Below are 72,089 nucleotides of genomic sequence, written 5' to 3' on the forward strand. Positions count from 1 at the left end.
GAGCCCGTGTGCCACAACTACTGAAGCCCGCGTGCCTAGAGCCCGTGATCTGCAACAAGAGAAGTCACCGCAATGAGAAGCCTGCGTACCACAACGAAGAGTAGCCCCTGCTCCCTGCAACTAGAGAAAGCCTGTGAGCAGCAACGAAGACCCAATGCAGCCAAAAACAAATAAATAAAATAATTAAACATGAATACAATAAGCCTCAAAAGTCTTTATTTTATAAGGACCTTTCTATCATTATAATAAGCAAATAGTCTCCTAGCAAAAAATGACTAAAAAACTCATAATTAAAGAACACAAATCTAATTTCCAAACTTCTAAATTAGCATTAAAATATTTCTTCTTCTTTTCTCCTTCATTCCCTGCTGCAAGGAGTTATTTAAAGCTAAACACAAAATATCCACTCCCACAGCTCACATAACTTGCTGTAAATAGGGAATGTATGTCAACTTTTGACTTATAGATTCACCAAGTAAATGATGAACTTTTAATGATTTCAACACTAACGAGGAAATGTCTTCACCACCATGAATTGGTGTCATTGGAAAAACAATCTATTTTACATCTGAATATTAGTAATATTACCTGCACTAATGTTATACTTTTTCATAAACTGAAGAAAGTGGCTTGTCTTAAGCTTATTATCGGACACAAGTAAATTTTGTTTTAACACAGAATATTGCTTACTATGTAATGTACATCCAGCATGAAGCCTAGAAAAGAAAATCACTCATTAAAAGTGTCACTTGTTATGGCAGCAATAATCAATAGAGCATTAAATGTTACATTTTATCGCAATGAATGGGGAATAAACATGAAGAGCACACTGCACGCTTGTAAATGGTATGACTTGTAAATGTCAGCAAGAACTTATTTAACAGTAAAAGGCTATAAGAATTTGAAAAGGGAGTTTTAAAATTCTTCCAAGATGGATGAAGTTTACATGAGGAAAGGGCAGCAGCTATATATAGCATGCACACACACAGGTAATGTAAAACATGAATGGATAAAAAAGAACCAAACGCAGTTCTAATTGGAGTGTTCATTATATTTGGTATTCTAGAAAGTGCATGTACCGAAGGCTGCAAGTTTGGCATTATGAATATTTTATTGCATACCTTGTTTTATAGTCACAGAAAGCAGACTTTCTTTTCTCAACATAAGCAATATATATGTATAGGTACAGAGCAGAGAGCAGCTGATAGGTAAATGCAGCTGGGGATACATCATTCAGAAGGACTGCAATCTCTTTCTGGGAAATTGTCTAAAAATTTATCATATGCAACATTCAGCGGCACAGAGTTTTCATCTCTCTACCCAACTGAGTTAAACTTGGCTTGAATATTCTGGGTGTTGTTCTGTAAACTTGATAATCGATGGAGAAGGTTCTTAGGAGTTTTCCAAACCCCACGCATTTGTATTTGCAGAGTTTCATGTAGGACCGTCAGGACATTTTGACATGGGAGGAGAAACAGTATTATATGATAATAGGAGCCCCCATAGCTTAAATCAATGGGGAAATGAGCAGCATGGGTTTCAAAAAAAATCTGAGAGATGACCAGGCCATTTGCAAAGCAAAATTCTCTTTTAAGGGACTAGTTTCAGTTTCTCTCCAAGGATTTACCTCAAATTGAAAACATTAGAGAAACTCCATAGAAAATATAAGTATTGTGTTCTGAATAAGCTATAGCAGTTAAACATGCAATATTATAACTTTTACAATACAAGTTTTAGTTAGCATTCTTCAGAAGAAAAATATTGAAATAAAGCCTGGGATAGCTTCTATTTCAAACAAAAAATTTTATTATAGTATCCAGGTCTTTTTTAGAGGTCAAAAGGAAAGGAAGGAAAAAGTCATAAGCATGACATCTGCTCAGCTTCTAAGTGCAATACTCCATAAACTTCCAAATACATCACCAAATTAGCAGCCCAACTTTCTATATGAATGGATACAATAATTTAGTTTTTTTAAAATCGTTAGTGAAGACTATCACTTCCAACATAAAGACAGTATAGTTGCTTTCTGTTTCTAGTAATTTCCAAAACAGGCTAGAGTTTTCTGTTTTCCCCCCCCCCACATTCCATAACTAAAAATGATAACAATAAAATAAAAAGTTTGTTTTCACACAATGCCTAAAATTCAACAATGGCAAGTTAAGAAAATACATAAAGTGAAGACAAGGTAGAAATAAGAAAATGTTAGATGATAATAATAATGAAAATAATGCTATATGGTAGGCATTGTGTTACAATTTTTATACATGTTTTATTAGTTTCCCCTTGCTGCTGTAACACATTGCCACAGATAAGTGGCTTAAGCAACACCAACTTATTACCTTACAGTTCTGGAGGTCAGAAGTCTAAAATGGGTCAAAGGGCCGTGAACCTGCTGGAGGCTCTAGGGGGAAGTTCCCTTGCCTTTTCCAGCTCCTAGAAGTTGCCCACATTTCTTGGCTCATGGCCCAGCATATGATTCTGACTTCTGCTTTTGCAATCACATCTTCTTTGAATTTTCCCCTCCTGCCTCACGCTTATAAGGAAGGACCCTTGTGATTACATTGGGCTCACCAAGATAATCCAGGATACTTCACCCATCTTAAGATCCTTAACTTAATCACATCTGCAAAGTCCCTTTTTCTACATAAAGTAACATATTCATAGGTCTTCACATTATGACATGGACATCTTTGGGGACAATTATTTTTCCTACCACACATGGAGATTATAGAAATGTTATATCATTTCTGGCCCTAGTGTATATCTACTAGTTGGCCTCTACCGTCTATTGTTTTGAAACTCCTTTTTCAACACTAGGGGAGAGGGGGTAGGCCAATTCAATTACTGGAACAGGAATGACATCATTTTACTAAGCTCTTCAAACCCCATCCGTGCAAACCTTTCCTCAACAAATCTAACATACAGCAATGTTGATTCCAAATAAAAAAGGATTTGACTGTAATTCCCTTGTTTCTTGAAAAGGTGCAAATGAACTGTGAAATGGTGGGATTGTTAGGCAACATTTCTGAGAGCAAAAGAAGTTGGAGAATTGATCCACGTGCAAGAAAGTAAAACTATGATTACTCAGGAAGAATGTACTCCAATTTAAGGAACAATGGGATTATAATTATTGTATTATCTCCAAGAAGAAAGACCATCCAGTGGAGTTACAGGGGAATCAGAGGTAGATGGTGTCTTTTGCCATCCTGCTGACCATCTTACATTGGTGGGACTGTGCTTTCATTTAATTTTGAGAGAGTCATGGTGTTATGGTGTTTACTCCTCTTTTGGGGGGAAGAAACAAAGTAGAAAATTACTTAGGGGGAGCCTTTTTTTGGGGTCTCATTTTCTCTTACCCTGTGTATATTGATATTTCACAGCAATGAAATTCTAAATACTCATGTATTAGAAGTATTATATACTTCATCTCCTTCTGGACTGACCCACTGTGGTTCCTACTTCCACCAGATGATCCAGCCTCGTGTTATCAAACGCAGGTCTGGTTGCTCACTGCTCAAAAATCAATATCTGAGAGAGAGAGAGGTGAAGGTTGATAGAAAGGAAAGTTGCTTTTAAACAGGTGTTGGCAATCTGAAGAGATGGTGGACTCAGTGTCCGCAAAAAACCAAGTCCAAAGGTTCTGCTCGGCCATAAAAATATTTAAAGGGAAAAGGAGAAGTAATCTCAGGTAATCACTGAGATAGGGCATCAGACTGTTTGCCATCTCCCACCATGTGCAGGCTTGTCCACTTCTTGTGATCTTTCTTTAGGTGCTACCTTGTTCACGCAGTTTATTCACAGAGTTTGTTCATGCAGTTTTTTCATGAGATTATGGAAGGGGAAGCTAGGGAAGAGATCTGGTCATCTGTTAATTACTTATTCTTCTTTTCTACTTCTTTGATCTATGGAAGGAGGCGACAGGTTAGGCAAGGTATTGCGTGATCAAAAGATTTGAAAGGTGTGCTAAGGCCAGAGATGAGTAGAGCATGGGGACGCCTGATTTAAACGTTAGTTACAATGTAGCTTTGCTAAATTGACCAAAAAAAGGGGTTTCCTGCTGAGGGCAGTTTCTTGCCATAAGCCGCTTATACTAGGATTCTGCTAACATCATGGGGTCCTGCTGCCTTCTGTTACCGAATGCAAGTTTGTGTGCCCATTACAGGGTGAGGCCAAGCAAACCAAAACATTGGAGTTTGGAGCAGAGAAAGGTTTATTGCAGGGCCAAGCAAGGAGAATGGGTGGCTTGTGCTCAAAAAATCCCCAAACTCTCTGATGGTTTTTGGGAAAAGTTTTTATAGGCAAAATTTTGGGTGAGGGCTGTAGGGTGTGTGACTTTCTTCCGATTGGCTGGTGGTGGGGTAACAGGGAAATGCTCCAGGAATCTCATGCTCAGCCTGAAGTTGCCACCATCCTGGGTAGTGGTGTTAGTTCTGCAAAAGAACTCAAAAATATTGTTATGTATATTCCTTGAGGTGGAACCAGGACCCTGACCCATAGCTGTGCTATTGTTTCTTGACTGCTTCTCCTTTGTTTCTGCATTCCTTCCCTTCCCTGATTAGCAATGGTTTGAATCTGCCCTTTGGAACTCAGGGAAGGTCAAGAAGGCTGTAATGAAGCGTATTTCCTATAAACAAGAAATGGGGGACACAGAAAAGATTTGCACCCAGGAGAGCCCAACAAGGTCCTGCTCCATTTCACCTCCAACCTTGGGGTGGTAGATGCTTCTTGATGTTGTTAATCCATGGAGTGTCTCACCACCAACTTCTATTTAGCTTTTCATCAATTCCATTATAAGGATAACCAATTCCTTGCTTTAAATTTCCTCATTTTATAATATCGATACTTTGCGTGGATTCTGCTTTTCTGGTTAGTATATTTTCTCTGTGAACTATTGCCATGGAGCCTTCCAACTTGTATTTTTTTCTTAACTCCCCAATCCATTCTTTTTACTGTAAGTTCAGTCATGTCACTGGCCTCTGTAAACCCTATATTAGCTTTTCACTGCCTTTGGAATGCAAGATGAACTGCTTAGCAAGTGTTGCAGGCCTGACCTACAACTTTTCAATCTCACCTTGTACCACTCCCCTCCCACCCCTCCCTCAAATATTCCATAGCCCTGCTGGTTCTTTTTCTTTTACTAGAAATGACAAGACCTTTTTAACTTCAGAGCCTTGGTACATGCTGTTTCATCTGCTTGAAGTATTGTTCCTTGCCTTAGTCCTGGCTGAGGGGGTTTCAGCCTTTGGTTTATTTAAGAGTAAAGTTTAGACATCTTAGTCCAGAGACATTTCTTAGTCCTAATGGATAAAAATAAATTGCAAGAAGATCCTATCATCCTTTAACCCAGTCCCTTATTGTTAGGACATCTGGGTTAGTTTTAATGATTAAAGAACAAAGGTGCAATGATCAAGCTTCAGCCTAAATCCCTTGCTCACAAATCTTCTCTGATCACCAAGGCACATCTTCTAGTTACTGGCTTTTAGTGAAGCTGTTTTTTTTTTTTTTCTTCTTCCTTGGATGTTATCACAATTTGTATTTATTTAGTCACTTATGAGTTCATTGGTTCAGTATCTTTCTCCACTTTCTTCCACAGGCTGGAAGCCCCATGAACTTGGACACGTGCTGGCTCTGCCCATTGTTTCCTCAGTACCCAAATGGTATCTGACACAGACAAAATATTCCATAGGTATTTTTTGCGAAACAAAATTCATATTTTATGGCAAGACAAGAAAAATTTAAACACACAAAAAATTTTTCTACCCTTTGGTCTCCTCTCTCCCCCACTGTGCATTGTGCATCCACCAAACTGAAACAAAAGGGAAGGGGGCAGGGTACAACATGTAAAAGAATGACATAGCCATAGGACATGACAAAAACTGGTTAGAACCAAGTAGGTCCAAGATGGCAGACAAGTTGACTTCCAGTAGACCTTGAGCCTCATTATATGCTCATTGTAATACATTAGCATCTAAATGACACACCCACCAGCACCATGACAGTTCTGAGTCCAATCATAATAGGTCAAAAAGTGGGTGGTGGTCCAATTCCTGGAAATTCCTGTCCCTTCCTTAAAATAATTGGAATAATCCTCCCACTCATTAGCCTATGAAATTTTCCAGCCCATAAAAACTAACCATGCATATTTCCAGGCCTCTCACCTTCTGAGATGGCCCACACTCTGTCTGTGGGAGTGTGCTTCTCTTTAAATAAATCCAATTCCTAACTATCACTCTGTCTCTCACTGAATTCTTTCCGCCATGAGACATCAAGAACCTGAGCTTCATTAAGTCCTGAGACTAGGTGTGTGATCTCAATTAAAAGACGGTGGGTTCAAGTCTCAATCTGAGGTCCACAGTTTCAAAACCTCCCCATCGGCAGAAATACCTACTCAACCACACAGAGCAACACTCTCCCAGCACCAACAAGACAATTCCTTAAAGATAACATTCCTTCTTGATCTCGTAAGGAGCCACTATAACCCATGACCTACTACTTGCTAGACTGTATAAACTGTCAATAATATGTCATTTAATGTACAGTCCTCTGTCTCAAAAACTTATATAAATATGTCTTGACTTCTAACAGGTGGAACAGTTCTAGGAGCTTTCTGAGAGGCTGTTCCCGGGTTATAATCCTCAACTTGGCTCAAATAACATTCTCTATTACTTTGTTAGATTGACTGATTACTTTTTCCTCAACATGTGAGCATGTGTTAAAGTTTATTTTTCAACTAAATTAATAATTAGTTTGGATTTGAAGTTGAACACGCTCAAGAATAGCTCATGATTTAGCCCATATTGGCTGGCATTTTTCTCACAGACCTGAGACAGGGTTTGATTTGTCTTCGGATTGCCTAAGCTGTGTGCTCTGCTTTTGCCTTGGTGCTTCTCTGAACGGTTGCATTTGCTACCTGTAGAAAGCAAAACAAAACCAGACAAAAGCTGGAACTAACTCTCTTTGAATAGAAAAATATTTTCTGGATTGAAAAAAAGGCTCTTTTCAATAATCACCAGGAAAGCATATTTTCATTACCCATTTCTGAAACCGAGCAGGACCCTGTGGGGCTCCTGGGCATGAAAGCCTTTCTGTGTCCCCTGTTTCTTACTTTTAGGGAATAAGCTTCAGCCTCCATGACCTTCCTTGAGTTCCAAAGGGCAGGTTCAAACAGTTGCTAATCAGAGAAGGGAGAGGATGTGGATACAAGGGAGGAGTAGTCAAGGAACAGTAGTGCAGCCTTGGGACAGGATCCTGGTTCCACCTCAAGGGATATACATAACAAGATCTTTGAGCTCTTCTGCGGAACTAAAATCCCCAACAAATGAAGATATTAACTACTTGATGAAGCATTCTTCACTCCAGAGAGAAGGTCTCAGTTTGATAACCTCAAGAACCACAGAAGCTCATCAGGAGACCACCTGAGGCCAGATTAAATGAATGCAGGCCCTGCACACACACTGCTCCTTATCAGCAACCTCACCCTTGAACCATTGCTATAAAACTCCTCACCAAATCCCCCCTGGGTTGGGACACACAGTTTTGAGGGCATGGGCCAACTGTGTCCCTCTTTGCCAGGCAAAGCACTAAAGCTATTCTTTTCTACTTCACCCAAAACTCTGTCTCCGAGATTCGATCTGGCACCAGTGCACAGAGCTGAGTTTTCGGCATCATTTCCATGATTCTTCCTCTTCTCAATAGTCTCTCTTAAAAATAGTTGACAATTGTGGCTGAAAGCGAGCACAGCAGACCAGATGCTACTGATGCAGAGCAAAGGGGGGTGTGGATGTGCAAGGGGGAGGTTTGTGTGCAGCTATGGCTCGGATGAAGAAACCATCACTAGACTCTACATCAAAGGAAAGGTGCTATGATTCAGTCAAGAAATTCCATTTCAAATTAGATACATGAAATGACACCTTTAGGATTCATGTATGGTTTTATTTCTTGAAGATTTCCTTCCTTAAGCAGGAAGGACCAAATATACCATCATCTATAATTATCTACCTTTCTTTCTGTTTGAACAGTGCCTGGTTGCCTAGGAACTGGGTGACAGGTATGCCATAAATACATCTTCAAATCATCTTTTTTTTTTTCTGGATCAATTTTTTTTCCCACGTTGCTTCTATTGTTATGAAGGTTCATTAAAATACATGCCCTATTGTGCATTTGTTTGCTTGGAATATGTAGAAGCTGTGTATGACCAATTAAGTATGAAAAAAATATTCTAGTTTTCCATTTGTTTTTCAGTTTATTATTTGACATAAGTTGGCTTCTGTGGAAAGCAGCTATTTATATATCAAGAAAAAATACCCAGTTAAAAGGTGATTTATCTTGCGTACTATCAGCCAGAGCTTTTCTAACTGATAATTTCTCCCACACACAGTGCAATGAAAACTAATGTTTATTAATAATTATATTGAACAAATAATAACCCTGAAACATCACAAAATTAACCAATTAATCCAATCCCCTAATTTAATGTACCAGGGAATGGAGCCTCCAAGAAATTATCTGCCCCCAACCCATGGTAAGTAAGGGGGCTGGGACCAGAGTTTGACTGTTCTGATACCCTTGCAAGGTAGTCAGTATCTCATTCTTTGCCTTGAATTTTCTTCCCTCCACAAATGTTGTCTCTTCTCAATTATTCTCAACTGTCAGTCCCTCAATTAGAACTAAAAGTTACCTCTATGATTTTTGAATGTCAAAAGCATTTTCATATCTACATCTTTTAATAGTCACAGAGATTGCTCATTTAATAAACTCTGATGACTAATCCTTTTCATCTATATTGAATATTACTTTTCTTTTATTAAACCTTTTATTATTTTATACCTGCCTGCAAACACAATATATAGAAGCATATGTGTCAGGTAGGGAATAATCATGTAAACATTCATGCATTCACCATATAATGTAAGAACTAGTATCTACGCCCTTTCATTGAAGCTACCTGTGCGTTCCTTTGTGTACCTCTTCCTTCTTAGTGTTAAGCACCTTTGTCATTCTTGAGTCTTCAAAAATTCCTAATCTGTATAGAGTATTTAATAACTCTGTCCAGTGCAATTAAACAGGAAAAATTTCCTTTATTATCCTGTATTCATGGATTAATTTATTCATTGGAACTACCATTCATTCAGCCTTTAATGAATACTGATGGTCCTGTACCAGGGGATAAGAAGTGATATTATACTACATTAAGTAATGTGATTTTATGCATTCTAGAATAGATGATATATATAATCAATTTCTTTATTTTTCTCAAGACATTTTAACTACTAACAAGGCCATAATGTGCAATAGGACATTATATATTTCTTTTGCCTTTAAATAGTAATAATATCCATCAGTGACTGAACATTTACTACATGCTAGACATTCCATGATTGCCATGCCTTTTAGTTCTTATGTCAAACTTATAAGGTTGTGTATTATTTGGGATATATGAGTTGCTGTACCAAGCACCCCCAAATCTCAGTGCTTATTTCCTTATCTTCAAGCAGTGATTCTGGAACCTAGTGATTCCAGGCTTCTTCAAGCTAGTATCTCTACCATTTCTACCTTAAGCCTCCACTTCCTCTACTGGGTTATTTGCATGTAGCTGACTAACCAATGAAGAAAAAATGTGAACAGGCTCCTGGGATATTTCAGGAGCCAAAACTTGGAATTGGCATACACCTTTTCTGCTCACATACCATTGGCCAGAATTAGGAATAGCATCAGTTTGATTCAAGGGGAGCTGGGAAGTAGAGTCTACTTGTATGACCACAAGAAATGAAAGTGTTTGGAAAACTCATGATATTCTCTCTGCCACAGTTAGGCACTATTATTATTCCCAGTGTACAGTTGAGAAAGGCAAGAATTAGAAAGATAAAAAGACTTGCTCATCGTAGGAAAATTGTTGAGCTGAGTGTCTAACTCAGAGGCCACTCCCTTACTCACAATGTAATACTGCCTCCTAGCTAGACCTTGGACAAATCCACGTTCATTACACCAGCACCCTTCACTGTTGTAACACAGTCCAATCAATAGGGAAAACACGAATGGATTTCTTTAAGAAATTCAATGATTGCTTGCATATTGTTCTAAAAATAAAGCAGCACACCTACCTCTTGCCTTTTTTATATTCTGTGTAATTGACTTCCAAGCAAATGATTTGAGTGTTCATAAATCAGATGGAAACTAATTATTTGTTTTAACTACATGAGTTAAATTAATTATTATTAAATTATTAAGTTAAAATAATTATAACTAATTATTGGGCAATTTGAGCTTTTCCTGATTTTACTTTGTGGAATTTAGAGTCAGAGGTAAATATAACCTCCCTTAGTGATGACTAAATTAAAAGAAATTACGGCTGTCTCATTTTCATGGATAATTAGACCATCTATATGAGGTGCTTCCAACTTTGAATTAATTAATTTAATGCTTTCTTTGTAAACTCTGTTAATGTTTTGCAGTGATTTAGGACTAAATAAAATGATTGAGCAAAAAAATCTAATTTGTCATTTTCATGATATTGCCAGATACTTCATTTCAATTTTGGTGCAAAGCTGATTTCTTACACTTAGTTGAATATATTTCAAAAGTAATCCCTCGGAGACCTTCAAGATGGCAGAGGAGTAAGACGTGGAGATCACCTTCCTCCCCACGAATACATCAGAAATACATCTACATGTGGAACAACTCCTACAGAACACCTACTGAACGCTGGCAGAAGACCTCAGACTTCCCAAAAGGCAAGAAACTCCCCACGTACCTGGGTAGGGCAAAAGAAAAAAGAAAAAACAGAGACAAAAGAATAGGGAACGGACCTGCACCTTGGGGAGGGAGCTGTGCAGGAGGAAAAGTTTCCAAACACTAGGAAGGCCCTTCACTGGCGGAGACAGGGGATGGGTAGGGGGGAAGCTTTGGAGCCATGGAGAAGAGAGCAACAATAGGGGTGCAGAGGGTAAAGCAGAGAGATTCCCAAAGAGGGGATTGTTGCCGACCAGCAATCACCAGCCCAAGAGGCTTGCTGCTCCTGCGTCGGGGCGGGTGGGGGCTGGGAGATGAAGCTTGGGCTTCGGAGGTCAGATCCCAGGGAGAGGATTGGGGTTGGCTGTGTGAACACAGCCTGAAGTGGGCTAGTGCACCACAGCTAGCCAGGAGGGAGTCCGGGAAAATGTCTGTACCTGTCTAAGAGACAAGAGACCATTGTTTTGGGGTGCACGAGGAGAGGGGATTCAGAGCACCGCCTAAAGGAGCTCCAGAGATGAGCACGAGCTGCAGCTATCAACGCAGACCCCAGAGATGGGCATGAGACGCTAAGGCTGCTGCTGCTGCCACCAAGAAGCCTGTGTGCGAGCACAGGTCACTCTCCACACCTCCCCTCCCAGGAGCCTGTGCAGCCCGCCACTGCCAGGGTCCCGTGATCCAGGGACAACTTCCCCAGGAGAACACAGGGTGCGCCTCAGGCTGGTGCAACGACACGTTGGCCGCTGCTGCCGCAGGCTCGCCCTGCATCCATACCCCACCCTCCCCCCGGCCTGAGTGAGCCAGAGCCCCCGAATCAGCTGCTCCTTTAACCCCGTCCTGTCTGAGCGAAGAATGGATGCCCTCAGGCGACCTACATGCAGAGGCGGGGTCAAATCCAAAGCTGAACCCCAGGAGCTAAGTGAACAAAGAGGCAAAGGGAAATCTCTCCCAGCAGGCTCAGGAGCAGTGGATTAAATCTCCACAATCATCTTGATGTACCCTGCATCTCTGGAATACCTGAATAGAAAATGAATCATCCCAAAATTGAGGTGGTGGACTTTGGGAGCAACTGTAGACTTGAGGTTTGCTTTCTGCATCTAATTTGTTTCTGGTTTTATGTTTATCTTAGTTTAATATTTAGAGTTTATTATGAGTTTAGTAGATTTATTTATTCATTTGGTTGTTCTCTTCCTTTTTTAAATATATAGATGGATAGATATAGTTTTTCTTTTTTTCTTTTTGTGAGTGTGTATGTGTATGCTTCTTTGTGTGATTTTGTCTGTATAGCTTTGCATTTACAATTTGTCCTAGGGTTCTATCTGTCCGATTTTTTTTGTGTAGTTTTTAGCATGTGTTATCATTGGTGGATTTGTTTTTTGGTATGGTTGCTCTCTTCTTTCTTTCTTTCTTTTTATTACTTTTTAATTTTTAATATTTTTTAATTTTTAATTTTAATAAATTTATATAATTTTATTTTTCTTTCTTTCCTTCTTTTTTCCTCACTTTTCTTCTGAGCTGTGTGGCTGAAAGGGTCTTGGTGCTCTGGCTGGGTGTCAGGCCTTGGCCTCTGAGGTGGGAGAGCTGAGTTCAGGACATTGGTCCACCAGAGACCTCCTGGCTCCATGTAATATCAAACAGTAAAAGCTCTCCCAGAGATCTCCATCTAAATGCTAAGACCCAGCTCCACTCAACGACCAGCAAGCTACAGAGCTGGACATCCTATGCCAAACAACTACCAAGACAGGAACACAACCCCACCCATTAGCAGAGAGGCTGCCTGAAATCATAATAAGGTCACAGACACCCCAAAACACACCACAGGAAGCAGTCCTGCTCACCAGAAAGACAAGATCCAGCCTTATCCACCAGAACACAGGCACCAGTCCCCTCCACCAGGAAGCCTACACAACCCACTGAACCAAACTTAGCCACTGGGGGCAGACATCAAAAAACAATGGGAACTACGAACATGCAGCCTGTGAAAAGGAGACCCCCAAACACAGTAAGTTAAGCAACATGAGAAGACAGAGAAACACACAGCAGATGAAGGAGCAAGGTAAAAACCCACCAGACCAAACAAATGAAGAGGAAGTAGGCAGTCTACCTGAAAAAGAATTCAGAGTAATGATAGTAAAGATGATCCAAAATCGTGGAAATAGATTGGAGAAAATACAAGAAACGTTTAACAAGGACCTAGAAGAACTAAAGAACAAATGAACAGTGATGAACAACACAATAACTGAAATTAAAAATTCTCTAGAAGAAATAAGTAGAGTAACTGAGGAGGAAGAATGGATAAGTGATCTGGAAGATGAAATAGTGGAAATAACTACTGGAGAGCAAAATAAAGAAAAAAGAATGAAAAGAACGGAGGACAGTCTCAGAGACTTCTGGGACAACATTAAACCCACCAACATTCGAATTATAGGGGTCCCAAAGAGGAATAGAAAAAAAAAGGGACTGAGAAAATATTTGAAGAGATTATAGTTGAAAACTTCCCTAATATGGGTAAGGAAATAGTCAATCAAGTCCAGGAAGGGCAGAGAGTCCCATACAGGATAAATCCAAGGAGAAACACCCCAAGACACCTATTAATCAAACTATCAAAAATTAAATACAAAGAAAAATATTAAAAGCAGCAAGGGAAAAGCAACAAATAACACATAAGGGAATCCCAATGAGGTTAACAACTGATCTTTCAGCACACAATCTGCAGGCCAGAAGGGAAGGGCAGGGCATATTTAAAGTGATGAAAGGGAAAAACCTACAACCAAGATTACTCTACCTAGCAAGCATCTCATTTGGATTCGACAGAAAGATTAAAACCTTTACAGACAAGCAAAAGCTAAGGGAATTCAGCACCACAAAACCAGCTTTACAACAAAGGCTAAAGGAACTTCTCTAGGCAGGAAACACAAGAGAACTAAAAGACCTACAATAACAAGCCCAAAACAATTAAGAAAATGGTAATAGGAACATACATATCGATAATTACCTTAAATGTAAATGGATTAAATGCTCCAACCAAAAGACATGGACTGGCTGAATGGATACAAAAACAAGACCCATATATATGCTGTCTACAAGAGACCCACTTCAGACCTAGGGACACATACAGGCTGAAAGTGAGGGGATGGAAAAAGATATTCCATGCAAATGGAAATCAAAAGAAAGCTGGAGTAGCAATTCTCATATCAGACAAAATAGACTGTAAAATAAAGACTATTAGAAGAGACAAAGAAGGACACTACATAATGATCAAGGGATTAATCCAAGAAGAAGATATAACAATTGTAAATATTTATTCACCCAACATAGGAACATCTAAATACATAAGGCAAATGCTAACAGCCATAAAAGTGGAAATCGACAGTAACACAAACATACTAGGGGATTTAACACTCCACTTTCACCAATGGATGGATGCAAAATGAAAATAAATAAGGAAACACAAGCTTTAAATGATACATTAAACAGATGGACATAATTGATATTTATCGGACATTGCATTCCAAAACAACAGAATACACTTTCTTCTCAAGTGTTCATGGAACATTCTCCAGGATAGATCATATCTTGGGTCACAAATCAAGCCTTGTTAAATCTAAGAAAATTGAAATCATATCAAGTATCCTTTCCGACCACAACACTATGAGACTAGATATCAACTACAGGAAAAAATTTGTAAAAAATACAGACACATGGAGGCTAAACAATACATTACTAAGTAACCAAGAGGTAACTGAAAAAATCAAAGATGAAATCAAAAATACCTAGAAACAAATGACAATGAAAACACTATGACCCAAAACCTATGGGATGCAGCAAAAGCAGTTCGAAGAAGGAAGTTTATAGCAATAAAATCCTACTGCAAGAAAGAAGAAACATCTCAAACAACCTAACCTTACACCTAAAGCAATAAGAGAAGGAAGATAAAAAAAAAAACCCAAAGGTAGCGGAAGAAAAGAAACCATAAAGATCAGATCAGAAATAAATGAAAAAGAAATGAAGGAAATGACAGCAAAGATCAAGAAAACTAAAAGCTGGTTCTTTGAGAAGATAAACAAAATTGATAAGCCATTAGCCAGACTCATCAAGAAAAAAAGGGAGAAGACTCAGATCAATAGAATTAGAAATTAAAAAGGAAGTAACAACTGACACTGCAGAAATACAAAGGTTCTTGAGAGATTACTACAAGCAACTATATGCCAATAAAATGGACAACCTGGAAGAAACGGACAAATTCCTAGAAAAGTACAACCTTCCAAGACTGAACGAGGAAAAATAGAAAATATAAACAGACCAATCACAAGCATTGAAATTCAGACTGTGATTAAAAATCTTCCAACAAACAGAAGACCAGGACGGGATGGCTTAACAGGAGAATTCTATCAAACATTTAGAGAAGAGCTAACACCTACCCTTCTCAAACTCTTCCAAAATATAGCAGAGGGAGGAACAGTCCCAAACTCATTCTATGAGGCCACCATCACCCTGATAACAAAACCAGACAAAGATGTCACAAAGAAAGAAAACTACAGGCCAATATCACTGATGAACATAGATGCAAAAATCCTCAACAAAATACTAGCAAACAGAATCCAACAGCACATTAAAAGGATCATACACCATGATTAAGTGGAGTTTATCCCAGGAATGCAAGGATTCTTCAATATACGCAAATCAATCAATGTGATAAACCATATTAATAAACTGAAGGAGAAAAACCATATGATCATCTCAATAGATGCAGAAAAAGCTTTCTACAAAATTCAACACCCATTTATGATAAAAACCCTCCAGAAAGTAGGCATAGAGGGAAGTTACCTCAGCATAACAAAGGCCATATATGACAAACCCACAGCCAACATTGTTCTCAATGGTGAAAAACTGAAAGCATTTCCTCTAAGATCAGGAACAAGACAAGGATGTCCACTCTCACCACTATTATTCAACATAATTTTGGAAGTTTTAGCCACAGCAATCAGAGAAGAAAAAGAAATAAAAGGAATCCAAATCAGAAAAGAAGAAGTAAAGCTGTCACTGTTTGCAGATGACATGATACTATACATAGAGAATCCTAAAGATGCTACCGGAAAACTGCTAGAGCTAATCAATGAATTTGTTAAAGTAGCAGGATACAAAATTAATGCAGGGAAATCTCTTGCATTCCTATACACTACTGATGAAAAATCTGAAAGAGAATTTAAAGAAACACTCCCATTTACCACTGCAACAAAAAGAATAAAATACCGAGGAATAAGGCTACCTAAGGAGACAAAAGACCTATATGCAGAAAACTATAAGACACTGATGAAAGAAATTAAAGATGATACAAACAGATGGAGAGATATACCTTGTTCTTGGATTGGAAGAATCAACATTGTGAAAATAACTCTACTACCCAAAGCAATCTACAGATTCAATGCAATCCCTATCAAACTACCACTGGCATTTTTCACAGAGCTAGAACAAAAAATTTCACAATTTGTATGGAAACACAAAAGACCCTAAATAGCCAAAGCAATCTTGAGAAAGAAAAACGGAGCTGGAGGAATCAGGCTCCCTGACTTCAGACTATACTACAAAGCTACAGTAATCAAGACAGTATGGTACTGGCAGAAAAACAGAAATATAGATCAATGGAACAGGATAGAAAGCCCAGAGACAAACCTATGCACATATGGTCACCTTAGTTTTGATAAAGGATGCAAGAATGGAGAAAAGACAGCCTCTTCAATAAGTGGTGCTGGGAAAACTGGACAGCTACATGTAAAGGAATGAAATTAGAACACTCCCTAAAACCATACACAAAAATAAACTCAGAATGGATTAAAGACCTAAATGTAAGGACAGACACTGTAAAACTCTTAGAGGAAAACTTAAGAGAACATTCTATGACATAAATCACAGCAAGATCCTTTTTGACCCACCTCCTAGAGAAATGGAAATAAAAACAAAAATAAACAAATGGGACCTAATGAAACTTAAAAGCTTTTGCACAGCAAAGGAAACCATAAACAAGAAGAATAGACAACTCTCAGAATGGGATAAAATAATTGCAAACGAAGCAACTGACAAAGGATTAAGCTCCAAAATATACAAGCAGCTCATGTGGCTCAATATCAAAAAAACCAACAACCCAATCCAAAAATGGGCAGAAGACCTAAATAGACATTTCTCCAAAGAAGATATACAGATTGCCAACAAACACATGAAAGGATGCTCAACATCACTAATCATTAGAGAAATGCAAATCAGAAACTTCAGTGAGGTACTACCTCACACGAGTCAGAATGGCCATCATCAAATAATCTAGAAACAATAAATGCTGGAGAGGGTGTGGAGAAAAGGGAACCCTATTGCACTGTTGGTGGAATGTAAATTGATACAGCCATTATGGAGAACAGTATGGAGGTTCCTTAAGAAAACTAAAAATAGAACTACCATACGACCCAGCAATCCCACTACTGGGCATATACCCTGAGAAAACCATAGTTCAAAAAGAGTCATGTTCCACAATGTTCACTGCAGTTCTATTTACAATAGCCAGGACACGGAAGCAACCTAAGTGTCCATCGATAAATGAATGGGTAAAGAAGATGTGGCACATATATACAATGGAATATTACTCAGCCATAAAAAGAAATGAAATGTTATTTGTAGTGAGGTGGATGGACCTAGAGACTGTCATACAGAGTGAAGTAAGTTAGAAAGAGAAAAACAAATACCATATGCTAACACATATATATGGAATCTACAAAAAAAAAATATGGTTCTGAAGAACCTAGGGCCAGGACAGGTATAAAGACGCAGATGTAGAGAATGGACTTGAGGACACGGGGAGGGGGAATGGTAAGCTGGGATGAAGTAAGAGAGTGGCATGGACTTATATATACTACCAAATGTAAACTGATAGCTAGTGGGAAGCAGCTGCATAGCACAGGGAGATCAGCTCGGTGCTTTGTGACCACCTAGATGGGTGGGATAGGGAGGGTGGGAGGAAGGCTCAAGAGGGAAGAGATATGGGGACATATGTATATGTATAGCTGATTCACATTGTTATAAAGCAGAAACTAACACACCATTGTAAAGCAATTATACTCCAATAAAGTTGATAAAAAAAAATAATCCTTCATCTATTAGTGTTATTTGGGACTTTACTCCTTCACCTAGGAACCGTATAAAATACCCTAGGTCCGTAGTATTTCCAGAATTTTAGCAACAATAAAGGATAGTCTGAAACTGAAGTCAAATGTTAAGGTAGAATTCAAGTGAGCACTACATACCTGTTCTTGCTTTTTACCAAAATTACTTATCACTTTGATAAGCTCAAATTCATCATGTGACTTTTGTTTATTTATATTATTTATTTTTGGCTGCATTGGGTCTTCATTGCTGGGCGTGGGCTTTCTCTAGTTGTGGTGAGCAGGGGCTACTCTTCGTCGTGGTTCACGGGCTTCTCATTGCGGTGGCTTCTCTTGTTGCGGAGCATGGGCTCTAGGCACGCGGGCTTCAGTAGTTGTGGCTCGCGGGCTCTAGAGCGCAGGCTCAGTAGTTGTGGCACGCAGGTCAGTTGCTCAGCGGCATGTGGGATCCTCCCGGACCAGGGATCAAACCCGTGTCCCCTGCACTGGCAGGCAGACTCCCAACCATTGCGCCACCAGGGAAGTCCCTAATGACGTGACTTTTGAAATGTCTGGCAGCATTATTCACTGTTATTTGATTCACAGAGCTGTTGTAAAGTTTTCTTTGTTTTTTGTTTTAGCACTGGAGAGGAGTATGATAAAGAGAGCAAATTTATTCCTAACTTGATATAGAGTCTTTGAAAAATTGCTAAATGTCTCAGAGGCTCCTCTGTTGGCAAGTGTGGGAAAACTATATTGACTTATGTGTTGCAGAGAACTCTACAGAACACAAGATTAGTTAACTGGAGTGAAAATGCTTTAGAAAATAATATAAATGCTACAAACACTGTTTAAAAAATATATATATACACACATATACATATATATACATATATATATATGTACATATATATATGATTTTGCACCAGGCACCCCTCAGCCAAAATGCTAGGATGGTCTAATGGGTTGAATTGTGACTCCTATAAAGATTTATTGAAGTTCTAGCCCTGTACTTGTGAATATGACTTTATTTGGAAATATGGTCTTTGCAGATGTAAACAAATTAACACAGGGTGGGCCCTAACCCAGTATGACTAGTGACTGCTAAGAAGAGGGAAGATTGATGCAAAGACAGACACAGAGGGAGAGAGAGAATGCCATATGATGACAGAGGCAGAGATTGGAGCGATGAAGCTGCAAGCCAGGACAGCCCACACCAGAAGCCAGGAAGAGGCAGGAAAGGATTCTACCCATGATTCCCATGGAGCTAATAACTCGAGGTCCAGCCAATGTGGGTTTTAGGCTCTTGCAGTGGTTCACCACGTAACTCTGAGGAAGCGGTGCAATCAACATCTGATTTAAAAGCAAAAAAAAAAAAAAAAAAAAACAGTGAATTAAAGACCTAAGTATCCTCCCCCACCCTTTTTATTATGATAATGGGCAGGGTGCTGGAATTATTATTAAAATTGGTTGTTTTACAAAGTCTTACTGAGGGATTAAAAGTTTAAGAAACTAAGCAATGCATCTGCTCCCTTCCCCCCACAAACCTCCTCTTACTTTCCTGTTAGGTACCTATGGTCTTCTTGACTTCCCAGGAAGCTGGGTCACTCTCCTGTCTCAGATTCAAGGTTTGGGGGAGATGAGAGAGGTTGGAAGCCCTGGGACCAGCAACCATGCGGTCACCATCAGAACCAGTACCATCAAGAGGTTGCAGTAACGCTTGCCAGCACTAGATGGCGCCATGGCAGAGGCTGCAGATGTCCCAGTCTCCACTGAGCACCATCCATCCCTGTATTGAGGAGTTCCATCAGCTCTCCATCATCTGGGTGCACCTCTTGCTCTCAGTAGTCTGCACCTTGCCTACAAAGCAGAACTGATGTCTGTTTGGGGTCTGGGGCAGTCAGTGTTCAGCCCTAGACAGAGCTCATATTTCCAAAAGAGTTCATGATCCTGCAGAAGCAGAAGGTTTAGGCAAAAATACCTGGATGGTATGTTGATGCTGTAGAAAATAAAGTCCAAACAGCTGTTCTTAGAGTCACTTCATGATGTCCCCCACCCCCCGCCTTCCCAGCTAAGACAGCGATGTTACTCCTTCTACCCACTCCCCCACCCCCTATGTCCAAGAAAGCCTTCTCCCAAAAGTCCCTTTAGGGTACCTGAGCCTTTTCTGAGAATGCTTTTGATATCCTATTTGGTTAGATTTCACCAGGAGGCACCCAGTGTGATTTGCTCCAGCTCACAAAATGTGGCTTCTGCAACCCCCATGCTGCCCTGTGTTGCTGGGAACATGCAGACTGTACGTTGGAACTGACATGACCCTTCTTGTGACTTAGTGCTGGCCACTTTATCAAAGCCTAGTGCTAGGTTTCAAAAAAGAAGCCAACATTTCTTACTTAAATTGATCATTTCCTTTAAAAAGGCAAGAGAATAGGTTGGCTACTACCTGTGCTTTAAGCACATTCAAGATACATTATTATTTGTTTTCATAGAATCAACATCAACTCAGCTGAAATTAGTCCTTTTAAAAGACGTTTGGTTTGGAAGAGGTTTTCTCATTTGTGTTAAACATAACATCTTGACTTTAAAATGCAGTCTTCCAAACAACTAGAATAATGAAAATCGGTTTGGATTAATATAACCGTGAACATTTAGGCTTAAGGAGGCACATGAATTAGGTTCCTTATGAGTCAAGTTGAGTGCCACAGAAAATCCAGGCTTGTTATTTTGTTTACAATTCCTTCGTTCTACAAATCTATCCATTTCAAGACGTAGGTTTAATAAATCTATCACTTGGTTCATTAAGTTGTCTAGGATTACTTGCAGCGTGGCCATTAAGACTTTTTAAAAATTCAGCTCATGTTTTAGGGAATTATACGCTAGTATAGCTCACAGAACTTTGTTTAAAATTCATATTTTTAAGACATGATATTCTCTTTTATTTCAGCTTTAGAGTCCTTCCCAAAACAGTAAAAAAAAAAAGCCTGAATAAAAATAAAATATTATTGATGTAGTAGTAGCTGATTCTGGGTTAAATGCGCCACCTCGTGGTTATATTAGGAAGTTTATTTTTAACTCGTAATTTAACGATAACACAACATTTGCCTTCTCCTTTTGTCCTTCTATATTACCGCTGCTGGCGGTGAGATTATCCATATTGCATATATAGATCCAAGATGATTGCGTGATATGGTGATTGCAGAAGCCGTACTTTGGTGTATACGGGAGGCTCAGCCAATGACACTGGGTGCCACCTGGTAAAATATGACCAAATTGAACACAAGGTTAGTAGCCTGAAATCCTTACCTCTGTTCCTTTCCTAAGTCACTCTACACAGTAAATTCTCTGTGGTTATTCTACATACCATACAACTAAGCAGTGCATACAGTCCAGAAATAAAACCGACAGGTGTGTGCGTGCGCACGTGCGCACCAATGTGGGGCAGGAAGGACAAGGAATTACGGCCCTGAAGGTAAAACTAATTTAGTTAAAAAGTAATAAATAGTCCATGGCCTCTACTCTCAGAAAGCACCCCTAGCTGAGAATGCGGGAAGGAGGTGGGTCCTATCAATACCGAAAAACGCTCGCTAGCCCTTGCCCTGGGGGGCGGGGAGGTGAAAAAGCGCCGCTTCTTCAGGTTGCTGCCGTACTGGGAGGTGTCAGCCTGCCAGAGTTATTCCAGCACAGCCCTCTCTACGGTTGCTTTCTTCTTCCTCGCTTTTTTTGAGGAAAAGACCTTCCCCCCGGCCCCTCCTCATTCAACTTCCAGCAGCTTATTTCTCTTTTTGCCAGAAGCACTTCAGAGGTACATTTGGGGAAGGGGGGGCACATTAAATTTTAGCTAATAGTTATTGCGTTCAAGATTATGTTTCTGCTGCCTATTTTGTTGTTTTCTACCTTTAGTAAAATAGCTCCTGACAACAAGTTGAGTCATAATAGGCTCCCTTAGTTTAAAGAGAAGGGGGTGCGGTTTGTTCGTATTTATGGATCTCAGTGTCTTTTCCTTTGTAACGTAAGACTTGGAAGGAAGACCCAACCCTCCGAGCCTCTCGCCTGCTTTCTTTGCTGGGAGCACTTGGGCTGCTGACACCCAGTTCCCTGTATGGGGAAAGTCATTCCTACAGTCCGTTTAACACCTTCAGCACAGGGAGAGGAGGAAATATTTTTGCTAAATTATTTACCTGTGATATTTTAAAACTGGTGTGTAACATAATGTCATGTTTGTAGAACATCAGACTGAGAAAATTATGACAGTCGGCAGTCTGGTTGAGACACTGCAGATGAAATGTGATGAGGATAAAAATATAGCATTTTTGGAGCTTTACCCCTGTGCCCACTGATTTGTTAAGAGCTTTCCAAGTATAAGCTTTTCTAGATGCACAGACATAGAAAACAAACTTATGGTTACCAAAGGGGAAACGGGGGGGAGGGATAAATTAGGAGGTTGGGATTAACATCCACACACTACTATATATAAAATAGGTAACCAACAAGGACCTACTGTATAGCACAGGGAACTATACTGAATATTTTATAATCACCTATAAAGGAAAAGAATCAGAAAAAGAATATATATATATATATATATATATATATAGATAGATAGATAGATATATAGATATATAGATATATAAAACTAACTGTGCTATACACCTGAAACTAACACAACATTGTAAATCAACTATAATTCAATTTTTTAAAAAAATGTACAAGCTCTTCTAATAATCACGATCCTATTAGGCGGGATGACTGTTGTCCCCATTTAACAAGTCAGGAAACTGAGGCACAGGGTGGGTGTAAAACTTGCCTAGTGTCATCCGGCTGGAAAGTGGTGGAGTCAGGATCTGAACCCAATGTCCTTCTGCCTTCAGCGTCCACGCCCTTCATCGCAAGCCTATCCTAGATTCTGTGGTAACGGCAGAAAATCAATTTGCCTCCAAACTGCTATTAATTCAACAAACATTTCTGAGTGCTGACTAAGTGTCCCGGTCCCACGATGAGCACTGAGGGTGCAGAGATGTATGACCCAATCCCAGCTGTCAAACTTCTGATGAGTAACTTTTGGACACAGCTGTGAGAACCTTCCAGCACCAGAGCTTTCCGCTCACCAAGCAGTTCCAACAAATGGTGTCTAGACACCGCATACCATCGGACCGCAGCCTCCCCAGCAATGAGGTCACACACCGCAGCCACTCACCGGCACGGAGGGTGTGTTGGCGGCGTCTCAGGCCTGCTAATTGGGACAGGTGCAGAGGGCGATGACAGCAGGCCACCCATGGAGCTCTGGCACGGAGAGGGAAGGCATGAGGAACAGGAGGAAGAAATAAGATGAAGCCTGAACCGCAGCGCAGGCGGTGATGGTTCGCGAACAAGAACACGTAGACGAAGGACCGTCCTGGGATGTACCAAGAAGAAAAAGTTGGTCATTTTTAGAATGGGAATTCCCTGATCTCTAAAGCAAACAGTAGAGTCACAGGAAATACATTCATATATACAGGCACAAATTTGCCAAGACAAGATAATTTACGCACATACGTGCGCGCGCGCACCCCCCCCCCCCCCAAAAAAAATCATGGTAGAAGCTCTGGCTCTTTCTAAGGAGTAGAGGGAGATGCTATTTCGGGGAAGGCTGTTTTGATAGTGGCATTTCAAATGGATAGACAAGGATTAGGGATAAAAATATATAAAATAACATCTCAATTGCCAATTAAGAGCTGGTTAGAAGAGATCCAGGAAAATGTTAAAGGGAAAGTAGGAGATTTAGGCTTTTCACTGAGAAGCAAATAAAGAAATAAATTTGACCCTCCTGGATTCTGAACGTATAAACTTCTTCTGCAGAATTTATCTAACATTGTAAACATTAGCAGGAAAGTTGTAGAATACCAAGAGGAATGAGAGAAAGTCACTTGATTCTGGGAATTTACAGTATATTGAAACAGGGCAAATGGTTGAGAAGTTGAGAAATGGACAAAGTTTTAGGGGAGAGAAGTCTATTTTTATGTGAACTAGTGGATGTTAATTTGCTTTGACGTGTAATAACTGATACTGAGTTTAAATCCTATAATTGCATGTAACATGAATTTCTGGTGTGATCTGTTATGATTTGATTGGGACTTTAAAAATAATAGACAGAGAAACATGGGTCTTAATGAGATGCTAAATATGAAAATAGTGTATATGTTTTATATTCTGCAACTTTTTTAAAAGTTAGGAACCAATAACAATTGCTTACCTAATCTAGGTATTTGCAATTAAACCATGAGTTGAACATCAGACACCTATTCATTTCCTTCTGCATTAAAAGTTATCAGTAAATCGGGGACACTTAGAAGGTTTTAATAGGTCATCTTCCTTTATTTCAAAAGCTTGGACTTTGTAATGTATTTGTTATCATAAAATACCTGACAACTGCTCTGTCTCATTTGGATGTTGCAAGAATAAAATTAAGATAATATTCATGAAGTCTTTTGAGACTCTTGTTACAGAGATTTTAGATGAATGTTTCATTGTAATTAGAAGCTAAAGCAATCTGCTAAAGCCCCACAAAATTTATTTTTTATGGTAGAAATTTGAAAGCTATTTGGTTTCTGTTATAATTGTAATACTTAGATTAAACACACAAAAGTCAGACAAATTAAAATTAAACTTATTTGCTAGTTTTTGTACTCGTTTGCGTGTGTGTGTGTGTGTGTGTGTGTGTGTGTGTTTGTGTGTGTATTAGGATGAATAATGCCCCAGAGAGATATCCAGGTCCTAATCTCTGCAAATGTTACTTTATATGGCAAAAGGGATTTTGCAGATGTGATTAAGTTAAAGATTTTGAGATGAGAAAATTCGGGTGGATTATCTTGGCAGGACCAGTGTAATCATAACAGGACTTGTATTCAAGGATATATATACAAGAATTGGCTTATGTGATTATAGAGGCTGAGAAGTACAGACCTGAGAGAGTAGTTCTAGGAATAATCCAAAAACCTGAGAACCTGGAAAGCTGGTGGTATAAGTTCCCTTCCAAGTCTAAGTCCAAAGTTGGAGGAAGATGTTCAGGCTTGAAAAGAGACGGAGAGAGAAAATTCTTCCTAACTTAGACTTTTATTCTATCCAGGCCTTCAACTGATTGGATGAGGCCCACCCATTTGGGGGAGGGCAACCTGCTTTATTCAGTTGACTGATTCAAATGTTAATCTCACCCAGAAACACCCTGTAGACATACCCAGAAATCACGTTTAACCAAATATCTGGGCTGGGCACTCTGTGGCCCAGTCAATGTGACACATAAAATTAACCATCCCAGTCCTTGTAAAAGGGACGCAGGAGGATCAGAGCCAGTAGCAGATGTGAGGATGGAAGCAAGAGATTGAGTGATGTGAGGAAGGACAAAGAGCCAAGGAAGGCAGGCTGTGACTAGACTCTGAAAAAGCCTGGGCAATGGGTTCTCCCCTAGAGCCTGCTGGAGGAACCAGCCTTTCGGGTACTTTGTGAGACTGATTTTGGACTTCTGACCTCCAGAAGTGTAAGATATTAAATTTGTATGTTTTTAAGGCAGTAAACACTGGAAATTTTTTACAGCAGCCACTAAAAACGAAAATTGTGTGTGTGTATAATATATATGATATATATGTTTTTAATATTTATATTATATTAATATTTATTATATATAATTATATGTATAATTCCTGTTTTTAAGACACTGAGGTACCATGGTGTGGTTTCTATAAAAACAAAGGTCAGCTGTCCTCCTCAAGGGCATTATCATTTGTGGAAACTTCCATTATTAATATTCTCTAGAACCCATCTGGAAATGCTCTTCATTGAGAAAAAAAGGCTTACTTATTTGGGGTAATATTGGCGTAAAAAACCCAGACACAAGTGTTTACTGAAACCACAACTGCGAAGAAGGTTGTAACTATTGACCATAAAGTGACCTCGGGCCTGGGTTCTCTAGACCCGTGCAGAAAGCAAGGACAGGCAGCTCTCAAGACAAATTTCTGGTTGAAAGAGTTCAACCTTAGGGTCTCCCCAGATGTTTTTCTTCCGTACACGTTCAGAAAACAACACTAGGAAGTGTCTGGGTTCTAATATCCAACGTCTATTAAAAAGAAAAGAATATGATGTTAGAGTTACTTCTTGACTAACCGATAATAACGAAAGAATAGGTTAGGGTTTAATTTGAATTTTTAGGTCTCCCTAATTTTGGAGTAATTTTTAGGCTATTGTTAGCAATAGGTAGAAGAAGGCTGGAGGCTTTCATATGACCGAGCGTAAGACTGGTCCTGAAGTCTGCTTACGTCATTTCATTGGTGGGTTTCCTCAGAAAAAGTAGAATGTTCTGCAGACTGATAACAGTCCTCTGAAGTTGTGTGCTCGTGCAGGCTAACGAGAGTGGGCTGATAAATATCCAGGAATTTTTCAAACTGGTTGTTAAACCATTAGTAGATTACAATCAGCCATAGGGAGAGTATTTACAGCCCAGAAATTGCCAAAGCTACAAATGAGGGCTTTTTTTCCCCCTCCTCCCAAGGAGCTGTTTACCTGCTTATCACTCTTTATTTCCCTTGTTTTCTTAAAAATAATCTTTCTTCTGTTCTCCCTGAGCAGTAAGACTTTTCAGTCTGGGACTTTGGGTCTTCTCTCACTGTAGTTTTTCTCTGATCACTGCTATTTCTTCTGGTCAGGGTTGATTTATGCTATAGACAGAAGAGACACCCTATAGTGCCTAGGGCCCGTGATACTTTCAGGAAATGTTTAATTTCTTTTGAATCAGATAAAAAATATGAATATAATAATACATACATACATAGTAATGAATTCACCTTGGATTAAATTTGTCTATATACCAGCATAGTCATAAAATATCATTTTTGATGTTCTTTTATGGAGACAAGGGACCACTAAAGCAAAGGTTCCTAGGACTCAACAATGTCCTAATGCAACCTTGTCCCCAGGCCCTCTTCAGCCACATGGCCCAGAGTTGATGTGGACATAAATCTGTTCTCTCAGTCACCCTCTCTTATAAATGATCACCGATATGGTAGAGTGCATGTTGGCAGAAACACCTGACATACCTTTGGGATGGGCACTACATTACCCCAGAAGCCTGAGTTCACTCTACATTTGCATGTCTCCCCCTGAATATATCTGTTTTTGACTGATATAGACTCACCATCTTGGATTGATTCTTTCAGAAAGACGTAAAGAGCAACAAAACCAATATTCAGATTCCAGTGAATAGAACATCCACTGCCTTTGTTTTATATTTCATATTCATGCTCAGTGGTTTTTTTTTTTTTGCTAAGCTTGCAATCATTCAAGTCAATAGTAGAATTTCAATGAAATTTCCTGCTTCTTTTGATATTTTCTGGTTTATTCATAAATATAAGTTCCCGTAGGATTTACATTTTTTTTCTTTTGTAAAGTAGAATTCTATCTTTACGAAAGTCTTGATAGTTGAACATTTATTAGGGGTGCCAGCTAGAGCTGATAACTTCGTGGTGGGTTTTGAAGGAAGTTGTAAAATCCCTCTTTCTCAGAAATAGCCACAAAAGAATCAGTCTTTTGGGTCACAATCTTTTTATCTCTATTCAAATCCTTTCTTCTCTCTCCTGACCCACTACCTCTTCATTCCCCCATCCCTTTATTCCATACAGGGATTACATTTAAAATTTGAATGTGCAAAGAATCCCTGGAGGAGCTTATTAAAAATGCAAATATTGGTACTCCACATCTAAGGATTCCAGTTCAGTAGGCTTAGGCTGGAGACTTGAACTCTACTTTATCTATCCTCCAGTTTTCTCTTGTTTCTGGAGGAAAAAAGTTTGTGACTTCAGTCAAAGAAATCTCTCACCACTAAATGTACAAAAGGAGTAACGTGAACATTTGCATCTTTTTTTCTGTAACATGACTAAGTTATTTTTATGCCCAGATTAGCAGAGGTTCCTTCTGTCCCTTATATACTCTGTTGATACTCATGTTTTAACTGCAAGAATGGCACAGTAAGTGACTATGAAAATGCTTTGTTTTTAGAATTCTTGATTTATAAACACTTTATATTTTTATTCGTGAGAACTCTAGACAGGATTTGTACTGAATTAGTCTGCCATGACAAAATACCACAGACTGGATGGCTTAAACAACAGAAATTTGTCTCCTCACAGTTATGGAGGCTGGAAATCTGAAATCATCATGCCAGCATGGTTGTTTCTGGTGAGGACTCTTTCCTGGCTTGCAGATGCCTGCCTTCTCACTGTGTACTCACATGGCCTTTCCTTGGTGGTACACGCACATGGGAATAGAGAGAGAGGTCAAACTCTCTGGTGTCTATTCTTATAAGGACACTAACTCTATTGGATCAGGGACCAACTCTTATGAGCTTATTTACCATAACTACTTCCTTACTCCAAATACAGTCACACAGGGAATTACAATTTCAACATATGAATTCCGGGGGGACGCAAACATCCAATCCACTCAGGGTACTAAATCAATACATAGAGATCATCAAAAGCCCATTGCCTTCTTCAGTCTTTCATTAGCTGCAGTAGTCAAGGTATATTCGATCCGTCCAAGAGCTATAGAAGCAGTGGCAAATCTTGTGAAAGCTTCAGCTGATTTCTTTTTAGGGTCTTCTTTAAGATTAATGATTTCTTATGCAGACTCTTCTACTGACAGAACACACCCCGAATTTCTCAGCTAGTTACATTCTTTCCCTTCACACATCACCACCCATTGCTGCAACACTCTAAGCCGGGAAGAAGGAGAATGCCATGATTGTTCACCTCTTAGGAAACTCTCCAAGTCCTGCAGAGGCTCATTAGAGACTGCCGTGAGTATCTCTCATTTGACTTTGTTGATGGCTCAGCTTCAGAAGAAAAACTGAAAATTACCAAGCAGCTTACGTTATAACAGATCTGAGTTACCGAAATATAAGCCACTCCCCAAAATTAAATCAGTTCAAATCATGAATTTAATTGTCCTTGCCAGCTAGAAAAAGATAAAAGAGCAAATATTTACACTAAAAGTGAGCATGATTTGGGGCTAGTCCTTGACTTCAAATATTGTAGTGCTTCCTAACTTCTGTAGAAAAATCTTATGAAAACAAAATCAAGATTTTTTACATGCTTTTCTATTACTTAAGAAGATAGAGATAATAATTGTGGAGTTTAACAAAAATGCTTCAGGATATTATCTGTAACAGCAAAGATAAATCGGCAGTGATACTGACTCAACATTAGTGAGGTAATTTTAAGAGTATTTCCAAAGATGTTTGCAATACATGTCCTACCTACCAGCACCGTAAGTTTGATAAGACTGTATAAATAAGAAATGAATACGAGTTACAGGAGCTATGAATATGTTTTGGTAATTGTTTATTCTCAGAATGGATTGAGAGCTTTCCTGGAGGCTCTGATATAATCAATACGCTCTGTCCTAAAGGATGGCACGCCATTAATCCGAGTGATTTCTCAGAACTGGAGCTTCAGTTGCACTTTTAGAAGCTATTCCAGCATTCTACATTCCAGCTGCCTCTGGATGGCATGGCGGGGGATTATCCTGGGTCACTCCTGTGATCTGGTTGTTAGCTATGTTGAGCAAGATTCCATGGCTGTGAATCAGGCTTCCAATAAACCCCCAAATAGGAATGCTAGCTGAAGCTCTGCTCAGGAAAGGCAAACCAATATCTGACAGGGGTCTGTCCTGACAAACTGCTGTCCTCCATGACAGAAGGGGTCCAATGTAATTAACTCACCATCAAGAGTCTGGTTGATCTTCTTGAGGAATTGTGCTCTATCAGGGTGTGAAGGGTTGAATTGTGCCCACCCCCCCATCCCCCCAAAATTTCATGTGTTGAAGTCCTAATCTCCAGTATCTCAGAATGGGATCTTATTTGGAAATAGAGTCATTGTATATGTAGTTAGATAAGATAAGGTCATACTGGAGTAGGGTGGGCTCTTAATCCAATATGACTAGTGTCCTTATAAAAAGAAGTTTGCACACAGATACACAGAATGGACAGAGCGCTATGTGAAGATGAAGGCAGAGATCAGGGATGCTTCTACAAGCCAAGAAATGCCAAAGACTGCCAGCAAACCACTAGAAGCTGGGAGAGAGGCAGATTCGTCTTCATAGACCTCAGACGGAACCAATCCTGCCGACATCTTGATCTCAGGTACTAGCCTCCAGAACTGTGAGATAATACATTTCTGTTGGTTAAGCTGTTCAGTGTGTGATATTTTGTTATGGTTGCTCTAGCAAGCTAATACATCAGGATCTTAGGGTTGGTTTCCTTTGTGGACCATTTGGACATTCAGGGGCAGCAGTAGCCAGGTCTATTTTGGCACATGAGAGTCCAAGCTGTTGGGCTCCAATTCCGCCACTGTGACCATTCTGCCCATCATGCGGTACTGGAGTGACCAATGACAAAGACAGGTGGACATCACCAGCCAAGTCATTTTGTCTACTTGGTTGTTCAGTTCCTTTCCCACGGTGGGTGTTTTAATGATCTTTAACATTCAGTTCACACTTAGTATCCTCTCTCATCGGTTCTCCACAGGCCTCTACCTTAGACTTTCTTGTCTCTGTTCTCCCAGTGTTTTTCTTTCCAGGTCCTTGACCAGACATCTTTCCATTCCACTCAATGGAAATCTGTACATATTCTCACCTTGGGCCTCTTTTCTTTCCAAACAAAGCGAAAGACTTAGTGTACTGCTCACAGGTCAGTCTATTGGGAAGAATTTCCCTTTCTACTATTTTTCAAGGCCACCTTTATACGTATCTGTAATTCAGCCACTGCCCATTTTGGGCTTGTACCCATGTACTGAACCAATCCACCTATAAACAAAGCTTGGGCTTTTCCCTCATCTTTCAGCTGGTTGTATGGGTCCTTTCATGCAGCCCTGAGTGGAAGTCAGGGGAGGGGCACAGCTATGGGTAATATGGGGGTCTGAGCCACCTGCGGCTCCCTCTGCCCTCTAGCCCTGCTTGGACTCATTCCAAGAATGCTATTTGCATCTTATTATAGTTTGCTGAGGAGCCTGTCTGACCCATTTATGACATGGTGGGTCTGAGAGAATCCAGCTCATAGTGAGCATTTCTGGACACACAGTCACTTGGTACTCCATGGTTGAGCACTTCATCTCTGCCAAGGCTCAGGAATAGGTCAAAAGCTATTTCTCAAAGACTGTAATTCTTTGTTATGAATGGCATGACCTTGTTTCACAAACCCAGGAAACTGTGTTGTTATTCTCCCAGTGGAACTTGTCATGAGTGCCACATTGCCTCTTCTCCTACCAGTGACGTCTCCAACACCATGCAGGGCCCTTTCCTGCTCTGGTCCCAGCTCAAAGCTGGCAGCCTTCTTTGTTAGGCAGGAGGAATGCATTGCGTGCAGAACGCAAAGAGACCTGTCAGGCTCTGTGCTTCTTTCTTTGTGATAGAGGACACAAGAGGCAGCAATCTGTCTTTAACTTTCAGTCCATCATTGTTCCTGACTACTGGACCCCTAACAATTTCACTGAAGTGGCCAGTCCCTTCAGTCACTGAAGTGGCCAGTGGTATCTCCCATCCTCTGGAGCACATGTGTCTCACCAAGGCCTCCAGCACACCGGCCACTTCTTGCCTTTTCTATCCAATCAGCATGATACCATCAATGTAGTGAATAAATGTGGTATTCAGAGGTATGTCCAGGCATTCGAGATCTCTGTACCGTATTATGACTGAGGATAAGAGAGTTAACATAGCCTTGAGGAAAGGCTGTAAATAAATATTTTTTATCTGTCCCCAAATAGTTCAGATCCTCTTTTAAAACTGGAAAGGAATTGCCAGATTAATGGTTGAGTACCGTGGTCTCTGGACCTTATTAACCTGCTCTAGCAGTTAAACCATGTCTGGCCCAGCAACTGGGTCACTGCTACTGCTCAGTGAAGTGTACACCAGTCTACAGGCATTCTCTGGGGTCCATCCATCTTCTGCAGGGTCTGGTCTGGAGAATTAAATGGATTTATGACAGGTGAAACCAACCCTGTACCCTTTAGGTCTTTATTCGTGTCTCTACCATTTCTCTGCAGATCCGATTCTGTTTCTGATTTACTATCTTGGCCAGTGTTGAGGGGAGTGGGGAGCAATTGCAGGTTTATGTTTGGCTTTCCCCACTATGGTGGCTTTTACTTCATAGAGAAGAGACCTGATAGAAAAGTTACTCCAATTGCCATATATATCAATTCCAATCATGCACTCAGGCACTGGGGAAATGGCTACTTAGTGGCCCATGGATGCACTGGGCTTGCTATAAGGCAGGACTCTATATATTACGTGGACCCATAGCCTCCCTACTCTAATGGAGGGGGGCACAATAATGCTTTGGGTCCTTGATCATCAATGTCAACCCATAACCTGCGTTCAGCATTCTTCTAAATGTGTTTATATTTTCCTTTTCCCAGCATACTATGACCTGAGGAGGTGGACATAGATCCCTTGAGGCTAAGACTTAGGGGAATAGTTATGGTATATGCTCGCCATGGTGTTCCAGGGCTCTTCCCTGTAGGGTCTCACCCACTTCTTCAATCAATAAATTGTGGGATCTTTGCAAGAGGTCATTTTTTTTTTTTGAAACTATGATTATCTTCCTGTTCTTCAGTTCTTGTTCCTTTGGTTTTAGATCTCAAACAACATCTGTTGACTGCCTGTCTACCTTGCCCCTAGAAACACAAACATATTGGTTAAACAGCTCCAAGACTTTCAGTGGATCATGGTCCCTTGTTTGTCCTTCCACCCTGCTGCTCACTTTCGTAATTGTGGCCTCTTGGTTTGTGGCCATCAAGTGCTTCCATCTGGTCTCTACTTCTTCAGGGTCCATCATCTCCATGGATATTAATTACCCTAGCTTTGTGACTACAACTCCTACTACCATTCCTGGCCTGCAGAGGAGGCCACAAGAAAATTCTTAGTGATGCTTGTGCCCCCTATCACCATCACATTCCTGATGGCCTTGGTGAATGGTGGGTCCTCTCTCCTCTCCTGGGTCCTGTTGGTGTCTGGCATTGCAACAGATAGCCATTACAGCATACCCTCTTCTCAGCACCCATATTCCCTTCTCTGATATGTTCCAGGGCAAATCAGACATTTCCACTTCATTGAGATTTGGCTGTCATTTTATTCCAGGTTTCTAAAAGTAACCCTAGCAAAATTTGCCCTACCTCTGAAGTAGATGGTTGAATTTTAAATGCTAAGTCCCAGAGCAATGACCCCCAAGTCAAGGAGTTCTTGCTTATCCAGTCTTAAATTCTGGTTCCCTTGATCAAGTACCCTTAAAATCCAGTCTCAGGGTACTCCCCTATCTCTGACCAGTATGTGCCAGTTAATTCCAGCAGTTCTTTCATCATATAGTCTCTTTTATCAGGGCCATCATATCCCTAGCTCTTTTAGGCTGGGATTTGACAGTAGTTACCGACCTAGTGTCCAGGAGAGAAGACGGGGCATCTCCTGACAGGAAATCTGTTGTGCTGTAGTGGAGAGGTTTCTGTAGATATTCTAGCACAGTGGAAGTATTAGCTCTCACCAAAGAAAGATAGGCCACCTCTGCAAGCCCAGAGGGTCCAGAGGAGGATGCTTGGTAAACATCATCAGCAGCATCCATCCAGATGTCTCTAGCTCATGTTTCAGCATTCCAGAATTTTCCCTCCAGGGCCTTGACTTTCATATAACAGCTTGCTTTGGCTGAGTGTTTTGATATCCCTGAGCTCAGAGACTTGGATCCTTTGGTCTTCCACCTGCCGCGCTATTGGTCTGTCTTTCCACTGAAGGAGATGAGGACTGTTTTGTGAGCTCCCACCTAAACTCCATCTCTCACACTTAGCCACTAACTGCCTATTGGCAGCTCTCAATTTCTCATTCTCCTTCTGCAGGGCATCAATGCACCTTTGCAGTAATCAGCTAACCCCAAAGTTGCAGTCTTTCTGTCTTTGCAGCCATTGTTTCCCCGTATTTTTCAAATGACTGTATCAAAACATTGTTCTAGGTCACTGTAGATGCAATCATTAACAACTGACCACCGCCACATGTAAGGGACTATCCCTGACCTATCTACCAAGCAGGATACATTGCTCCCATCTGCTGAGCAATGAGTGAGCCATTCCCAGTCCCCTTATTACCACCTGTTTTCTCAGATCACATCCGGTACCATTTGTGTTAGTCCAGCTCCTCCAAGAAGCAGATCTAAAGAAATTTATTATGGCAAACGCCTGTGAGAAAAAATGGGGAGGAGGTAGGTAGAGGCTGGGAAAGCCAGCAGACTCCATGAAAGTCTGAGCCTGAGTGAAGGAGAAGAAAAGAATGTTGGGTGAAAGCAACCTAGACAAGTGTGTAATCTAAGGGAAGTTGAGCAAGGCCACTGGGGAATCCACAAGAAACAGGCGCCCAATGACAGAGTTCCCTGCATCCTAGGGTTGGCACTTAGTGTCACTGGAGTGCTTACTCACTGGCTGGCGATGAGCCAAACATGGCAATGGATTTCAGAGAGCAGCAGCTAGGGCCCTAGGCCGGTTACACTCCCTTAAGTTAGTTAGAGTTCTGCAAGGTGCATTCTCATGGCCACCAAAATGCCTTTCTATAGGTCCCTCCTGGTGAATACCTTATGCAATTAATTCAGATTTCAGTTCTGTAAAAATTAGACCTTGACCTAACATCAACAAAACGTTTCTACTGAAGTTATTCATTGACTCAGGATTTGTGCAGTCTCACACAGCCCTGCCCTTAGAATTTCAGGATGGTTTAATGCTTTGCTGTTGCCATCTTGAATTTCTTAATAATTTTTGAACAAATGGGCTCTGCTTTCATTCTGTGTTGAGTCTTTCAAATTTCCTAGCCAGACTTGTCGACCCTACCAGCAAAATCTAGCCCATTCGGAATAAGAATAAATATTGGGGCTATCTTGGCTAAAATATTCAGTTTGTTCTCTTCAGAGACACTCCAGCTAGCTTTTCAGCAGCTGTTTAACTCTACCCTGAAAAGTTTCCCGTTTTCAGAGCACAATCATAAGTTCACTTCTGTTGAGATTTTCAATATTTATATTTCCACTGGATTGTCTACCCTTTTAAATCACTACTGTTTATGAGAACACAACTTCTGCTTTGGAAGTCCAAAATAAGAGTTTGAATTTGTTACCCAGGTTTATCATGGGCATTGCATAGCATTTGATTTCCTTTTGGGTAGCCAAAAGGCAGTTTATGCTTATAATAAACACAATGACCACACCTATAAATATTATAGATCAGGTAAAAAAATAAATCCATGACTAGTGGGAAAAAAGCAAACCAGGTCTGTAGAAAAGACCCAGATGAATGTTGGGACAAATTTTCATGGGCTGTGTTTGGTAATTTACCTCTTGTTTCAGGTTGTCTTACAAGGGCTAATCACCAGATTTTCCCCTGAGTGATTGGCTGAGCTACAACTGGCCAGTGGATCCTTTCCAAAATCATAGCGATTGTCACATCAGATGGTTCAATGACTTCTCCTCTAACAAAGGAGCAACTATAGACAACCTTCTCCAAACAACCTCTTGATAGGCAAAATCGTGGTAATGATAATGACCTGGATATTGTATATTCATATCTTACAGGCCAACTTTGTCCACCCCTGGCCAAAAGAGGGTACTGAGAAAGACAAAAGTACCTCTGATGGCTGTCAGCTAAGCTGGCCTGGCTCTAAGAGCTAGGCCATGGTGTTCTGCTGAATATAAGGAATTTGTCACAGAACACATCAGACAAGGCCACTCTGTGACCAAGATGGAGCAAAACCGAAACAAGACCACTCCTTAGTCATGTCGGCCTGAGCATAGCCAAAATCAAGAGCACAGTCCAAATCACAAAACGATCACACACCTCCCTCTCTTAGCTCTGTAAATGACTGGTGTTTCTTTACTAAGTATAGCTTCACCCTGCTACATTCCTCCTGTCTTTAGATTAAAAAATTGTTGAGGCATCCCAATCATAGAATGGCCCTTACTTTCTGACAGCACTCAGTTCAGAGCAAAACTAAGCTTTCTTGAACTTTCTCCAAAATCTTATAGTATAAACCCCAATTCTATAACACCCACCCTGAAGGCTCTTTCACTGAAATGCTCCATGGTTCCCCCTGGAGTGTGTTCTCCCTATAGCAACAAGCCAACAAACCCAGCTTTGTCTGACTGCAGCTGTGTTCCTGGTAGACAGGGGCTGGAGGGCGCTGCTAGCTCTTATCTCAGTTTTAAATTTTGATTCTATATTTATTTGTACCACTATTTGTTAAAGTTGGGCTTTTCACAGAATTGTAAAAGCAGGGATTGTGTCGATTTTGTTCACATTGTATTTACAAAGCCTGTACAAAGCATGGTATTCTGTAGTCTGTAAATAAATACTTGTTGAATGAATGGAGAAGAAAGGAGATCTGAGAATGTGAAAAAATCAGTATGTTTGACTTGAAAAAATGTTTTAAAAAATGATCCTCTTTATTATGTAAAACTCTATAACAAATCGTGACAAGCCTAGAACCAATATCCTTGCTTTATAAAGACTTATCTTAAAAACATAGCCACTACAATGGGTTATTATTTGGTCATAAAAAGGAATGAAGTACTGATACATGCTACATGGATGAATATTGAAAACATTATTCTAAGTGAAGGAAGCCAGTCACAAAGATCACATTATATCTGATTTTATTTATATAAAATGTCCAATAGACATATCTATACAGGAAGTAGATTAATGGTTACCTAGGGCTGGAGGGCTGGGGGCATTGGAGGTTATAGCTAAAAGGTATTTTTTAATTTTGGTAGAGTAATGACAATATTCTAGAACTGCTTGTGGTGATGGTTGTACAACTCTGTAAATGCACTAAAAATCACTGAATTGTATAATTTAAATGGGTGAATTATATGAATATAAGTATATAAATTATATCTCAATAAAGCTGCTACCAAAGAAAATGACCATCAATGTAGCATTTTACGTTCATTAGAGATGATACTTCTGATGTTTTTAATGACATGGAAACACTATTAATATAATGTTATGCAAAATGGCAAGACACAGAAGTGAATGCATAAGTAATGTAAACTATATTTATACATACACAGAGAGACTGAAAGGAAATTCCCTGAAATGTTAATGCTATTTATATCTACGCTTCAAGTGATTTTTATTTTCCATTGCATAGTTTTCATATTTTCCAAATATTCCATAATGAGAAGATATTACTTATAATCAGAAAAATATTACAGAAATATTTAGCTAAAATACCATGATTTTGTCCTGACACAGCTCTATTGCAAAATAGAAAAGAAGCTTTGGTTTCTTTCAAGGTAAGCATGCCTCAGAGGACACAAAACATATATATATATATATATATATATATATATATATATATATAGTCTTTTTTTTGACACATAATGATTACTTTCTCAAGAGAATAGCCTGCCAGGAATTAACACTTTCTGATGGCATTTGGTGATGGAATTTGAGTCAAAATTACCCACTGAGTCAAAGGCAAAATCTTAATTTTTCATAACTCATCTTAAGAATATTATGTCCTTGAAGAGGGCACCATAAAATGCTTGTCATTCCACTTGTGACTTCCCAGAAATTAAAAAAAAACTGATCCTAAGAAATCCAAACTTTCCTTTAAAACGTAGTTTAAGAAAATCTCAAGTGGTATATAAAAACTCTAAATTTAAAATATATAAAACTTCAACAGAGAAAATTTTGAAAGCTACAATGACATGGTTAGAAGAAGAAAAGATTAATCTGTAGAGGGTGAAGCTGGAGAAAATGTGAGATCTAGTGTGAGAAAAGATATGAGAGAGGAGGAAGAATTTCAGTAAATAACTGAACTATTAACATTATATTGCAGGATGCAATTTGTTGCTAATGTAGTCATTTAGATATGACATAAGAAATAAGTCCTTGTTCTTAAGAAGCTTCATGCTAGTTGGGGACACACAACAAAGATAGGTCCAAAAATACTTAAAAGTGCTTCTGGAACACTATGTGGTCAATAACAAATTCACATTATGAATATGAAAAAAACATTAAGAATATGAAGCAAAAGAGAGGAAAGTAGCTCTGCAATCCACTTCCTGTGTATCAGGTAGTCAGATTAGGAGCAGATTCTGAAGCATGACATAAGGGCTCCTCAGGACCCAGAAATAAATTTCATTCTCCCCCGAGAGTAGTCTTAACTGACCCAGCTTCCTTAATTCATATGTTCTCTTGTTACAAGCATTCTTATTCTGTCTATTCACCTCTGCTTCTATTTCTCTGCTTGTCATTACTGGGTTTTGACCCTGGTTTAACTTTGCCTAGAATCTCAGTTTGGTAAATGTTATGGACTGAATGTTTGTGTCTCCCTCAAATTCATATGCTGAAGCCCTAACCTCCAGTGTAACAGTAATTGGACATGGGGCCTTTGGAAGGTAATTAGAGTTAGAATAGGTCATGGGGGTGGGACTCTCATGATGGGATTAGTGCCCTTATAAGAAGAGACACCAAGGTACTTGCTTGCTCTCTCTCTGCCTTGTAAGGACACAGCCAGAACGTGGCAGTCTGCAAGCCAGGATGTAAGCTCTCACCAGAACCCAATTATTCTGGTACCCTGATTTCAGACTTCCAGCCTCCAGAACTGTGATAAATAAACTTCTGTTGTTTAAAACACTTAGTTTATGGTATTTTGCTATGGCAGGCCAAGCTAATGCAGTAGACTTTGCCCATTGCCCCTTAAAACCTATTTTTTGAGACATTTTAAGTATTGGAGCTATGGTAGAAATAAATTGACAAAATCAAGTAATAAAAAATGTCTGGGGCTTCCCTGGTGGCGCAGTGGTTGAGAATCTGCCTGCCAATGCGGGCGACATGGGTTTGAGCCCTGGTCTGGGAAGATCCCACATACCGCGGAGCAACTAGGCCTGTGAGCCACAATTACTGAGGCTGCGCATCTGGAGCCTGTGCTCCACAACAAGAGAGGCCGCGATAGTGAGAGGCCCGTGCACCGCAATGAAGAGTGGCCCCCGCTCGCTGCAACTAGAGAAAGCCCTCGCACAGAAACGAAGACCCAACACAGCCATAAATAAATAAATAAATTAATTAATTAAAAAAAAAAAGTCTGTAACTAGTGTAATTAGTGTGTCTGTAAATTTTGTAAAATTCTACAACCTAAAGAAAAGTTGTGCCTTGGTCTCTCCCTTTAAATTTATATCTTATATAAAAATTTTAACTTAATGCTTGACACTAGTTTTAGATTAATTGAATGTTTGATTCTCTTAAAATGGATGTGAGGAAGAGTATTTTCTTGTATGTTGTCTGCTTATTTTTTATTATGATGGAACAATAATGACCTGAAGAAAAAATGGCTTTGCTATTCTTTTAAATTTCCAAAACATTAATTAACATTGATTTTGAAAAATTGTCTTGGGAAGACACTTTTTACACATATTGAACTGTACTCATTTAAGTAGTCAGTACAAGTCACTCTTTCTAGATGATTTATTTGATCAGCTTTATAAAACTGCCTTTTGAAACAGCTTGGCAGGCATGTGGGGAGATCACGTTCTTAGAACTTGGTTCTTGTTCTGTTGCATTACTGAGGTTTTTCAGCTGTCCTGTGCACGTCTGGCAGCAGAAGCTATGGTCCATTTTCAGACTAAAACCATGTTTGTCATGCTCCACGGTAAGGAACTTTGAGTCTTCATCTAAACAGGAGTGCAGAAGCTGGAAGAGATATAATTTATTTCCTAAGAGGCTCTTTGTACTCACCTGTCCTGGTATTTCACACAGTGCTTGAAATCTAAGAAACATAAATGGCTGTACCTAGTAAACAGGAGAGCATAGCTATTATTCCAGTCCTGGATGAAATTAACCTGCTAATCTGTCTGTCATAAAGTTTCTATCAAAGTCTTGGTGGAAAGGATATTTCCGGAAGATAATTTAGGAGAAAACCTGTATGGCCACCTTTCTGAGTAATTTACATGCAAACTTTGGATCAAATTCTGATATGATGGCTACATAGTTCAGTTATAGTGCTTGAGTGCATAATAGATTCACCTTTACTGGACTGTATCCTAACGCACAGCTTTGGACTTCCTGGCAAAGCCATTTAAATCCAGAGCTGGATTTATTGTAACTCTGCTTTCATGAACATTGTGCATTGTATCATTCTATAGCTTCAACCTCATGTCCCAGGAGAAAATGCATATAAGCATTTGGGATACCTGAAGCCTTAGTATGATTGAGGAATGAATATATTTCCCTCTCTCATGTAAAGAGACTTATAACATTTTCCTGTTCACTCTAAGATACGTAGTTAGACTTACATCGATGCTAAGTGAAGGTATAGTGTATTTGCTTTTCTCCTTTTAATTCTGTGTTCTCCCTTTTCAATGCTGTTATTTTTTTGTGCTATTCTTTCCCAATAGTTTTCTTCAAGTCCTTTTTTTAATAGTGGGAAATAGAAATATATGATAAATAATTTGGTTTTTAACATCAACATCAAAACTGACAACTGTATAAAGTTAATTTGTTATCTCCTAAAGGTTTAGTCCCATGTATGCCTCTAGGTAAAGAGAAATTAACACCAATCTAACCTGGCAGTAGAAGGTGGGTCACCGCAATCCTCCTCACAAGCTTTAACAAATGCTGAAAAATCTTGCTTATAAGAGACAAAACATGATTATGGGCTTCTCCTTCCTCTCAATAGTATGTGACATTTCATGAAATCTCAAGGCAGTTACAGTTGTCAAATAACTGCACACATAAGGGCTTATGAAGTTGTATTCAAGTCTACGCAAATCTTTAACATATACCTTGACACTATTTCTGTGGACTTACGAGTAGGGCATGGAAAATTCTGGTGTGTTATTTCATCTAAGCTTTACTTACAAAGACAGATGAAAAATTGCTAGGTTCACATACTCTTCTCCATCGTATTTTTAAATTTCAATATATTTTATATACTTAATTTCTGATAAAAGTACAAAAAGAAAGAAAACTTTAGCTCCATGAAAAAAAAGGAATTAAGCTAGGATTAGTTTGTAAATATAAACTTTTTCCTTTTAATTTTTAACCAGTTTACTGTGATTTGCTTCATCCAGTAGAGTTGCTCTAATAAAGAAACATTTAAAAAAATCGTTCCCACAACCTGTCATCTTTACCTGTTCATTTGACATTTTCCCATATCTAAATTGCTGAAGGAAAGAGCACATGGGCAATTGGCCAAATTGTCTTTCAGGGCATTTCAGTGTAGGGCTTCCCCATAGTGGCATATTCATTAGGATGGAGATTTGTAGAAAACCCAACATAAAGCAAAAGACCTGGGATTATCTACAAGACCGCAGCCTGATGTAACCAAGAGATAAGTCCTTTGTTTTCATCTTCAGCTCTTGGTTTGACACTTTCACTCTGCCTTTTCTTTGTTATCCCTAAGTGCTTATTGTCTGTGACAAATCCTGTCCTCACAGATGAGTGCTGAATCCTTCTCAACAGAGGAGCTAGTGCCCAGCTAGTGAGATTTTTTTTTAAATTACAAAACCTGACATCAGAGGGTTTATTTTAAGAATCACCAACCAAGCCTCAATGTATATGACAACACAGTAAGCCTAAGAGAAAATTTTCATTATCATTGTCACCGACCTTGAAGCTAGGTGTTTAGATTTCTTACAAATGGCAGTCAGTAGGGCTTAAGGTCATATTTAATTTTATTTAGAAAAAATTAATGTGCCATTTCTGACTCCTAATTATTGTGCATTACATTTAGGTACATGGCTTTAAACTTCGAGCCACATCTGAATTTAATTCACTTAATTTGCATGTGTGTGTGACAACTTGAGAGCATTCTCAGTAATACAGTAAAACATATGAAAAGAGTAAGTGGACTGAAAAAAGGGTCAGGAACTGTGGGTCTCCTTACTCTTGAGCTTATCATTGAACAAGCCTGAAGAGCTTGTAGAAATCTTCTTGCTTAGATGTATAGCTTCCTGTGTTCTTCCTGACATAATTATACCACTTTATCCAAAAGTTTATCTTCTTTCACTGAGCGATCAATTTCAGGAGCATGTAGAATATTCAAAGAAGAAGTAGACAACCTCCGTAATTCCCACTCAGAAGTTGGAAACTGTAATCGAAGACACTAAGCAATTAGGCAACACATAGTAAGAGTTTTTACACAGAATGATTCTGTTGCTAGGAATTTATATAAAAATTAGGCTTTAAAAAAACAGATATTTATTTCTCACAGTTCTAGAGGCTGGGAAGTCCAAGATCAAGGGGCTGGTCAGTTCAGTTCCTGGTAAAAACCCTCTTGTTGGCTTTCAGACAGCCATTTTTTATTGTATGTCCTCGCATGGCTGCTGGGGGGGTGGGTGGGGAGGAAGGGGGCCACTCTGATCTTTTCTTATAATGACACTAATCCCATCATGAGGACCCCACCCTCATGACCTAAACCTAATTACATCCCAAAGGTCCCACCTCTTAATACTTTCACATTGGGGCTTAGGGCTTCAACATATGAATTTTGGGGGGGACTCAAAATCCAGTCCATAACACTTATCCAGATGATTATAATGTTTATATGTACATGCAAAGGTCTATGAATAGCCAAGACAATCTTGAAGAAGCAAATGATCTGGAGAGCAAACATGGACTTTATTAGATGCTTCAGTGAACTCTACCCCTCAGGGTTTCATTGACTTGGTCCTTTTGCTGTAAAAAGAATGGTGATCAGGAGCATTGTTAAGTGTGCTGAGCCAACATGATGATCAATGAGGCATTGACTAAGTCAACAGACGGTAGCAATGGAAGAAACATAGTGAATGGGGAAGGCAAACCCATATCCAGGATGAGTCTCTGTTAATGTGAGAACAAACTGAAGCTCTTTCCATAATGGAAGAGATCCAACATAATTAAACTTCCACCAGTCAACTAGCTGCTCTCATTTTGTTATGGTGCCGATTTTGAAAATCAATCTTGGTGTCTGTTATTGGCCATTGGGACAATCAGAACTGGTGGTAGTTAGATCTGCTTTTTGAAAGGGAAATTCACATTGCTGTGCCCTTGCATAACCTCTGATTCTGACATCATTGCTACATTTTCATGAGCCCATCAGACAGGCACTAGCTGCCATGGGAAAGGAAATAATGACATCCACAGAACAGACCATCTTGTGCAACACTTCATTGAGAAGGTCCTATGCAGTCAGTGCCCTCTGGGGAGCATTTACATGAGATACAATTATTTTCCTCTGGGCATATTCTTTTTTAAAAAATTAATTAATTATTTTTGTCTGTGTTGCGTCTTCGTTGCTGTGCGTGGCCTTTCTCTAGTTGCATCAAGCAGGGGCTACTCTTCGTTGTGGTACACGGGCTTCTCATTGTGGTGGCTTTTCTTGTTGCAGAGCACGGGCTCTATGCTCCCGGGCTTCAGTATTTGTGGCTTGCGGGCTTAGTTGCTCCGCGGCATGTGGGATCTTCCTGGAGCAGGGATCGAACCCTTGTCCGCTGCATTGGCAGGCAGATTCTTAACCACTGTGCCACCAGGGAAGTCCTGGGCATATTCTTTTTTTTTTTTTTTTTTTTAAACATCTTTATTGAAGTATAATTGACTTACAATGGTGTGTTAGCTTCTGCTTTATAACAAAGTGAATCAGTTATACATATACAATATGTTCCCATTTCTCTTCCCTCTTGCATCTCCCTCCCTCCCACCCTCCCCATCCCACCCCTCTAGGTGGTCACAAAGCACCGAGCTGATCTCCCTGTGCTATGCAGCTGCTTCCCACTAGCTATCTATTTTACATTTGGTAGTGTATATATGTCCATGACACTCTCTTACCCTGTCACATCTCACCCCACTCCCTCCCCATATCCTCAAGTCCATTCTCTGGTAGGTCTGTGTCTTTATTCCCGTCTTGCCACTAGGTTCTTCATGGCTTTTTTTTTTTTTTTCCTTAGATTCCGTATATATGTGTTAGCATACTGAATTTGTTTTTCTCTTTCTGACTTACTTCACTCTGTATGACAGACTCTAACTCCATCCACCTCATTACAAATACCTCCATTTCATTTCCTTTTATGGCTGAGTAATATTCCATTGTATATATGTGCCACATCTTCTTTATCCATTCATCTGTTGATGGACATTTAGGTTGCTTCCATGTCCTGGCTATTGTAAATAGAGCTGCAATGAACATTTTGGTACATGACTCTTTTTGACCTATGGTTTTCTCAGGGTATATGCCCAGTAGTGGGATTGCTGGGTCGTATGGTCGTTCTATTTGTAGTTTTTTAAGGAACCTGCATACTGTTCTCCATAGTGGCTGTATCAATTTACATTCCCACCAACAGTGCAAGAGGGTTCCCTTTCCTCCACACCCTCTCCAGCATTTATTGTTTCTAGATTTTTTGATGATGGCCATTCTGACCGGTGTGAGATGATATCTCATTGTAGTTTTGATTTGCATTTCTCTAATGATTAATGATGTTGAGCATTCTTTCATGTGTCTGTAGGCCATCTGTATATCTTCTTTGGAGAAATGTCTATTTAGGTCTTCTGCCCATTTTTGGATTGGGTTGTTCGTTTTTTTGTTATTGAGCTGCATGAGCTGCTTGTAAATCTTGGAGATTAATCCTTTGTCAGTTGCTTCATTTGCAAATATTTTCTCCCATTCTGATGGTTGACTTTTGGTCTTGCTTATGGTTTCCTTTGCTGTGCAAAAGCTTTTAAGTTTCATTAGGTCCCATTTCTTTATTTTTGTCTTTATTTCCATTTCTCTGGGAGCTGGGTCAAAAAGAATCTTGCTGTGATGTATGTCATAGAGTGTTCTGCCTATGTTTTCCTCTAAGAGTTTGATAGTGTCTGCCTGGGCATATTCTTAAAAGTTCACCTCCAATTATGTTTCAGATATCTTTGTAAGAAATATAATGGTACTTTCCTTCCAAGTCCCTTCTATCCAGTCAATCATTAATTATTGCCCATGCATCACTATAGATACATAATTCTGACCATCTTTCCTTTCATGCAAATATACAACCAGTTGAAAGTTTTGTTCTGTCCAATCTCCCTCCTCAAGGATATCTGTGTTCCCACAGCACTCTATATCTTCCTTAGTTTTGAACTATTTATAAACCACAATTATTTTTTCTTCCTCTATCAGTTGGTCGTGGAGAGCTCACAGTTAAGCCATAAATGTGGAATAAAGGAAACATGGTATAGCAGTAGAGAGAGGAACTCTGGAAGTATGAACCAGTTGCTCATGAAAAATACTTGTGCCTTAAGAACTGGTTTTATCCTGATCTTGTTATTAACTATTATTCTCCTTGATGATGGAGTACTGCTTTATTCACACTCAACTTTATGACTTGGAGGATCATACAGGAGCCAGTTCATGATGGTCAGCATAGGTCACAGGGTCATGTAATATCCCATGGTCAGGAATTCAGTCTCTCAAGGACTCAGTAGTGAGCCAGGAGCTGTTATAGAGATAGAGATAGAGATAGAGACAGAGAGGGAGAGAGAGAGAATATATTTACTTGCAGAGGAGAACATGGATTTTTCCGTGACGTAATACAGTTGGCCTCCCCATCCACAGTTGGTTGACTCCATGGATGCAGAACCTGGGGATACAGAAGGCCAACTCTACCACTCAGTGAAACACTACTGATCGCACATCAAGGATGAATCTCAAAAGTATTGTTGATCCAAAGAAGTCAAACACAAAAGATACATAATGTGACTGTGTGATTGCATTATATATATGAAGCTGAAGAATAGGGAAAAATAATCTCTTGTGATCAAAGTCAATAGTGGTTGTCTAAAGTGGTGGGACTTGACTGGAAAGGGGTAAGAAGGGACTTGCTGGAGTGAAAAACATGATCTTTATCTTTATGTGATGGTTGCACAGGTGTATACATTTGTCAGAATTAATGGGCAGTACACTTAATACTTATAATTTTACTAGTTGTAAATTATATTGCAATAAAGTATTTTTAGCATTGGTTACAAAAAAAATCATGGATTTTCCAAAATCGCTAGGGTTCTGCATCTTGTGCACTGTGATTCTCCTATCCAGGTTTTTCACAGGCTCCACTGAGCATCCTAAGCTGTCACAGATACTTTGAACACTATTTTATCTGCTTGGTTATGAAGCCAAATGGCAGAGCAGCTTGCACTCTAGCCTGGCCCAGATGGAGAGTCTTTTCTTGATCTGTCCCCACATTCAAAGCTGCCATAATCACAGGATGTTTGGTAAATGGGTCACAAGACCTCATCCAAAATTATTTGCCTCTGAAATCTAAGGAAGCATGAAAACATTATGCCTCTTTCTTAGAGGAAAGGGGTACAAGATAGAGTAAATTCTACTTCACATTGTACTGGTATATTTTTATCTTCTCCTGCCCCCTGGACCTTCTAAAACTTCCCTGAAGTGGCAGACTTCTGATTTTTTGTGAAATTCTATGCTACTTCATATTTGTCTTACCAAGGAACCAAGGGCAGCTGCTATTTCTTGCTCACCAGGCCCTATTTCATCAATAGAGGGAAGCAGCCTATATTCTGTGGGATGATGAGACAATCAAGGTCCTTGTGAAGTAAATAGTAACAGAGAGTCAGAAAACTGATGGAATCTTAACCAGAAGAGTGAAGATGCACTGCTGTCACTGACAAATGAAATTGCTCTGGTGCGTTTTACTGATAGATTTAGAGAAACAATAATTGCATAGCAGCTGTGTTGATTTATTACAGTCAAAGGACAAAATCTGGGCTCCAACTGCAGTTTAAGATACCATCCATTTTTATTTAAGGGTAAATCTACTTTCATGGTCCAAGTCACATCTGCCAACTGCACATGACATCATGTTAAACGAGGATGTGTTGTAGAAATTACCACAGCTTCATCTCTGAAGAATATAGTATTGTTTTTGGTTTATTCATCTTGTGAAGAGGAACAGAATTCTATGAGCTTTCCCACAATAATGGGTCTTACTTCATGTTTCAGGGAGCCAAAGTTGTCTAGGGATTTTCTTTTAAACTATGCTTTTAGGATCTTTTCCTGGAAATTGGGTAATGATCTGGGTCTCTTTATCATTATGATTCAAATCTGTTCTCCATTCAGTAGATCTAGAGGTTGTATATTCTCAATTACTTAGATAAAACGAAGCCTTACTTTATTATACTTTCTATTTAATTCAGTTTTAATAATTCATAATTAATTTAACCACTGCCACAGATTCTTGAGTTTAAAACTTTGTGGTTACCACTACGGTCTTTCTGCTAACCACAGGTACTACAGCCACTTTATCTCTAATGGTTACATGTTGGTACGTGGCCTCACTCACTCCTAGACCAATTTCCACCAGAAATGTGGAGCCCAATTCAATGACAACATCTCCCCCTGAAGCAGATGCTGTCAGTACTCCAACTGTATCCTTGCAGATCTCTGATCTTGAAGGACATAGGTTAGGCTAAAGTGAGCAAGTCCCTCAGTGATGGCTTTGAAAAGATTGGAGTGTCCATAGCCTGTTTTTATTTGCTTCCTAGTGCATGAAAGAGTCAGCATGGTTAAAGAAACAGACTGGAGGAGATCAACCTACTCCCATTTTGGCAAAAATTTAAGGTAAAAAGGAAGACTCACAGACAAGTTCTATTTCAAAAACAAAAGAACCAACCTGTGGGTTGAATGCATAAACAAGCTCTTGGATTAGATTTACCTAGGATTATGAAAGTCAGCAAGTGAATATGTGCCCAGAGCAACTCAAGAAGATCCACATCTTTTATTGGCAGGCTTGGCATAGAGTGCAATGACATAAGACTTCAAAATACCTCAAGGAACCCTGTTGAGCCGTGGCTCATTGAAGAGTATTTCCCAAGAGTGGTGGTGTACCTCTGTACAATAGTGTCGCAAGTTTCTACAGCACCACTGGGTCTAACCCCACCTTTTTGACACAGAGAGAACATGCAGTATTGTGTATTGTACTTGCTTGGGACTGACTTCTGGAATTAATTAATTTTCTTGGGTGCAGGATGATATAGAGCCAAATGCTTATCCAAGGAGTCATAGAATCCCAGAGAATAGATATGCAGGGCTCATCTGGTTCAACTCTCTGATTATAGGCACAAAGATGAGAAAGCATTTTCCAATCATCAGGTTGAATTCTGTTCCCCTTATGCGTGTTTCCTCATTTTTCACTCCATGTTGTAGTTGAGAAAAATAGGAAAGGCATAATCAAACACTGATGTATGGGTTTTATTAATGTTACATTGAGAACCATATGACCATATGAGAACATTATGATTATATTTTAGGACCAGCAGAAATGATAAAAGAATTGCACTGGTTTTATTAATAATAATGATATACTATAGGTCATGTGAGACCAGTAAATATACAACTTTGATAAACAGAATATTAAGATCATTTCTGGAATGGAGATGGGAGATACTTTAAAGACAATTAGCTTAAAACAAGTTATATTCTGCATTATTTTCTGTGTTGTGTAATGATTTGCCACAAACTTAGTTGCTTAAAACAACACACATCTATTATCTCAGTTTCTATGAGGCAGGAGTGCAGGCATGGCTTAACCAGACCCTCTGCAAGGTTGCAATCAAAGTGTTGGCCAGAGTTGGGTTCCCATCTGGAGGCTCAGTTGGGGAAGGGTCCACTAGAAGTTCACTCAGATTGTTGGCAGAATCCATTTCCTTGTGACTGTAGAACTGATAACAGCTCAGCTCTTGAAAGTGAGCATAGAAGAGTATGACGGAAAGTGGGGGATAAGTTGGGAGATTGGGATTGACATGAACACACTACTAATATAAAATAGATAACTAATAAGGACCTGCTGTATAGCACAGGGAACTCTACTCAATACTCTGTAATGGCCTATATGAGAAAAGAATCTAAAAAAGAGTGGATATATGTATATGTATAACTGGCTCACTTTGCTGCAACCTGAAACTAACGCAACATTGTAAATCAACTATACTGCAGTAAAAACTTAAAAAAAAAGGAGTATGATGGTTAATTGTATGTTTCAACTGGAGGATGTTTTTAGATGAAGTTAATATTTAAATCAGCGATCTTTGAGTAAAGCAGATGGACTTCCATAATGTGAGTGATCCTCGTCTAATCAAATAATGTCTTCTTGTTCTCAAAAAGATTGACCTCCCCAAATAAGAAAGAATTCTCCAACAGACTGCCTTCTAACTTCATCTGCACGATAGGCTCTCCTGAGTATCCAGCCTACCAGCCCACACTGCAGATTTGTACTTGCCAGCCTTCATAACTGGATGAGCCAATTCCTTATACTAAATCTCTATTTATCCATCCACACAACACACACACACACACACACACACGTGCACTATTGGTTATTTTTCTCTGGAGAAGCCTGACTAACAAAGAGAGACCCCAGATCCAGTCATCCACCAGGATGAAGTCTTATATGATGTATGATAATCAGGAGAGTGACATCCATCACCTATGCCACAAACCATAACCTAGTCAAGAGAGTGATTTTCTATCACCTTTGCCACATTCTACTGTGGCAAGTCCCAGAGTCCTTCCACACTCTGGGTGTGGAGGGGATTATACAAGGGTGTGAATACCAGACCATGGGGATCTTAGGGTTTACCTTAAAGTCTGTCTGGCACATCCTCTCTACTCTAAAGTGAAAAACAGTGTGGAGCAATTGAAAAGCTTGGACATTGGACACAGCCACAAACTTATATTTTGTGCCCTCAGTTTAACGTCTGTATCACCTTGAGCATCTGTAGCATGGCAAAGGGATTTCCAAAAGAGAAGAACCAAATCTGCAGCTGCAATGGGGGTGATCTGGTGATTATCAATAGGAATGCAGGAATTTATAGTTGAAGATAAGAGCAATATGGTGGGGATATGGAGTGAATCTCCCCCCCTCCCCCCACCATGGAAAGGTAGGGAGGGACAAGAGAGGAAGAGAAACCCCCTTTTCTACTGGAAAGGAAAGTGCTGTCAGTACCCTTAGACCACAGAGATTCTAAGAGGTTAAAGGAATTTGAGTTGTAGGGTAAGGAGGAGAGTGAGTCCTGCCATATGTTCCCAGCCTTTAAGGATCATGGAATTTGCTTCCTACCCAGCCTCAGAAGTAAAGAGGTCTACCCCTGGCAATGTAGTTTCAGAGCAGATCAGACTATACGGTGAAGTTGCCCATCTCAGGGCACCACAGCTGGGGCATGGAGGTCAAGATAACAAGAGCAAAAAGTGCTGACAATGGCAAAGGGAACACCAAACCAGGTGGCACTGGGAGTGGCGGCCAAGTTGCCATCCCTGAGGAGGGAGGGGGCTGAGAAGGTAACTCTAGCCATTCATCCAATGCTTTCCAATAGGGGCTGTTCAAGAAATTTAGTTTTGTTGCCAACAATGGAATTATCCATAAACTCGGTATTATACTCCTCCAGGCTAATGGAAAATATGAATACTTACCTCACCAGATTGTTAGGGACACAACAGGATGGAGTGTTAAAGTTTTTAGCATATATTAAGTACTTGGTAAGTACAATTTTCATTTCCGATTAGTAAAAAGAAACATCCAGACTGTATCTACTTGATAACTCTAAACTGTTTTTCAAGTGGAGATTATTGAATTGACTAAAATTTTTTCACTTAAAATAGGATTCAGGCAAATTCCGAAAGCCAAAGCAATCTGTAATCTGCACAGTTTTTTGTTTTTTTTTTTTTAACTCCAATCTAACCTCTTCTACTTCCTTCATGATTTGCATGTGGCTGGAAATTGACAGATACGGCAAAACATATGGAAACAAATGTCCTTTTTCGTCTTGTTCCTATTGGAGAGGGTTGGGGAGAGGCAGTGCTGGTGGGCCAGGCCATTAACATCTGAACTGGGATAGGATGTTAGGAGGCCAAAGAGACTTGCTGTGAACATTGACCGAGAGCTACCCATGAACGAGTGTAATTCAGAGATTGGACTGAACTCTTCTTAGAAGAGGCGAAGCAGAGTAGTATTGAGGGGATACCAACAAGTATGAAGTATGGGTTGTCACCAATGACTGAGAAAGGAGTCAGGAGCTAACTGGAATATAATCCAGTGGAAAAACAGTAAAACCATCCAGACGAGGCCAGCTTTATGGTTGTGTGACCCACAGAGTCACACAGGGCCCCCCACTAAAAAGGTCAAAGTTCATCACTTTGAACTTAATAATTGTTCAGTAAGGGACTTCTCATTTTCATTTCACAGCGGACCCTACTGTTGTAGCCAATCCTGTATCCATGGCCCAGGCCTTTGATAAAGATGAAGGATCAGAAATGGAGTCTGCTAGCAGGATGGCCTCAGGGGCAGCTGGAGGAAAGGCTAGACTCATGTGGACCTTGGTAATAAGTAAGTGTGAAAATTCACCTCCAGTGATCTGCTAGTAAGTGTTCAGGGTCCAGAGTTTACCAACTGGAAAGTTTTCAGAGTCAAAGCATTATACCTGTATTTTTTGGTTTTTATTGCTGCTACTATTAAGTTGGATAGTTCTTTAAAAAGTTTTTCAATGATTCCCCCTTCTCTGACCTCCCAGAAGTCATTGTGACTCTGTTTATTTGTCTCCTTATCAGACTGCCAGACTGATTAAATGAAAAAAACAGCTATGAACGTTTTAAAGGGGGAGTCGGTTTTAAACACACACACGCACACACACACGAACACACTGCGTTAGTACCCTGGAAACAGAATTCTGTTACTTTCAATGTAACACACAAATGAAGATTTATTAATATATAACACATCACTCTGTGATTTGTCCAATGCTTTGTGAAACCAAAATTTGCTGTTTTGGTATATTTTTAGACATGGTTTCCAAAGGTGTTGACATTGTCTAGAAAAGATAGTAAAAACAATACCCAATGGAGGTTCCTTAAAAAACTAAAAATAGAATTACCATATGACCCAGCAATCCCACTACTGGGCATATACCCAGAGAAAACCATAATTCAAAAAGACACATGCACCCGAATGTTCATTGCAGCACTATTTACAATAGCCAGGTCATGGAAGCAACCTAAATGCCCATCGACAGACGAATGGATAAAGAAGTTGTGGTACATATATACAATGGAATATTACTCAGCCATAAAAAGGAATGAAATTGAGTCATTTGTTGAGACGTGGATGGATCTAGAGACTGTCATACAGAGTGAAGTAAGTCAGAAAGAGAAAAACAAATATCGTATATTAATGCATGTATGCGGAACCTAGAAAAATGGTACAGATGAGCCAGTTTGCAGGGCAGAAGTTGAGACACAAATGTAGAGAATGGACATATGGACACCAAGGGGGGAAAACTGCGGTGAGGTGGGGATGGTGGTGTGCTGAATTGGGCGATTGGGATTGACATGTATACACTGATGTGTATAAAACTGATGCCTAATAAGAACCTGCAGTATAAAAAAACAAACAAAACAACTAATACTAAACTTTCATTGGGTTATTTGTATGGAAATATGTTAATATAAATGTTTCAGACATTACATGAAATTTCTAAAAATCTTATATTTGTATTTGTATGGAAATATGTATGGAAATATGTTAATATAAATGTTTCAGACGTTACATGAAATTTCTAAAAATCTTATATTTGTATTTGTATGGAAATATGTATGGAAATATGTTAATATAAATGTTTCAGACATTACATGAAATTTCTAAAAATCTTAAAAAAAAACAAACAAACAAAAAAAAACAATACCCAGACAGCAAGAATATAAACAAATGAGATAAACAGGCTTATTTATTTATTCATTTACTATATCAACAGTTTCAGACGGCAATTCAGAGTTATATACAATTTATTCTAAAAAGTTGTAAATAATGTTAACATTACTCTTCTGACAAGAGTGTTTTTCTGAGCTTGTTCTGTCTTTATCTCTCTCTCTCTCTCTCTCTCTCTCTCACACACACACACACACACACACACACACACACACACATTCATACCCATCCACTCTCATGGCCTCGCATATATATCTTTATAGTTCATCTCTCTTCCCCTGTCATCCCTGTTTACTAGCCTGAGCCAGCAATGGAAAAATGAAAGGGAAAAGTGGGTCTTCAGCAGGAAGACGAGTTTAGGTTTTCTATTTGGGGCCAGCAAGTAATGTGAGACTTACACGCTGTGCTGACAGACGGGGCTGGGGGAGAGTGGGTGGTGGGAAGAGGTGGGTTTTTGGAATGTACCAAATGCACACCTTCTACCTCTAATGATCCCACCCAGTGAGGTGACCTGAATTAGCCTCGTGGGACAGAGCAAGGGTGGATTATCTATGTGGTCATATTTCATGCCTTCATAAGTACAAACTTCATGAGTCTCATGACCTCATCTAATGATTTTTTTAAATCAACAAATACATATTTTACCTATTACACTATCTAGCAGAAAAGAGACAAAGGGTTCATTCAGACTAGATTAAAAAAAAATGTCTATCACAACCACTAACACAAAATAAAAGCAACATGCCTCACCAGATACACAACAAAACACAAGGCAGCTTTTTCATCCAGAAAGATACAAAGGTAGTGCTCTGAGCCCTCTAGAGAATGCAGGGATACTTTCCTGCTCTGCAGCCTGCAAGGGGCAGCAACAAGTGCCCTGCAGGTGTTTCTGGGTCATCAGAGCAGCAGACAGCGCTCAAAGCTACAGTTGATTAAGATAAGACCTCTAATCCATTTCTTGCCCTTAAGAGTCTGCTAAGAATGTTTCCAATGAGGTGAAATCTGTGTTCAGTCAACAAGGCAAAGAACATGGATACTTCCCTCCAAATGGCAAGGAAGTAGCTTTTCATGAGGTATCAAATGTTACCTCACCACAGCCAGCAACACTTTTGTCTTTCCTTTCTGTCTGCAGATTCTTTTATATGTTCTCCCCTCATGTCTAACCAGTTTGGTCTTAAACTCAGAGACTGGATGATCCGTTGACCAGACCTATTATTCCAGAATCACAAAAGACATCACATTAATACGATCGAAAGATCATCCATTTCATAAGAACATGGAAAATTCATTTCACAAAATGAAAAGGGCATCCATTCTATTTCAGCGCTTAAGATAATTTTGGAGACAGTCCAGTGAATTCCCAACTTTCTTTGATTTCTCAAACCAAATCAGATTGAAGATTTTAGTAACATAGCCAGAAGTAATATGTCTTCACGGCCGTCCCTCTTTTTTGTAAATCATCGTAGCACTTACTAGAATACGAAGATATCAGAAGTTGTTGATATTTGGATTTAAGATGTTTCCTAATTTGGGAAGGCTGAAATAGCCAAGCATTTCTAGTATTTAGTTATATTTAAACATTAAATATTTTAAAAATTTCTCCTTATCAGAATTGTCTTTGTAAAAACTTGACAATTTCAATTTGAATAAATGCTAGCTTATAGAGAAAGGTAATACATACACACTTATACATGCATACATGTATGTATATTGTAATACATACATGATATATATATATGTGATACTTGTGATAGATAATGTCTAGATTTTTTGAGGTTGGTTCCAATTTCTAGTATTCTATTCTGTAGAGAAAGGTCATGTGTCAGCCATGAGTCACAAACACTGGCTCAGAAAACATGACAGAAAACTGTCAAGCCTCATAGGTCAAACTCATCCTTTAGTGTGTGAAGGCCTGGGGCCAGGTTCAGGTCCAACTCTTCTACTGGACTCTAAGGAACTTGTGGTCTGGTTCCAAGGTGTTGCTGAGGTTCAGGGCTCCAGTTTTTTACATCCTAAAGACAGGGATATACACTTAACTTACACACTTCACAGGATTATTTTGAGAAACAAGGGAAATGTTTTGCTTGAAAACACTTTCGAATCTATATAATATCTTGCAAGCACAGGTTTCTTTGTCCACAGCTGTATCTATTATTTCGAGTAAAAAAAAGTGGCTGAATTCAAATATTAATTGTTCAATGGAACATTTGTTTTTAACAATGTTAAAGTGAAATCAAAGCAGAGAAAAAAAAGTAAAGTCATTCTAATCACAGGAAAATGATTTCTTAGAAAACAGAAATTGTATTTTAAACATACAATAATACCTTGTAGACATCTAATAAATGTTAAGCAATTTTTTCATTTTTCATAGACTATCAAAAAATTAGGTTAAGAAGTGAAGACAGTTTCCTTAAATGTACTTTACCACAGAAAAATCAAACACAAGAGGGCATCTCCTACATTTGTTTTAAAAGCTTCCCCAGTGGATTTCATACATGAAGTATGTGTCTGTCATTTGATCTAATAGCTCAGTTATATGAGCAGTTATATGCATGTACCAGAGCACACATCCCAAAATTTATTAGTCTCAAATATCACAGTCTTTTCACATTATGATCTTCATATTCTATTTATAAAACACTCTCCCTAGTGAGTCTGTAACTCCTTTTTTGGGTTAAAAATAGTTTCATCATACATAGTAACTTAAAGTTAGAAAAATATAACAAAAAAGACCAATATGTCCTGAACAGTATGTAAATACTCTGAATTTTAAGCCTTTAAAAGATAAACCTAACCAAAGCTCTTGGTATTGGTTTTTAGGGAAGAAGAATTCTTTATTGAACAGGAATGTTCCACACACTGCTGGATAAACATCATCCACTAAGTGCCAAGAGCTCTCTAGAGTCAAGGTGGAAACAAAATGCCTCCGCACATTTCTTCATGTCTCTAGGTAGGTGATGCTCCCTCCAGGTGAGAATCATTGAGTTAGACAAGGAATAAAAGATTAAACCCAAAGAGAGTAGAAATATGAGATAGGAGCAAAAATAGGAACAAGATAAGTGCAAAACTTAATGCACAAAAGTGATAAAATGCAAAGGATAAAAAAAGTTTAAAAAAAATACCAATAAAATTAGTATGGGAGTTTAGTCAAGAAAATAATAGAGAATATGAAAACAAACAAAAACCCAGTTCAAGAAATCAAAGTAGTGTACATGACCATAGACTCAGTGAAGACTAAAGTGATAATAAAACACTCTTGTGAATAACTTTATGCCGAAACAATTGAAATGGTAAATGAAATGTACAATCATATGTGGATGTACATATGTATCTACATATATTTACATATATGTATCATGTCTGTGTGTATTTGTGTGCATGTGATCTTAAAATATCTCAGGAAGAGATAGAAGACCTAAAAGATTCTAAAATTAATTTAAATAGCTGAATTTGTATTTGCAATCTTTCCCACAAATAAAATAACTATTGAGACTGTTTTTAGGCTAGTTCTACAAAACATTTAAGGGACAATTATATTCTTACACAAAATCTCTAAAAGGACAAACAGTAAGGAAATCTCCTCAATTTCTTTTTTGGAGCTGGCAGAAAAGAATTTCTTTAACTTTTTTTTTTTTTAACATCTTTATTGGAGTATAATTGCTTTACAATGGTGTCTTAGTTTCTGCTTTATAACAAAGTGAATCAGTTATACATATACATATGTCCCCATATCTCTTCCCTCTTGTATCTCCCTCCCTCCCACCCTCCATATCCCACCCCTCTAGGTGGTCACAAAGCACCGAGCTGATCTTCCTGTGCTATGCAGCTGCTTCCCACTAGCTATCTATTTTACATTTGGTAGTGTATATATGTCTATGCCACTCTCTCACTTCGTCCCAGCTTACCTTTCCCCTTCCCCGTATCCTCAAGTCCATTCTCTAGTAGGTCTGCATCTTTATTCCCATCTTGCCCCTAGGTTCTTCATGACCATTTTTTTTTTTTTAGAGTGAGTCCATATATATGTGTTAGCATACGGTATTTGTTTCTATCTTTCTGACTTTCATCACCCTGCATGACAGACTCTAGGTCCATCCACCTCACTACAAATAACTCAGTTTTGTTCCTTTTTATGGCGGAGTAATATTCCATTATATATATGTGCCACATCTTTATCCATTCATCTGTCGATGGACACTTCGGTTGCTTCTATGTCCTGGCTACTGTAAATTAGAGCTGCAATGAACATTTTGGTACGTGACTCTTTTTGAATTATGGTTTTCTCAGGGTATATGCCCAGTAGTGGGACTGCTGGGTTGTATGGTAGTTCTATTTTTAGTTTTTTAAGGAACGTCCATACTGTTCCTCATAGTGGCTGTATCAATTTACATTCCCACCAACAGTGCAAGAGGGTTCCCTTTTCTCTACACCTTCTCCATCATTTATTGTTTGTAGATTTTTTGATGATGGCCATTCTGACTGGTGTGAGATGATATCTCATTGTAGTTTTGATTTGCATTTTTCTAATGATTAATGATGTTGAGCATTCTTTCATGTGTCTGTTGGCAATCTGTATATCTTCTTTGGAGAAATGTCTATTTAGGTCTTCTGCCGAGTTTTGGATTGGGTTGTTTGTTTTTTTAATATTGAGCTGCATAAGCTGCTTGTAAATTTTGGAGATTAATCCTTTGTCAATTGCTTCATTTGCAAATATTTTCTCCCATTCTGAGGGTTGTCTTTTGGTCTTGTTTATGGTTTCCTTTGCTGTGCAAAAGCTTTTAAGTTTCATTAGGTCCCATTTGTTTATTTTTGTTTTTATTTCCATTTCTCTAGGAGGTGGGTCAAAAAGGATCTTGCTGTGATTTATGTCATAGAGTGTTCTGCCTATGTTTTCCTTTTTTAACTTTTTAAAGAGAATCTAAAACAACTGCAAGTATTAACTATGAAACATTAAAAGCATTCCCTTTAAATCTGGAACAAAACAAGGAAATCCACTACAGTCTCATGTATTTAATTCTATAATAAAGCCAGTGAATATACCTGGAAAAAATGTATAAGTGTAAAAATGTATCACAAAAGTAATAAGATTTTCTGCCCCAAGTTTAATATGTACTTTTACTATACATAAATGTTAAATTTATTAAAAACTTTTTTCTGCATCTATGGACATAATCACATACTTTTTACCTCTTTGATCTGTTAATATGTTTAAATACATAATTTGATTTTCTAACAGGTGTTGCTAGATTTATTAAGGTGATCATTTCACAATATATACAAATATTGAATAGATATGTTGTACACCTGAAACTAATATAATGTTATATATTTCAAAAAATTTATAAGAATTGGTAAAGAAAGCGTAAAGTTGTAGTATTAGCAATTTTCATGGCTGTTGATAGAGAATGCCCAAGTGGATTGCCAAAAAATTAGCAGATTAGTAAGAGAATTTAACAAATATGCTGTGGTTGATATCAAATTAATGCTGTTCATTAATAGCTAGGAAATAAAAATACAAAGATAAAAGCTACTATTTCCATCATATCCATATCTCTATGTAGTAAACTGTGTTTATCTAGATCTAAATCTATTAGTATTTGCTGTATTTTCTTGTTTTGTTCTTCTTCAGAGACCGATGTTATCCATATTTTAATCTTCTTTGTCTATGTTCAGTATTTGTTACTTTCTTTTAAATTCTTTTAACCTATTTCTTCATTTATTTTTAAATTTTTTTTATTACCATTTCTCTCTTAAGTCATTAACAGTTTCATTTGTTCATTCTTATAATTCCTCAAAGTTTTTCAAACTTGGTCTTAAATCATTTTTTCTCATATTTCTAATATTTACTTGAGTTTTGTCTGATTTATGTTGTCCTTCATACTTGAATTATTTTCTTCAAGTTTTCTAGCTTATTTTGAAAGAGTAAGTTATGGTTTTGATCAGTTTTTTGAATGTGTCACTCAAATATGCTTACATTGTGTGTAGGGATGTTACACAGTTTGTTTTTTTTTTCCTTTTTCTCAAAACATCTTTGTATAAGATTTGACTTTGATAGCTTTCTGTTACTTATTTTTATGTGAAATGATTTTTGTTTTTCTAAACTTTTTAAAGGAGGCAGGGTTTAAGATAGCTTTTCTAACTTCCCAAGCTCCTTCATTTGGTGTTTCCTTATACAGTCACTTGCTTTTTTGTGAACTCTTGTCTCTGTCCCCCTCTTGCTTTTATCTGGATCTTTTGACTCCTTCTCCATTATCAGGATGCTACTCAATTTTTATTCCACTCCCAGTGGCTTCTCTTCAGTGGAGGACCCCGTCCTGGAAGGGGTCCTAGGTTGGTGCCTCTCAAAGGCCAGGTCGCTCCAGCTCCTTTATCTTTTTATGATGGACTACTACACTCTTGGCTATCACTATTGATAAAAAAATTCCTTCTTACGTATTTCACTTAGCATAATGCCCTCCAAGTCCCTCCATGTTGCTGCAAATGGCAAAATTTCATTCTATTTTTACGGCTGAGTAGTATTCCATATATACCACATCTTCTTTATCCATTCATCTATTGATGGACATGGTTGTTTCAGTATCTTGGCAATCATAAATAATGCTACTATGAACATTGGGGTGAATGTATCTTTTGAATTAGTGCTTATGTTTCCTTTGGATACATGCCCAGGAGTAGAATTGCTGGCTTATATGGTAGTTCTATTTTTAGTGTTTTGAGAAAACTCCGTACCATTTTCCACAGTGGTTGCACCAACTTACATTCCTAACAACAGTGTACGAGTGTTCCCTTTTCTCCACATCCTTGCCAACAGTTGTTATTTGTTTTCTTTTTGATGATAATAGCCAGTCTGACAAGTGTGACAGGTGGGAGAGGAAAGGGGTAGGGGCAATATAGGGGTAGGAAATTAAAAGATACATACTATTAAGTATAAGATAAGCTACAAGGATATACTGTACAACTCAGAGAATATAGCAGATGCTTTATAATAACTATAAATGGAGTATAACTTTAAAAAATTGTGAATCACTATATCATACCCCTGTAACTTATATAATATTGTACAGCAACTATACTTCAATTAAAAGAGAAGAGAAAAGAAAACAACAAAATGAAACAAAACAAAAATCCCTTCTGAACTTTAGCTGCTCTTTGCAAAATGGCCCTCATTGCTTCTGGATAAATTCCTGCTCGCTATTTTCAAATTTTTCCCTTCTCAGGTAAGGTAAACACAAATCTTTCCTTCTTTTCTTTCCTTTTATTCCAACACAAATGCTGGAACCCTGAACTCTTGTTCCTGTTAAAGGTTTGTTTTCACTTGCTTGAGTTTTGGGCTTACCTTGACACTTTTGTTGAGAGGATTGTATCTGGGATTTGAGATTTGCAATCTAGTTGCTCTCTCTAGTTTCACGTGGGGATTCAGGGAGATCCAAAACACATGACTCTACCAATGCTGTCACCTGCCCAGAATCATAAGTCTTTAACTTTTTCAAAGAAAAAGGAGAATCTATTAATGAGACATTTTTTACATGAATGTAATAATGGCAAGTGGTTCAACTTTAAACTGTGAAGATTTTAACATTGCAGGACTTTTATCATTTGGACTATTTGGGCTATTCTTGGTGAGCAAGAATTGACAGAAGAACTGGGGTAATTTAAGATGAGAAATAAAATATGTGTCATATATGGGCTTTCCAAGCTTTAAGAAGTTTTTGGAGAAAATGGCTGAACTATCTTGCTGTGCCCAGCTCATTTCATTAGTTTCAGAAAGATACATAGGAGAAGCAAAGGTGGTAAAGTGGCTCATGCTTCCCTAGGGAGAAAGTCAGTGACCCTTGTTGACCAAGGTCTCAGAATAATGGACTCAACACACCAGACATTCTAACATTAGACTCGTTACACAGAGCAATGTCAACTTAATTGTTCCTATTTATGTTTTCAACGGAAGCCTGAAACCTACTATTGCAACATATGTGGGGTCCATGACAGACCTTCCATATTTTGAAGGTTATCATTTAGTGAGTTGCACACAGGTCTGGCTAAAGCTCTCAAGAATCCATTTATATCTACTCGTTCTGTCAGGCCATCCTTAATGTTCTGTTCTTCTATAATCCCTTGGTACCAAATCTGTACTAGTTAGGGTCCTTCAGATAAACAGGGACATTAAGATGCATACGTATGTAGAAGGAGATTTATTACAAGGAATTGGCTTAGTATGCCCTGAGGCTGGTAAATCCAAATCTGTAACGTAGGCCCATAGGAGAGCTAATGGTGCGGATGAAATCGGAAGGCAGTCTGCTAGAGAATTTCCCTCTTGTGCAGGGAGGCCTGTCTTTTTGTTCTCTTCAGACCTTCAGTTAATTGGATGAGGCCCATCAACATTAAGGAGGGCAATCTGCTTACTCACACCTTCACCATTTAAATTGTCAGTCTCAACCAGAGGCACCTTCCAAATTGACACATAAAATTAACCATCACATTTACCTTGGGCTAGATTAAACTTTCACAATGTGTATCATCCCAAGTACCTAAGAAGGAAATTAACAAAACAAAACAAAGCAAAACAAAAAGTTCATGATTCTCAGTTGAAGAGTGACTTTTCTTTCATTTACAATTGAGTTTCTTCCATGGGAAATCAGGAGAGAGTGGGGCAAGAGTGATTCTCAAACCGCCACCTTCCCTGTAATTCCTCTTTAGTCTATTACAATTATGTATTTATCCTGGGCTAATGCACAAAAACTTTGTGATACAACATTTTGTGTTCACAAGTAGTAGTAGTTACAGATTTCTGTTACTTGGAGAAAAAACTCTAATATGCAAGAGTGTTGTTATGTCTTAAATGCACTGCAGATCTTTTCATGTTTTATAAAAGAGATAAAAGAGCTATACAGTCATGTACTTCTTTCCCTAAGTTTGCATAATTTTCTCTTTTTGTATATGTGCATTGATTTCTGTTTTTTAAGACTCTCCAAAATGACATAGAGTTGTATGTTTTTCTTCCTTAATTCTTGAAAAAGAGTAACACTTTGAGATCGAGAAAGAAATATTGATTCAATAACAAGGAACAGTGTGTACCAATTTAAGAATCTGTTAAATTCTAACCATCCTCATCCTGACCATTTCCATTCATTTCCAGCATGAATGAGAGCTTAAACTGCATGAGCTGGTGGGACAGAGGACTTGGGGTAACAGTAGCTTGAGGTTTATTTTGAAGTTAGTCTTAATTAAGTGCTACCTATCCGCCTAATCTACCTGCCCTCACCAATATGATGGCACCTGATTCTGCCTTGACAAAAAGAGGACAGACTACATACATATTTCTAGTTCTGCTATGATGGTTCCTCAGCTGCCCCTGTGAAGAGATTCTTCCTGGTTACTTGACTTTGAAGGAAGAAATTCTTGTCATTGGCACTGATAGTAGCACACATTACTAACTAGCTGAGCTAACAAGCCACATATCTGATGCCAAACTAAGCGTCCAATTTGATAGCTGGGGTAAGGGGTATCTAATAAATAAGATAATTTATTAGGAAAGAAATAAGTAGAATAAACAACAACAACAAATAGTCAGTTGAATTTTATCTAGTTCATGTGATACAGACCAGGAAAAAATCATCTACTAAAATATAGAAAACTGTATATACTTGGAGGCTACCATAATTTAAGATTTCTGCTCCATTAATTTGAAATGTACTCCCTAACAGGCTCACCAATGTGCTTTTCAGTGTTTGCTAATTCATCTCTTATACATCTGTTGCAGAAAATATATATGTTTAATGTGCTGGGTCAAAATGAACTGTTGATATGAATGAAGTTAAGTATAATTAATCTACTTGAAATAATTCAATTATGAGAAAGCACATTTAGGTGAATCTAGGAAGTTTACTATTTATTTTTCTTAGTTAATTTAGTGTCAAGAGTGCTTCTTATAAAATGTATGAGATGCTGTGAGTTTAATAGCTTTTCCCAGATTTCAAAACTATACAGCAAATGTATCTTCCATGAAAAAATTGAAATTGTTACCCTCCTTTTCATTTGCAGCAGTGATATTTATCAGGCTCTGTTTTTACAGTTCTTACAATATATTTTTATTTCACGAGTACTTTAACTGATAATGATTAGCCACTTTCTTCCCATTTTAAAGTAATTTAAAATGGTATATTGGTGTAATACAGAGTTTTGATCCACTTCAAAATAACAAATGAGAGAATGCCACTATTCTTTTCATTTAGTCTCAATTTTGGCAGAATGATTTCATAAGAATGCAAACACTTGCTCTTCAAAATAACATTAGAAATTACTGAAGGGTGAACATCAGTTGATACCCACTATACAAATCCATTGGTATCAAATGAAAGAACCATAGTTTGGATTTCTTTTAATCTGATAATGCATCAACAAAACAGAACCAAAGATAATTTTTACATATTAGTACCTATTAAAGTCACCCCAAAACACTGCCCAGCCTTTAAGGATAACTATCTTTAAAGCCAGGCTTCATGGTCAAAGCTGGAGGCAATATGAAATTAAATAGTTGGTCAAAGAAGGTCTTATTTACACCTATGCCCTGATAAAAAGTGAATTCACATTTGCCATGTCAACTTATGGAGCTCATTTTTTTGTGACATTGAAAACCAATTCTATTCTTTTGGCTTCAAATGTCTCTTTTAGTTCACCTAGTGAGTAAGTAACGTGCAAAGGATTTAAATATTCTTCAAACCAAGAACTTTTCAACTGTTTCCTTTGCCAACCAAGTTTTAATCTCTGTTCTGAAGACTTTCAGTTATCTTCTACTTAATTCATAGGCTTCTTAGATCAGTTAGTTATTGCTAAATAACAAATTATCCTGAAACTTAGTGTCTTAAAACAACAATCATTTACTACTTCTCACAAATTAACGGATTGGGTGGTGAGGACTACTGATATTTCCTGGGCTTGGCTTGCCAACTGTAGACTCTTACCTTAAATAGCAAACAAATCCAAAATTGCTCCCACTTCTGGGATAGTTCATCTGGGATTCATCTGGGATTCACTGATGTATCTGTCAGTCAACGAATTAGCCTACTGAGGAATGAAAGACCCCATGAAGCAGAGAAATGTTCCCACTTGAGGCCATCTTCAATCAGCTGGTCCCCAGGACCACTCCCCAGACTCAATGATCACTAGGAGAAGCCATAGGACTCAGCATATAGTCACACTCATGGCTATAATTTATTACAGCAAAAGGGTACAAAGCAAAATCAACAAAAGCAAAGACATTTGGGGCAAATTCCTGAGGAAACCAGGTGCAAGCTTCCAAAAGTCCTTTCTTAGTAGAATCACATAAGCTGTGCCTAATTCCTCCAGCAATGAATTGTGACAACACATCTGAAATGTTGTCTACAAGGGAATTTTGTTAGCGATTCAACACCTGAGGTTTGTATGAGGGGCTGGTTAAGTAAGCACCCTCTGCCTGGCATGTACCAAAATTCCAGACTCTCAGAACAAAAGCAGGTGTTCAGCATAAACCATATTGTTTGCACAAACATTTTTAGGCACAATGAGCCACTCTTATCAGTTAGGGTGGTGGAGACATTCGAGAAACTCAAGTTTTCAGATGCCAGCTCAGGGCCCATCTTGCAAGCAAGTCTTTCCAAGGACAGCAGTCTCGGACCTGCTATGTTAACCTTTTTTATGGATACTATCTCAGACTTGTTCTCCAGCTAAACCTCAAGTTTCCAAGAAAGCAAGTGGAAATTCAAAAGGCCTCTTGAGAGCTAGACTAGGAATTTGCACACACTTACTTCTGACATAGTGTACTGACCAGAGAGTACCAAGATTCAAGAGGGGAGAATATAGACTCCATTTCTTTATGAAGTGGCTGCAAGTTCTCATCACAAAGGACATAGATAGTCATTGATTGAGACCGTGAAAGCAGGCAGTCTACCACACTTCCCAAACCTCTATACTTTGTCTTAGAAAATTATGAGGTGCTTATGACTTGCCCCCATCCCACCCAGGCAGCTCTATTCCATTCCACAATGAGCTTCCATCACATTTCCTTTCCAATCACCTCTGGATACTTGTAATTTTCCCAAAAGCTAATTCTCAACCTAGAAACAACTGTGGTGTCTCGCCACAAAGATGAATGCTTTGGACCAACTGTTTGGGTTCTTTCATTTCTTTCTTCACCAATAATGCATTGGTTTGCAATAAGACAGCTGCTATTTCTCAGGCACTTGGGAGATTATGCCTTAGGCAATCCAGAATAGATCTCCATCAACTCCATCTCCATTGGCTCAAAGTGTCTATATTCCACTGGTGATGTGCAGTCACTGTCACACCCAAGAGGTTTCAAACTCAACTGGGCTTAGCTCAATAAAGAACAGCCAAACCCAAGACTAATCCCATCTCTGGGAGTCCAATTCCATAATTTCAAAGAGCTCATCCAGGGATACTTGGGTGGCTGGTAAGAGTATTTCAGGGAAAATTTCAGAACAGTCCAATACAGATCCCAAATTCTGGGTTTGGGGGAGACTAATGGCATGGAAATTAGAAATAATTGTTGCCCAACACTCATTCCCCTTGATATTTTCAGGCTACCTATGATCAAACCAGAGTATGTCACTAGTGGAGAACTTTATGGCTTTTATTGGTAAAATGTCACAGCTGTAACAGTTTCGTTTAGTGGAGTACAGTCTTATACCCAAAATAGCAGATTTTAGCATGGACTTTAAAGGAACATTCCTCTTAGGACTCTTTCCTGGACAATATAATTCCTTCCCACGACATTTCCTTGGCAGGACAATCTGACCAATTTCGTCTCGGCCCAGACATGACAACACTAACTGCTGTTTCACATGAGCTAATGAACTGTTCTCTCTGATTACCTTCTTCCCACATTCATTTGGCCTGACTTTTAAAGCTAATTCAACGATTTCATGCCTGATAAAATAATTTTGAATAGAGTATCATTACTTTAAATGAAGAAGTGCTTATAATATTTTTAAAGGTTGAAATTTGGGGGTGAATTTTTGATAGAAAGGCTTTCATGCTGTTCAGAAATACCATATATGGATAATTTAATAGCCAAAGTAAAGACATACAATTGAAAAAATATTTGTATTTAATCAAAACTGGTCTATTCACAATTAAGACCTCAAGAAGTTTAAAGGGTGGAATAAAACTTTGTGTCATCTAAATTGCCTTTTTTTTTGCACAATATTCTTTGCTAAGATTGTCCAAGAGACAGTATTTTTCTGATTCTGTTTGAAGTAATTATGTAAAAATAAATAAATAGCTAGCTTACATTTGAGTACTTAGTATAGGAAAGGCAATACATAGAAGACTTTATATATTTTATTATATATATCAACCATAAATCAAACAACTTTGTTTAGGTGTACCATTTTGCAGGTGAAAAAGCTAAGACTTACAGAAATTTAGCGGCTTAAGAAAGAACACACTGATAATGAGTAGCAAGGTCAGCATTGGAATTCAATTCAGTCTGACTCAAAAGATCAAGCCTGACTTAAAATAGTCAGTAAACTTAGATATGTATCAAATACCAACACATGGGTACACACACACACAGACACACACACACACACACACACACACATATTTAGAGTGTATTTGGATCTTTTTAAGCTTAAAAAATTCTACCCCCAAAATGACTTTATAATCTTCAAAATGATATTGTTTAATACTTTAATCATATGCCATAAATAGAATGAAGCCACTTAAATATGTTATACTGACTACTATATATACTAGAATGTTCCCTCAGATTCTAAGGCTTAGAAGAAGATTGTTGTTAAGATTTTATTTTTTTTCCCAAAATGATGATTCTTGGCAAACAGAATATGATTTTATGCACAGAAATATTGTCTTAGGGAATTTTCTCTGTAGGAAAATTTTGAAGAGAGTTTATAGGAAACACTGCTCAGGAAACTTCCTTTTCTAGGCAGGCTGTTAAGAAGACTGACCTGTCAGAAAACATGCCTAAGAAAATATTCCAAAATGAATCATGGAGACTTTCTCCAAAAGATTCTAATAAATATGAAGAACATACACCCTAATTTAGAGATGAATTTAACTTTATTCAATGGAATTTTATCTAAAGCATCATAGAGATATCCTGTTATGGTTTCTTTCCTTGTTTCTTAACTGTATCTGTCATGCCTTATCCTAGGAGTTGGGTAGTGGGAGGCCTGGGTAGGGGAAATACATTTTGATTTAGCCAGAATAATTTTGGGTGGGTTGGCATAATCTGAACCACTACCCATCCAGTTTTATTTTTGAAAGTTAAAATGTCCCTTTGGAGTTGAAGGCAAAGTAAAGAGCATCTAGAAACTGTGTTTGTTTTGTTTGTTTGTTGTTTGTCAAATCTTCCTCCCAGTTCAGATCCCTGGAAGAAACAGAAGCAGTAACCCTCAAGAAAGCACTTTGACTTTGGATTGCATCAATTTCCTACCCTATAGAATATCCAAGCCTCAGAGCCGTTGTTAAGGGAAGACCATCTAGTGTACAGAATGTAGCTTTCTTTCCACCTGGAGGGGGTAAGATTATTAACCAGCACACATTTGAAACATGTTATAATCCATGGTCTCTTTTAAGCACATTGCATGGATTAATTTAACAAATCCTTGGAGTACTTTTAGTCTCTCTTTTTTTTCTTTTTTCTTTTTTTTCTCAGATTAGAAAACTGAGAACAGAGGTTGGGTAACCTGTCCATATTCAAACAGAGTCATCTTAATCTAGCCACGTGAACATGAGCATTATTTCTCCAGATCTTTTCCTCCCATCTACTACACTATCCTGCCCCTCAAATACAACTAGATCTGATGGGATGGAGCACACATTCTTGGAATCACCGTTCACTAATAGAGGCTCAGTGGACTCTGCATGGTACCATAGAGCCACTTATGATTCTAGACAGGTTTCAGAGTTAAGAAGAGGGTAGGAAACTAGGAAGAACTGGACATTCTCACAAAGCCAGAATTGGTGTCACTATAATGACAATCTATGTAATATGAACTTAATTAGTGCAGAATAAGTAGTGCCTTGAGAAATGACCCAAAACCTTTACCAAATCTTGCCCAGAGTTCTCTGTGTCACGAGCAAGAAGAAAGAAAACTCCAGATTAAGATTAAGGCTCTCCACGCCACATCCATCTCCTTACCCCACTTTTTATTATTCTCTTCTGTTCTTCTCCTTTCTCCTCTCCTTAGGATGATTTGTGTCTTGCCAATTCTATCTCTTTCCAAAGTCCTTCTCTCCTGGGACCAACTGCCAAAAAGTATTAAATGTGCTTTTCCACACTGGAACTGTGAAGGATACATATCAGAAGAAAGAGCTCTTAGCATCTTTTCCTTCTAGTATTTTCCTTTGCCCTTATGATAACTATTTTCAACCCTACTCTTTCCATGACTACTTCCTGTGCCAATCCCACATTTCTGCCCACGTCCCACCTTCAGAACTTAGATTCTGGAATTTTTGCTTGAGAGGATTCTGAAAAACAGTTTATCTGCCAACATTCAGGTAATGAATTCAATAACTGGAAAGCAAATATAAGTAAACTCAACTTTCTAGACATAACTTTATATTAGGAAAGTCCAACACAGAGGACACACATCTCAGCTATGTGATATGATTGGTTCCCCTCATTAATCACAGCCATTCTGAGACACAGTTAGGGGGTACTTTCAAAGAATAATTTTATCAGACAACAAGTATTAAAGCGATGAGTGTGCAGAAAGCCCTCTTGGAGAACTAGGTGCTGTGCTCTTTGTTTGCTGCTCTAAGCCTCAACGTACTGATTCAGATTTTTTTCCTTGGAATTTGGGCCTCATCTACACAGAGTTTTTTTTTTTTTTTCCTCTGACTTCTGGAACATTCAATTTGTTATCCTAAGGGACCACATGATTTAAAACTGTGTTTGGAAAATCTCAGCCTTGAGATTTCCGTTTTCCTAATTTGCAAAATGAGGAGCTTAAATTTGACAATTCTAGTTTAACAGCATAATCCATATCCAGGGCTTATTAGATGCTGGAGTGATAACATTGAGCTTACTTTTGAAGAACATATGTATATGAACAAATGTATGTGATTTAGAATCACCTAAATTCACCCATTTAGATGATTCATATATGCAATTACAGACACTCAGCAACTCAGACACCTGAGTAATTGTCAATTTTCTATGATTATGTGAAAATTTTCTTAGGAAAACATAGTTATAGATTCTACTTTATATGCAAAGCACTAAATAATTACATTTAGAATTTCTTTATCAATACATAGGAAGCTTAAAAGTGGATAGGGTTCAATTTCTCCAAGTTCCTTTTATAGGAAGATAAACAAAGAAAGTTAGACTCCACCCATCATATCTCAATTTCTTTTATTTGCCCACACATTATATGATCTTGACTCAAAATTCTAAAATGTTTTCCGTCACTAGTTCCATCTGAAATCGCTACAGATTTTTCTATAATTTCAAATATAATTCCTCTTAATTTTCCTCTCATAAGCATAATTCATTTTATGCTGATTTAATAGATATTAGATTCAGAATCAAATAATTATAATCAAGGTTTGAGTAGTAATTTATCTCTCTCAACACACTGACCAGTCAGCTGCTACAATGCATGTCAGTATTCTCAATATAACAGGATATTTTAATAAAATGAATGCAGGGGTTTTGAAACAAAGAATTCTAGTGTTTGAAGAAACACATTTAAAAATCAAATTATTTTAGAAATCACCTCTTCAACATTTTAACCAATGACCACAGGGCCTCTATAACACTTCCAGAACCTCACTACTTCACAAAATAGTTCTGGTTGGTAAGACTTTTCATTGGACTGATCACTACATTTCTCTTTTTGGTCCAAATTTTGCTCTCTGGGCAAACCCAGAATAAGCTTAGTAACTTTTTATCCAAGATAATTCCCCATATATATATAACGATAGCTATTCTATTCTCTATAAAATTCTCCTTTACAGAATGTTTATAGAAGTCCTAACAAATGTAGACTAAGAAAACTAAAACTTATGATTTCTTTATACATATTGTGTGTCTAAATTGTATTTTACATATTGAGAAGAAAAATTAAACTTAAGGTCAAAACTAAGAAAACATTAGTAGAAAACAAAATGCATATTTGTTTTTAAGGGTAAATTTCCCAATTAAATATTCTAAGTATATCAAGGTCCAATATTTTAGAATTTAAAAGCTTGAATTATAATATTAATATAATCTAGATGGTTTTTAATATTTCCTATTTTTAATTTTTTAAATAAATTTATATATTTTATTTATTTTATTTTTGGCTGCGTTGGGTCTTTGTTGCTGTGCGCAGGCCTTCTCTAGTTGCGACGAGCGGGGGTTACTCTTCATTGCAGTGCACAGGCTTCTCATTGTGGTGGCTTCTCTTGTTGCGGAGCATGGGCTCTAGGCGTGCAGGCTTCAGTAGTTGTGGCTTGCAGGCTCTAGAGCTCAGGCTCAGTAGTTGTGGCACACAGGCTTAGTTGCTCTGCGGCATGTGGGATCTTCCTGGACCAGGGCTCAAACCCATGTTCCCTGTATTGGCAGGTGGATTCTTGACCACTGCACCACCAGGGAAGCCCAATATTTCCAATTTTTAAAAACATCAGCAATGGGCTTCATTTAATATAAAACATCTACCATGTTATTTTATCTTTATTGATTTAACATGAGACATGGATGGCTAATCCACTGTTTTGCAAAAATGACTTCTTTTTGAGATGTGAGTGCTTGTTTAGTTTAGTCTAAAAATAACAAAGCTAATCTTAAAAAAATATAATAGACTATTGCATTGGCTTTGCTACAACAAATGGAACAATAAATGACTTAGGATGTACTTGTTATTACAGAACAGAACATAAAGTTAATGAGACGTGTTCTTAAGAGATAAATATGGCTCTTGTGACATTAATGAATTTAGAGTTTGGTCTCTCTATGTGGCAGACTCTCATATCTTAGTTTGTTTTGATTTTATCATTACTTTCTTATTAATTATTCTATTTGATGTGTAATTTTACATAAAGGTATCCCTTGACAGGTAATATTCTAGAAATGTAGTTCTTGTGCCTTTTATTTTTAAAGGGTGGGCCCCTTAGATCATTTCTTTGGGAGGAAGTAATATCACGAGAAAAATAGATACTCCTCCTTGGACTTCAAATTTACTGGTCTTCTACTAATGCTAATTTAAGTCATTGATGTATTCATTATTTACATTGTTAGCAAACTTGATAATATACAGGCTGAATTTATCTGCAGTTTGAGCCATCATCCCCCAAAGCTTCTATCGTGCCTTCCTTTTATTTTCCCCCTTGAAAAATCCTTTTCTCTCCTGTACAAACTCATCTTTGTATCTCTTTTGCTATTGTTCACATGTCCCCTAACGTGGACTGCTAACGTCTGTGGTCTGAGAGCGTTGTTTGTTTGTATTTTGTTTCACATTTGTATTTGGTGCATGATTTACATAATTGCTCCGAATCCGAATTGCTTTGGCATTAGCAGTCAAGTTGGCCAAGGATATTATCAACAAGTTACTCTGCTGACAGTAGATGTACTCAGTCTGGGCCAAATTTTGGCCATCAGTTGCTGCTGCACATGACCTCAGGGTCAGTTCCTGCCCTTGTATTCTTACGCACAATCGCCGTGGAAATCAGCTCTGATGCAACTGGAACTGAGCATAAGCTCTCGGGAGGCTTTGGCATGAAAATCACTGACAGCAAAACTTGGCTCAGGATGTGTTTAATTGGAGCACCTCATGTTGGATGACAGGAAAGAGGGAGAGAGAAAATAAAGAAAGGAGGGGTGTCTTCAAGATGGTGGAGGAGTAAGACGTGGAGATCACCTTCCTCCCCACAAATACATCAAACCTACATCTACTTGTGGAACAACTCCTACAGAACACCTACTGAACGCTGCCAGAAGACCTCAGACCTCCCAAAAGGCAAGAAACTCCCCCCGTACCTGGGTAGGGCAAAAGAAAAAAGAAAGAACAGAGACAAAAGAATAGGGACGGGACCTGCACCAGTGGGAGGGAGCTGTGAAGGAGGAAATGTTTCCACACACTAGGAAGCCCCTTCGCGGGTGGAGACGGGGGGTGGGTGGGGAGAAGCTTCGGAGCCACGGAGGAGAGCACAGCCACAGGGGTGCGGAGGGCAAAGCGGAGAGATTCCCGCATGGAGGCTCGGCGCCGACCAGCACTCACCAGCTGGAGAGGCTTGTCTGCTCACCCGACGGGGCGGGCGGGGCTGGGAGCTGAGGCTCGGGCTTCGGTCAGATCCCAGGGAGAGGACTGGGGTTGGCAGCGTGAACACAGCCTGAAGGGGGCTAGTGCGCCACAGCTATCTGGGAGGGAGTCTGGGAAAATGTCTGGAACTGCCGAAGAGGCAAGAGACCATTGTTTAGGGGTGCGCGAGGAGAGGGGATTCAGAGCGCCGCCTAAATGAGCTCCAGAGACGGGCGC

This window comes from Balaenoptera musculus, chromosome 4, assembly GCF_009873245.2.
Source record: "Balaenoptera musculus isolate JJ_BM4_2016_0621 chromosome 4, mBalMus1.pri.v3, whole genome shotgun sequence".
Lineage (NCBI taxonomy): Eukaryota > Metazoa > Chordata > Mammalia > Artiodactyla > Balaenopteridae > Balaenoptera > Balaenoptera musculus.